Source organism: Carya illinoinensis, chromosome 7 (genome assembly GCF_018687715.1).
Source record: "Carya illinoinensis cultivar Pawnee chromosome 7, C.illinoinensisPawnee_v1, whole genome shotgun sequence".
Classification (NCBI taxonomy): domain Eukaryota; kingdom Viridiplantae; phylum Streptophyta; class Magnoliopsida; order Fagales; family Juglandaceae; genus Carya; species Carya illinoinensis.
The window spans coordinates 39,991,624-40,062,948 of NC_056758.1; the positions used below are offsets into that span (position 1 = coordinate 39,991,624).

Consider the following 71,325-nt stretch of genomic DNA (forward strand, 5'->3'; position numbering starts at 1 on the left):
CGCGGAGATCGAAGTAAGTTAGCTTTTAACTTACTAGCAGTCTACTGTGTATGTGTGCTAAGTAAAGGAACTACAGTGTATGTATGTATATTATCATATATGTCATGCCATGCCAAGTTATCACGTAATTGTCTATTATACAGAATTTATTCTGTCGTCAATTTTTATCTGTTACATAATATATTCTGTCATGTATTACTGTACCTTACAAGTACGTCATGTTAAGTATGCCATCTATTACATGTATGTCAAGTCATGTAATATTCATTGTTGCAAGTATGTCATGTTAAATATGTTGTCTATTATATGTTATGCAATGTTACGAAATATTTCTATTTCAAGTTGGTCATGTATTTCAAGTTATATTCAAGTCACATTATGTTATGTCAGGACTTCAGTCATTTCGTATTTCAGTCACGTTTCATATTGAGTTTGTGTAGAATACATGGGGCCACAACAACTGTGGAGTATGTATTTACACGTAGAATACATGGGGCCACAACAACTGTGGAGTATATATTTTTCATGTTAAGTCAAGTTTGTGTAGAATACATGGGGCCACAACAACTGTGGAGTATGTATTTACACGTAGAATACATGGGGCCACAAGAACTGTGGAGTATGTATTTTTCATGTTAAGTCAAGTTTGTGTACAATACATGGGGCCACAACAACTGTGGAGTATGTATTTTTCATGTTAAGTCAAGTTTGCGTAGAATACATGGGGCCACAACAACTGTGGAGTATGTATTTTTTATGTTAAGTCAAGTTTGCGTAGAATACATGGGGCCACAACAACTGTGGAGTATGTATTTACACGTAAAATACATGGGGCCACAACAACTGTGGAGTATGTATTTTTCATGTTAATTCAAGTTTCAAAGCAAGTTCATGCTAAGTCAAGTTTCAAATCAAGTTCATGTCAAGTCAAGTTCAGTTCATGTTTCAATTTAAGTTATGTCAATTATGCTATGTTGTACGCTAAATTATGCTTTAATTATTTGTGAATTTGATTATACATTTATGCTTTTACTGTCATCCATGCATCATTAGCTTGTGTGGAAGTTTTTTGTTAACTTACTGAGATTTGTAATCAAATCTCACTTTGGTAGTCCCAACTACCATTCCTCCCGAATGGTAGATCTTGTTACAGGACCTGAAGGAGAATCAGGAGCTGATCAACTAGACACAGTTGACTAAGTGACGGTGCGACATAAATGTTGATATAGTAATTAACGTAAATTACTACTTGTACGATTGAGTTGCATCTCTACTACTTTTTGGATCATAACCATTTTGGACTAGTGTTGTGATCTTAGTTGTTCAATGGATTTTTATGTATGAAGTATGTTTTAAGCATTTGGGATATTTTCAATTTGGTGCATAGTATTGCTAAAAAAAAAAATTTATCCACTGCGAATATTGCATATTGTTAGATGCATGTTAGGAATATTGCATCTTATATGTCATGAACGGGGGCAGGTAACCTTGTGTTGCATGTCTCGACACTTCAAATGTCCGTCCGATCCCAAACGGAAATTTGGGAGCGTCACATTCGGCTTCAATATGTCCCTACCAACCTTCAGCTTGCCGACATACTTACCAAGAGCCTTGGTCGTCCTGCATTTATATTCTTTCGTTTCAAGCTTTGCATTCGGGATTCTCAAATGCTAGGCTTGCGGGGAGGTATTACGGAAGATCAAGATAAAGATCAAGATCAAGATTAAACCTTTTCTTTATAGGCAACTGCTATAATTTGTACTTAGTATCATATGCATGTAAATTGACTCTATAAATATTTACGTACACCATCCGAAACAATTACGGTAGTTTTTACATAACGTTGTTAGGTTTACGTTAGGTCGTGTCAAGATTCTCAAAGACAGGCTAAGAAGTTTCTTTTATTATTATTAAATTTTTTTTTATCAAGTTTTTCTTCTCTTTTCCAAGCACAACCATCATGTCTCTTCAAGTCGTACTATACTATAGACCTCACATATTTCTGAACACATCGAGTACTCTGACTTTCTAGTTATACGATAATCTAATTAATTCCATTCTCGTGAAAAATAAGTGTAAAAAAAGCTTGCCGTATAATTAATGGGTAGCTATCGCTAATTTAAGTTGTTCTAATTTATCTTTATGGATAATTATAGGTTTACTAAACTCCAATTTAAGTTGTTTTAATTGAAGCCCTAAACTTTGTCATTCTCAATCATATTTAGTGATGTGACACATTTTAAATAGTTACCATTTAAGCAGTTGATAGAATAAATTGTCACTTAAAATATAATAGATCATCAATCACGCATACATATATTAATATATATATATATATATATATATATATGCATATATGGGTTATAGAAAATAACAAGATTAATTAGAGTGAAAAGGAGCAATATGGTTCATGAATTCACGTATTTAAAGTAGCAAAATCACTTAACTAATTAACCCAGTTGTGCAAGTGAAATATGCAATCGCGCATTCATGCGTGCTAGCATGCGCGCGTGCATGAATATTACTGCACGTACGTGTGGTGTCGTATGTATGATTGGCTAGCAATGGGGCCGGGGAAGGTACATATAATAACAAAACGCATGTTACCTTAGGATTATAAACAAGTAGAAGACAAAGGGGAGGCATGCATGCCCGCATACTTTAAAGTGTGTAAAAAGCAAAATAACGGTTGCATGCATGTGGATGTGTGTTGTTATGATATATCATATATATATATATACATATATAGTATATGTATCCCTGAATCGAACCTCGGACTGTTGATGCATGCATGTGGATGTGTGTCGTTATGATATATATATATATATGCATCCCTGGATCGAACCTCGGAGTGTTGTGTGGTTTAGGATTTTTAATATAAATATATATATATGTATAAAATAAATGTTTGGGCAGGTATGTTTAATTTGGCCCTTTAGCTAGGCGCATTTTGAAAGAAAGCGATGCATGCGTGGGAAGTTTCACATGCATCTTTATTTCCAATCTCAATGTTTTTACTTTTCTTGTTATTCTAATTAGCAACTTTTTAAAATTCGTTAATTATTTCCTTAATTATTAAAAAAAAGCACGTTAAATTGATCTACTCCTTGATCATTATAATTTAATGGGGTTCGTTTCTAATTTTTTTTTCTTATTTTAATTCGTTAATTAATTAGCTTTGTCTTATGGTCTTCTTAATGAGATTTAATTATTAAAACAACTAGATAAATCACGTGCCATATTATATAAATATCCAATCTTCAAGCTGTATATACACGTGGAAAATAATTAAAATTTTGAGTGATCCTTAATTTTTAGTCAGCGATCGAACGAAAAAAAATATAGAAAGTGCAAAGACTGGTACTAGTTTTTCCTTTTGAGTATGCATGATTCGCATGATTAAGAAGGAAAATGCCACTCTTTCATCGAGAGTCACTGCCGACAATTCTCAATTTCTGATTTTTTTTTAATAATTATGAAAGTATTTTTTAATAATATTGTAATTTTTAAAAAATATATATTTAAAGAGTTTAAAAATATTTTAAAAAAAAGTTATGGGTACAGTATCTCGGTATATAGCAGCCCCCAATTAAGAAACAATACAAAGTGATAGAAATATAAAAAAATCTACTCATCATTAATTTTCTCATCATTCTTTTATCATCTCTTGATATAACATTTAATGATAGATTCACAAGTAATGAAATATAATAAATAGTCTTTAATCATCTAATATCATATCGTAGAATAATAAGAAAATGGATGATAAGTAGCATTATTCTAGAAATATATATATATATATATATATAAAATTCTATACACCACACTATCATCACACTTTCATTACATTCAATAAGATGTGATATATTTATCACTATTAGATGGTAAAGAAGTATATAATAAATGATAATTTAATAGTGATAAATATGTCATATCTTACTTAATAAGTTGAAAATAGGATAAGATTGGTATATAGCATTACTATATATATAAGGGTTGCTAAAGATACAAAAAATCTTATAAAGAAATTCTACAGATGGCACACACTTCATGTGCCGCGTCTATTTTTTTTCCCTAACCCCTCTCACTTTCCCTCGTCAATAATGTCTGCCACACAAGCTACGACCACCACAACACAATGCAGAAAACGTGCACAACAAGCTCACGACATTGGCATGAGCTCCTATGTCTCCGCCAAAGGTGCCACTTGGATCACAGGTGGCTCTGTCCATCTTGAGGTGGTCCCAGACCACCATGGCGGGCATGGAGTGAGGGAAGAGAGAGAGAAGGGAGAGGGCAAAAAACGTAGCATGGTAATGTGCCTCATCGTAAAATTTTTTCTTGTGATTTATTTATGTCTATAATATTTTATATATATATATTATATTATATTATATAAAAGCTCAAAGCTAGGGAAAAAAGCAAAGCGGGCAGATAAAACTTCAAAATGAAATCAATTGTACGTGATGTCAGTCATTACATGACGTACGTATGTAGAGGGAAAAATTACAAATATTAGCTGTTTTTGCGCAGTTCAAGGTTACGTTAGGCACCAGCAGGTAGCAGCAGTGGTACTGGAATCCCAACATGCCTGGAAGCTTGGTACTCAGATCGTGAAATCTCACAACACTGGCCGGCCAAGATAGGGTTGTTTAGTACGGAGGGAATATTAATTGGATATATATATATAGGAATGGTTGAATTTCTTCGAAAAAAAATAAATTAAAAAAAAAACAGCAATGAGAAAAGATAGGTAGTGTTGTAGGAAAGAAGCACCAGCTAGCTTTTTATTATTCGTGTATATCTTGATGTCTGCAAGACTTTGTCTGGAATATCTTGTTAATTGGCCTACATTGGCTCATATGTTTTGTAGCGTCATTTGTTCTTATTAAGTAAATTTGTGGCCCCCCTCCCTAGTCCGATCTTCCTCCCATGCTTCAGTGCAACACAAATATACCTACCGAGGGTGTAGCACGAAGATGGATCACGATAAGGCTAAATGCCTTATTTTATTTTATTTTTATTTTTTTCATATATTTTTTTATATCTTTAAATATTTAAAAAAATCACAACTTTATTGAAAAAAATAATAAAAAATTCTTGGTAGAAATACTCAGACCCAAAATGTGGATCCTAAGCATTTATATACATATACATATACATACATGATATACATATATATAAACTACCCTCTCTCTCTCTCTCTCTCTCTCTCTCTCTCTCTCAAAATATTAGAAACACACCAGAACATTGCTAGGCCAGCTTTTTTTTTTTTTGCCATCGCTTCCCTCTTTCACAGCCTGTCAAGCTTGAATTATTAACGTCAAGGTTATGATTTTTTTAGTGAGAAGGTTGCTTTATGTTCTCTCAAAGTAAAGTGAGAGACTGCAGGTTTTGGCCTGGCAAGAGATTTGCTGGTAATAGAGGTGTCAACGAGCCTTTTTCCGACTTCACCACTGCTTCAGTACTGCTGAGATTATTCCGTCCATGCTTCGAAAAATGAATCATGGGTTCTCATTAGGGAATTAGCTAGTTATTCTTTTGGTTCCAGTTTATCAAGAAAACCAACTTATGGGTGAAAGCAGTGGCATGAGGGAGGAAGATGCTCAATGAGATTCTCAGGAGAGAATCACTATCTGGCCATTTTATGTCAAAGGTAACTCGAATTATAGAATATAGATGTTTTCTTACGAGTATTTTAAGTTGGTTGAAGACTTTTCATGCAAGTTCTTTTTTGTTTTCCTTAGTAATGTGCTTATGGGTGCTCTGTGATAATTGCATTTTATAATAAAATCAATGCTCCTTCCATCTTAATTTGCTCTTAATGGAGCTTGGGGACTATTTTTTATGGTGTTTGTAGCCGTATGCATAGAGATATGCAGCAAGTTTGAAAATGAAAAGGATCTTTCTATTAAATAATTAACAGTTCAAATTGATGATTCTCAAACAGTATATTAGCTATAACAACTGAACCCCTTTGCTGATCTTTCTGTCTCATATTCTCTTTCACTGTTTAGTAATTAAATTATTTTCCTTGCTTTTGAGTCCTTCAAATTCGTGAGCATCATCAAATATATATTTTTGGCTGTGGTGTGAATCACAGCCAAAAGGCCTTTGGAAGAAACAGGAGGAAGTGGACACTTTCTTAGAGCAATTTTCCTAGCTTGGATGAAGATGACTGTTGTTATGGTCAGTGATGGTGGCACCAAGAGAGAGTGAGAGATCAGGAAGAGAGACCCACATGCCATTTACGGTCTCGCTATTGCACACATCCCATCTTCTTTTCCATCCTTCATCCTTCTCTGCCTACTGTTGGAATATGCTCTCGGAGCTCTCCCAAAGCAGATTTCACCAATCCCGTTTCTTGCAATCGTATCTGATTGTGACAAGGTTGGAGGTAACATAATCAGATCTTAATTTCCATAAGTTCTTGATGCATGAATTTCGCATCGGACCCGGGGCTTGGAGTCAACCAAACTCTGGCTCCTCCCCTCCCACCCCACCGAAACTCAAAACATTTACGGATATATTTTCTTGTTCGCTTCTCTTTTTCTGATGTCTCATCATCTCCAGAAAATTGTTACTAAAATTTGTTAATTATTATTGCTAACATTATTATCAAAGCCAAAATAAACTCCGGCTGGTGTCTCAAAATGTATTATTATTTCAGGCATGGGGACTAAAGTTGAATACACCATCAATCTCTTAGCAGCCTCACCAAACAGCAGCAGCTTTACTGTGCGTTGTGTGGATTACTGGGATAGTTTGCGGAATAGTCGACTGATCAAGGGGAACTGCTCCCAGACCGGACTGGACAACTTTGAGGATTCCATGGACAAGAAGCTTGAAAAGCAGCCCAGCATAGAACCCATCAAAAGGACAATGCAGATGCACGAAGATGTCTTTAAACACCAGGTACCAAAAATTTTTAGTTACCAACTTCCCTCTTTTTCAAAGAAAGAGAAAACGGCATTGATTTTGTTCTGCAAATTTTACAATGATCAACATAATCTGACACAACAGAAATACGCAAAATTACTAAAATCATTGAGTATACTGACATCATAATCAACTTTTTTAGTCCTTTATCTCTGGTTTATTAATAGCAATATTAAACATAACTCTAGTTTCCTGCCGTAACGACCAGAGCCAACGTTGTCCATCATTCTAAGAGCCCCACCAACCAATCCTTCTTGACTTATTCATATCATTCTCTCTTAATTAACTATTTATAAACACTATTGACTTGTCTCCTTAAATGTCCTCACCCTTTCAAGCATCGTACTAGTTTTTATTTATCAACTGAACACAGTAAATGCAGGACTTTGTTGTCGATGGAAGTTGGCAATGTAATAACAAAGTAAAAGTTGCAGGTAAGTGAACTTCATAGGCTCTATAGAGTGCAAAAGATGCTAATGGAAGAGCTGAAAAAGGAACCCAAGCAAGACAGACATCGGAGTTCCACGACTAACTCAGATATAAATCACTCTCACTTCATTAACCCCTGCCATCCAACGACACGAACCACTTGTGGATTGAACTTCAGTCTTCAGAGATTGAGAGATGATCCAAGCTCAAGGGAGCGGAGTGGCAGTTGCTCTGGAGAGACTGTGAGAATGCCAAGGGATTTTGATCTTGAAAGGCCTGCCGAGGAAGACATCTCAACAGGAATCAGTGCCGTTGATGAAGACCAAGCAGAGCCAAGCTCCCAGAGGCCCAACAGAATTGACAAGATGAGCATTGATGGGTCTGATGAAGATTGCAAAGTGGAGCTGACATTAAGCATTGGTGGCATCTTGGGCACGAAGACTTCGAAATCCGACCTACCTGAAATAGGATTTAGGCAGCCATCCCATAAGAAAGTTAGGCACCTTGATTCATCTGCCTCTTTTAAATCTGATCGAGCAGAGGATTGCTGTGACCCCACCACCCCCATGAGCAGCTCAAGTGCAACATTCGATCAGGAAAGAGAGCGGCCACATTGGCTTTTCCAAGGTTTAAAGCTTAAATAGGACATGTAATTGGAAGTTGTTTGTGTTTTCCTTCCAACTCTACATGGACCACTGGATTTACACAGTCCGCGCATTTAGATTCTTCAATTAGTTGTCACCTTACTCTAATAAAAGGCCTGATTGACACACCTAGTTGTGGGGTGTACATCGTTGTAAATAGGTCATTCCCAAGCTTGCCCCCTGGCCTGTCTTGTCTAATAGTTCAATGGGGGTGTCTGCATTGCGAGCACTTTGATGTCTTTACGCAGCAGTCTAAATTCGGAAACAAAGAACTATGTATTTTCATGAGCAGATGGGGAAGTGAATGCAATGAAAAAGATGGTATATATGAAAACCTTTCAGCCTCAAAGAGCACCAAAACAGTAGGGAGTTGTCAGACTGCAGTATTGTCTACCACGTAGATTTCAGATCAAGAAACATCAGGACTTTCCATCGGAAAATGAACAAGAAGCAAAATTGAGACCAAGAAGATTTCAGATCAAAAGTCGCTCATCATGCTTGAGTTGGCCAAAAGAGTGTTACAAGTTCTGGTGGCTATTCTTCGAAGGGAAGGGATCCACTGGAACTGGGCTGAATGACCGATGCAGCATTCTGGACAAGAAAATGGCTTCGCATCTTGTTATGTAAAACGTCTCCACATGTAATATGGGGTAGAAACTGGGATTTCATCGATCAAGAAATTTGTTGCCAAAATATAAAAAATCACTATTATTCGCCCTATCCTTTTAGGAATTTAGTTTACGATCTCTCAGGTGATCATGCGATTCCTTGTCTACCAGGATAAAATCAGTTCAATGCTTATTAGAATTGGGCCTCACTCTACCAGGATAAAATCAGTCTCCAAATTCCTTTGGAGCTCTTCTTACAATCAAATTCCATCTTCAGCAGATTTCCTAAGCATTATTTCCAGAAGGCTTCCGAAAATTCTTTCAAATGCTTCATCCTAGTCAACTTAACTCCATCCAACTACGTCAATTTGGACTTCTTTTGCGTTCGAAGTAAAGGAGTGTATATGCTTCCATCACGTATCCGGCATTAATTTGGCACTTGAGTAGCTCCTATTCATTAACTTAAGGCCCGCGAGATGTAGCTGTGAGTTTTTCTTGTATGTTTGTTTGTTTTTTTTTTTTTTTTTTGTTAATTACCTTTGCAAAATCATTGTAAATGCCAGTGTAAGATCTCATGTTGATGTCTGTAATTTTTTTTATTTTTTCTGAAAAAGTATGCTAATGTCCGTATTTAAAAGCCTTGTAACAAGACACAGTACGACTTTTCTTTATAGCAGTTGATCTCATTTTAATTATGGGAAAGAAATTGATGTAAAATCACTACTTATCCCAGTTTAAGTTTAACCTAATGGAAAGATATAAATTTTATTACTTATTTTATATTTTAAGCTGTAGATTTTATTATTTATTTTATAACTTAACACTCACCCTCATGTGTGGACCAGACTCTTTTTCAATAAATGGCCCAATACGTAAAATATTTAATTAGATGGAGTAAAATATAGAGTCAGAATTCAAATCCAAGATCCCTGCTCTAATACTATGTAAAATCATCACTTATCTTAAAAGTTTAAGCTGATAAGAAAATATAGATTTTATTATTTATTTTATATCTTAACAATCGATGAAAACTCAATTATTGATGAAAACTTAATTATCACAAACTGCTAAAAGATCATAATTTGTATTCTCCAAAACATGGGATAATAAAATCGTGATACTTTTTTTATGATTTTATATTTTTGCATGAATGTTTAGATAAGTTTATAGATATATAATCATTTTTATTTATTTATATGTATTTTGTACCCTCTTAAGTATCATGCGTTTTACGCATTGCGCCTCAAAATTATTAACAATGACGCATTACAACTTTCAACTATCGAAAAGTTGTAACACATTTTCTATTAATATCTGATTGTCAAGACTGTGTGATATCATTTATCTTGATAGTTAGATAGCGGAGCTTGAAATTACAAGTGAATGGAATTGTTCTTAGAAAATGATCACTTTCACGTACTTGTTTGTCCCTGGACTGAACTAGTCATTATTACATTCTGAACTCACAATCACAAGTTCGTAAGACTGAAATATCAGAGATGCTCTTACAGATAGTGATACCTTGGCAAATCACAAAGCTTGATCAAGAAACTAAAATCGTACGTAACTTGAAGAGAAAAGAAAGTTGATCGAGGGAAAAAGGGAAACTCCCTTCTAGTTCACCCTCGTGCAATCACGTCGAATCTCACCTTGATTTCCAGTCTTAACGCCTACTCTGCCTAGTTTTGTGATAGCACTTGCGAAGGCCTGTTTAAAAGCTTCATTGTTTGATGCAAATAAGTTGACAGTGGGTCTGGACCTTGTATCTGTAAACAATACTTGATCAGAGTTGAAGAGACCTTTTCCTTGCTGAAGATTTCCGTAGTAGGCATTGTCGAATGTCTGAGGTGTGGTTGGGTCCATATTAATGGCGATTCTGGGGTCAACTTTTAATGGACACATCTGTCTTAGTTGTAAAGCATAGGCTAAATTTAGTGTCGGGTCAATCCGGTTTTGAGGGCTGAATCTGTATATTCGTTTGGAGAAACGGCTGCAATGAGAGAACCCAACTGTGTGCGCACCTAACAAAAACATAAAATTTCAGAAGTCGGGATTTATATAGCATATTCCAAGAGGTTTAAACAATATTGCGCTTGAAGACTTCAGGTACCTGATAATGCAATAACATCTGTCTGGGTGAGACCGTGTGAACTAAACATGGCATTGAGCTGATCTAAATTGAAATCAGGATGAGGAAGATGGTTTTGAACGCCCCCAATAGTAGATATTCTCCCATCACGTCTCCCCAATTCGACTGTGTAAGATGGCCCACCTGCCTGCATGACATGTCATGCAAAGTACATAGGATTATTGAACATGTGATGATGCTTTGATAATATGATATTAGGAGCTCAACTGTATATGTAAATTATTTATGAAATTGAAGAGAGAAGCCAGAGGTTTATATATATATATATATATGAGGAGCTCATATACCAATGCTACCACATCTCTAGTGGCCAGAGTTAGTATATCAGCACAGGAAACTTTGTTTGTGCACTGAGGATCATTATCAACGGCCGACTTAGCTTTGATCACAGTGTCAAATCCGTCACCAGCAAGAGAAATGTCATCAGGGTGATCCTTCTCTGCTGCATTGTTTGTCGAGGAAAGTAACACTGAAGCATCACAACCCTATATATTTACCAGAAGAAGCCAATATCTCACTTATAATTGGTAACATCTTGTTAACCAAAACGTGCCTAATAACAACCAAAAGATTATAATGAAGATTAGCCTGCAAACCCGGACAAAGCAGTCGTGGAAAAAGAGCCTAAGAGTGGCTGGAACAGTCACAAAGGTCTGCTGGAACTTCTTTGTGACAGCTGATCGGACTAATGCTTCAACATTGGGGCATGTGTTTTTGTAGAAGTCACTTCTAAGTTGAGCTGAAGTAGTAGTTAGGAGGAGAGGAAGAAGCAAAGATGACAAAAGAATGAGGCCGCGAGTTTCCATCACTTTTTGTTGCCGTCCTTTTGCCAGTATGTGTGGTTGAGGGTTGGTTACTTATACAGGAAATTTGATGCCATAGAGGATTGAATTTGGGCCTTTTTTTCACCTGTTTGTTAACGTGAATAATAGTGGTGGTTGAGATAAAGAAATAAAGATCCTAGCCCCTAGGGGACACTGTGGCCTTGGTGTTTGATATTTTTTTTGCCAATAAAGGCTGCTTTTCTAGCTAGGTGCCGGTTGTGGGACGTGCGTTCGTTATCTGGCCAAGGTTTTCGGTGATGAGCTCGGTAACAAGAATATATTGTATAATTTATTGCCATGCTGTAGGACAGAAAATAAGTTAAGCATAACATGGGCTGGGGTTAGTCAAAGTTCCTACAAATGATTGAAAGATTGGGATAAAAAAGAATAAAAAAAGAAATGCGTGGATTTCTGGATTAATAGGCGATATCTGGCGTAAGATAATGGAAAAGTTGAGCAGACAATAAAAGAAAGGGCCACACCTGATGATCTCCATTTTAAATGTTGGAGAATATGATTCTCAATAACCTTCCAATCTCACACTACATGTGCAACTCTACCAACCAAATTTGGTTCGACCGTTTTTAATTACCATCTTCTATGATGGCTTCGTTTTACAAGCTGAGCTTGTTCGATCAGAACCTTGTCTTCTAACCTTAATTTTGTATATATTCTTGTACATAGTACGTAGTTGTTTGGTGTTTCTATATATAAACAAGCCATGCATACACATGATGTCTTCCCAACATGCATATTGGGATCTAGAAATCTAGTGATAACAAGGCCAAACATTTTTTTTTTTTTTTTTTTTGGTTTTACAATCAAGGGTGAGAATGGAGGAAATAAGATAATTGGACAAAACTGAGAAACCACGCATCTCAGTTACCGGCCAAGTCTGCCTAATTAATTTCCATTTAAAGTACCAACAGTTTTATGGTCTCTCATACTAGCTACCATTTTTAAGACAACTCCAATTATGAATTTGCTTGCCAAAGCTTATCAGAGGATGAGAAACCCTGTAGTGTAGACACATATAATTATTGTATTAAAACAGCAAGTCCATCAACATAACGTGACAGTGCAAGGAAAGGTTTTATTTTGGCATTCTCTTATTGATGAAGTAATACATATCATGCCACCTAATATTCTCAAGGCTGTTGGCTTCATCTAAAACATCCAAGAAACATTTATAATAAGCCAACATGAATTGTCGTCCTTGAGGTTATCTAGTTTGTTCTATAATCATGCCCAATATTTGATAGATTCCCATCAACTTTGTCATCCCCAGTTTATGAGGTTTAAATTGGACAAATTATTTACTTTATAACATTATTTTTAAAATTATTCCATTGTCGAGACATGGGTTAGGTCAGTAAGTTAATTGTGTAAGATCCGGAATCATGGGAGAACATGGATCAACTTGAAGATGATACAGTGAGGCTGATTAAGTATTATTCTTGACATGACTTTTAAGAGTTTCCGGAAACCTAAGGTATCTCAAGAACGAACATACCAACTAGTGAGAAATATTAGTGCTTTGACTTGATAGTAGAAGCTCACATGGCTCTCCAGTGGCAATGGTTGTCAGGATAAACTACAAAATGTACGTTCATAAAATAAAACAAAATCACCAAACAGAAAAGGATGACATGAATCCCATCTTGTCTGGAGTAGGTTTCCTGCAAAATAATAATAATAATAATAATCGAAGCTTAAAAAATCCAATACAAGCAAAAACGCCCCTAAATTGACTGGAAGAACAAGACAGCCTCAGAGAGTCAGAGCGTCGAGAAGTAAAGCTTGAAAATGGGATGAAATAGAGATCGGATTTTGATTACCCCAAAAAAGGTGATTATCAATGGAACAACTAACTGCAGTCGTAGTTTGTCAAATATTAAATATACCATACTCTATTTTACCATAAGTCGTGGTACGCATTTCAGCTAAAGCATAAAAATTAAAATCACTTCAAAAATATCCTGGCTCAACTCATTTTTAAGGTCACAAAAAAGTTAAATAATAGTTCACCAAATGTCCATGACTTTCTTCTCAGTAGTAAACTCTAATTGAGTACTTCTCATGTATACTCCATGTGTTCTTGAGCTTTGCCTATTATTATCAATAAAACTTCTTGATTACCGATCCAAAAATAAATAAATAAATTGTTCACTAAAGTTTTCGAAATGACATAATCTAACTCGTCCTCTAATCCTGTATTGTTCATAATATGTTTCCTTAAAACATTAAACATATTTCATAATATGTTTCCTTTTCTATCATGAATTCTCACAAAACTACCATTAGAGATAAGAAAAGACTCCACCGTCATAATCATTAAATTGCCAAAAACTAAGCATGCATGCCTCATGTATTATTATACAACATGAGCGTATCATGCAGTTCTCAACACCGTTTTTATTATATAGGCATAAAATACAGTGATTCAAGGCGCTGTTCAATATTTCTGAATGCGTCATCAGAACATCACAAGGGACTGTTAAGCAAGAAATAACATAACCCAAAGGCTCCAATTAAAAGGGAACCTATTTTCAACCCAAGAAAGATACTCCTTTCAAATGGAAGGTACTTAGTTTCCCAACCGTATGTACTTTTTCCCACATCCATCCCTATCCCTCCCCAAACCAAACCTGAAAGAAAGCAGCAAATTATTTGACAAGCCATATCTACTGATAAATCCTGTCTTTCTTAAATTCTACAAGAGAAACAGAATGCTGGACAGAAGTTGCTGTCACGATCCAGCTACATGTTGCGACAAAATACCTGCAGAACAATGTCTCTGTCACCAAAACCCTCATGAATCAATACTGCGGATTCAAAAAAGAACCAATTTGTACGTGTGAGAGATTATGATTGTCCAAATAATTTAAACAAAAGCTTGTTACGGTTGCAAAGAAACATAAATTCCTAGAAGCATATCCACAGCAAAAATTATCCAATTGGATATTGATGGAATCTATAGAAATCATAATAAAGGGTCAACATCCAAGCATTGAGGTTACACAAACATATAGATTGATGGAATTATGCCACTCTGGACAATAAGCAAAAGAAAACGGTTGACGATATGATGAGCACCGAGGCCACAGAAAAACATGCCCATGGGTGGATGCCAAATGCAATTGTCTTCATGTAGTATTGGATGGAGATGGGACCCAACAATCCTCAAGTGTCAAACAGTATCTGGGTTGCATGACATTATTTTCTTTCTAGCTTAATATTTACAGTAAAGCATCACCACCATTCCCCCAAGGTTAAATGGAAGTGTGATTAAAATATGGAACCAACTCCAAGGAATGGTGGCACAGTTCTTATGACAATAAAATGATGCATATTAACCCATATTGCAGATTCAGGGGCTGGGACTTTGATGTCTGATGGGATTCATAGCAGGCATCTAAAGATTCTAAACATTAAAAAAAAAATTGAAAAAAAAAAACCTTCTTTTGATAACAAAGCAGATGTCAAAATCTACCTTGCCTTATCATTAGCACGCAAGAAGGAATTTATAAAGAGGAATTTAATTGCAAAAGAAAAAAGGGACCTCCCCACCTCAGCATATTTTTTATTAAGGAGCTCATCATTATTATTTTTTTTATTGATAAACAAAATTTTCTTGAGCATAAAATAGACAAAGACCCAAAGTATATGGGACGGGGAGCTCATCATTATAATAATTACAGTTTATGCAAAGTGAACCAGGAAAATAGCCATAATAGTAAGCTTGATAGAAAGAGTGCCAGTAATTACATGCAACAAAATAGGTGCTTTGAATGGCCAAAAGTACCTGTACAGGATATGGTCCAGGCCTCACGGTGATGGATCTTCAGCTTCCCTGGAGAACTTTCCGAGGATCGAGTTGCCCACTACAGTAACTGGAAGGAACAGCAGAAAGCTCCTGCCTTCCTTTCCACTCCTCACCAGGTTTCAGTGTGATAGGTTTCTCGACGGCGGCAGCCTCCACACACAGCATATGCTTGTACTCATCATCTCCAAAATCAGCCATAGCCTTTGCCTTCTTATCCCAGGGATTCCACACCACTGCATGAGGAAAAAAGGTACAAAGTACAAAATATAAGATATAATATGACAACAGTGAGAAAGTTGTTACAAATAACAATTCAAAAAGTTCAAAATTTTGAACTCTTAGGTTATATAAAAATATCAAGAAGTACTTCCCGTTCCAAAGGTTCTGAGTTTATCTTTGCCAAGAGATCATTTTCTGCTTTCACTTATCTTAAATTATTAATATTCATGATATCTGCTTACATTCAAGTAAAGCCTAAAGACTGAAGGAATGCTCTTTCCACTGATCCAAGACATCTCTTCATTTAATTATCATGATAAGTGAAGAGGAATTTGTATCACATAGAAGAGAGACCAGGCTAAGTAGTTTATAAGAAGAAACTTGAGTTTCCATTAATAATTTGTAAACGATATATTGAACTCAGGCCCCATAGGATGAAATAATGTTATCAGCATAGCAGCAGAACATGGTAAAATTACCAGCATCTGGAAGTCCATCTTTGCGTAGTACAAATGTCCTCTTCTTTTCATGATCCAGAATAGCAATCTTCGTAGGAGTACTAAGATATATCTTGTCCACCTATTAACCAACACGACATTATAGAAGCATTAGAATCAAACAATCACAAGCAAAATGCATAAAAACTACTGAACTCACTTCTGATTCAAATGTTATCGCATCCCCTTGTTCGGTAAAACGCTCCCTATTCTGCAAATTGTCAAGATAATCCAACGTCTCCAGTCCTTCTACCCGAACTTCACTGGACACAGTCAATTAAGCTATTATATACATTGTAAAACGGTAGATTATAAATTCAGCTGTATGTTATCCAAAAATTGTTGTTTGTTTTGCAAACCAAAAAAATAAAACACTAAAACGCAATACATGTTGGTATTGCGATCAAACCATATTCAGGAAGATTTTTACTTGTGAACACCCCAAGACCAAGCTTATAATATAGCAAGATCACCGTATACTGGGATTAAACAGAGAGCATAGGAAACAACCTCCAATATGCTGTGAAATGATGCTAGTGGATTCACAAGGGCATCAATAATTATAACCTTGATTGATTGTAACTCTATATTCTAATTGTTAAGATAGTATATAATACAACCTTTTTTAATAAGAGAATACAGTTCTGTAAGTGAAAAGGGTAAGTACTGATAAACAGAAAAAAGGTAAAAAGGGTAAGTGTATGAATGATATAAACAATCTGATAGAATCATTATCACCAAACTGCTAACTGATAAAGTATAGAAGCATACCAAGGTTGTTAATCACCTGATATCGGAAACGGAGAAATAGGTATGATATGCAAATGTGAATGTGAATGGCTTTCCATCAGTGCTGGTATTCCTGATGCGAGATGTCAATAGCAGATCTCCTCCAGGGCCCAGTGCTACCCTCAGACGGAACTCAAAACTGAAATTAACGTATAGAGAAAGACAAGTAGTTTTAAAATGAAAAAAAAAAAATTATATTTAAAAAAAAAAAAAAAAGTGATCAAGATTCCAATCTGAATCAATCGTCCATTTTCAGAAAAACAGCTTCTGAAAAAAATACCAATTTAGTGAAAAATGCTCTCAGTGCTTACCTGTGAGGCCAAATCTTCAGATCATCTTCAGAAGGCTTAAGGATTAAATCAACAAAAGTCTTACTGGAAGTAGTTGTAGGAAAAGGAGGTGGGTCAGTGTCAATTGCCCAAAGCCTGTTTCTTGCAAACCCATGCTGCTCAAGAGAACCGAGATTGCTAAACTGCATAAACAGAGCAAATCTCAATGACCATGATAAATGCCACTAAATCAAGTAAGAAATAACTGTTAAGAACATACCTGAGGAAAGCATATTGGAATTCCTCCACGAATTGCCTTTGGAGGCTTAAAAACAGCCTGCACAAGACATAACATATATTCATTTTCAGTGATTTACAAACCATATCACAAAATTTGTTTAGCTCCTTTCTCATTGTTACCATGAACAAACAGAAATAAAGTACATTAATTTGTCAAGCATGTTACTAATGGTAATTTCCCATCATTTTACAAAGAAACAGGTGCAAGATATATACGACAAACCTAACAGGTTAGCTCAGCAGGATGATATTGCAAGATTAAACTGTCTGATTATTGGCCTCCTTTGGTTACACAGATGAGATGAAATGAAATTGAGAAATCTGTGAATAGTAGTGAAATAATTTGTGAATAGTAATGAAATGGTTTGAGTTAAGATTTTTATGGGGTTTTGGAAAATGAGAGAGAAGAAGTTGAATAAAAAAATTATAAAAAGAGGGTTAGAATATAATTTTTAATATTATTTTTATTTTGGGATTTGAAAAAGTTGAATTTTTTTTGTGTTTTGTTTAGAAATTTGGGAAAGTTGTAATAATTAGGAAATGATTAAATGAACAAATTGAAAAGTTGAAACTTTGGAATTGAAAAATATTTATTTTTGAATGGTGTTCGGATGTTGAGATGAGATGGGATGAGATGAGATGGTTTGAAAGGTTTGTGAAACCAAACCAGGCCTTAATCTAGTATTCCCGTTTTTTATTGTATCTCCAAGAGTAACATAATAAGGCACATACAATTTTCTATAAGTAAAAGAATACTTTATTACTTAAAATTGCAGAAAGGCATAGCCTAAGTCTTAAAAATGCACAGATCGAACAAGATTTAGAAACAAAAACCAAGAATGCAAGGCTCAGCAATGGTACAAAGCATATTACAATGTAGAAACCAAGGCAGTTAATATAACTATTGGCTGTACGCTTAATTGGCCCAGCACAGTCTACAGAAAAACCACCTATGAGTAGCTAGCAAGACAATCTATGCATTGCAAGATCAATATCCCCACGTTATTTGATTTTTGCTATCACATTGACATCTACCAAACAAAAGAGGCATCTAAATCAGGAGGTTGGCCCACTAAAACATCTAAAAGTGGTCTGATTTAATATTGATAGCCTATGCTTATCAACAAAAAACAACCACCTAAATAAATAAATAACTGAAAATAGCACCTTACTACTGACAAAAAGCAACTCCTCTCCATGGTCATTCTTCCAAGAAGTCACATGGCACCCATATAAATACACCTGGAAAATCCACGAATAAATCAATATTCTTTTTAATATAAATTTTTTTGATAAGTAATATTCTTTTTAATATAAATTGAAATCAGCATCATCAATAAACTTTAAATACATTTTAGGGGCAGAGTTTCTCGCAACAAAAAAAGAATATAACTCAATGACAGCAGAGATATAGTTTTTTTTTTTTTTTTTTTTTTTTTTTTCTAACAAGTAATTTAACCTCATTATGAAGCATAGACGGATGCAACCCTAATACACAGTATACAAGAGATTGATGACAGCTGAGATAAATGAGTTTTTTAATTGTAAAAAGATCTTTATTAATAAGCACAAAGGAGCAACCAAGGTATGCAGGTAGTAGACATGAGAGACACCGAATTAGTAGGCTGAGATAAATGAATTGCAATAGCCAAGTACCTAGAAACCAATAAGATATCATAAAGATCAAATGCAACAAGAGCAAGCATTATTGATTAATAGGAAATCTATATCTATCTGAGTTTAAAGCCATTTTCTTTCATTTTTAAAAACTCTATGCATGGACATATTAACATAAACGATTTCATCATGACAAGATTATAACAAATTCCATAGAAAAATCTCAATATAATAATACTTTTTTATAAGTAAAATAACATTTTATTAATAGAAGTAAATAGGCATATCCCAAATACACAGGAGGTATACAAACAGCACACACCTAGTTAGTAGTTACATAAAAAGGAGCGATAAAGGGATACAAGAAAGTCATTGAAACAAGCTCCATTAAGTATGCAAGAGGATGCCAAAAGAAATAAAGTATGGAAGAAGAAACTTCTTAGCTCATCCGGAGAACACTCCTTGTTTTCAAACCTTCAAACATTCCTTTCAATCCATAAGCACAACACAATACATAGTGGAATCATCCTTCACACATCCTCAATATGAGAATTGGCCGTGCATCTTTGCCAACATGCAAGTAAATCAACCACCCTCTTGGAAATTACACAAGCAATGCCCTCTATGAAATATTTCTGCCCATAACATTCTTGCCACCTCACAATGAAGTAAAAGATGGTCCACCAATTCTCCATTCTTCTTACACAAATAACACCATTCCATTACGACAAGACCCCTCTTTCTCAAATTATCCAATGTCAAAACTTCCCCAAGGGCTGCCGTCCACCCAAAGAAGGCAATCTTAGGAGACACATTAGTTTTCCAAATAGGTTTCCAAGGGAACGAAGTGTGATTTTGGCTTGACAAAGCCTTATACAATAACCAAACAGAAAACTTCCGATTCCCAGTCTTCATCTATAGCATCCTGTCCACCTCGTAATTTTTTTTTATTGGCACCGGAGACCTAGGGTGAGCATACCCCCAAACCCAAGGCCTTTACCACTTGAACCAACGCTAGGGGGTTGTCCACCTTATAATTACCAAAGTGCAAGGAATACAATAAGTTTTAAAAATCAGAAATAATTCCAATTTCCCAATCATGAACAACTCTACTGAAATAAACATTCCACAAAGGGAACACACTAGAACGATCTAGCAACTTATACACCAAAGCCTCCTGATTAACGGCCAACCTAAAAAGAGAGGGAAATGTGGTCTTAAAAGCTGAATCACCACACCATAAGTCATGCCAAAAGCTGATCCTTGCACCATCACCAACCTCAAATTTAATAAAACGAGTAAAATCCTCCTATCCATTTCTAATATTTTTCCATAGACCAACACCATGCACACTTCTCACTTCATTTGAACACCAACCCCCTCACAAACTCCCATACTTCAACTCAATAATAGTCTTCCATAAAGATTCCCCTTCTTGATGATACCTCCATAACCACTTCCCAAGAAGTGCCTTATTGAATATTTTCAGATTGCGAATTCCTAACCCTCCACGAGATCTGAGTACATACCTCATTCCACTTGACTAAAGTGAGTTTGGGTGTTGAGAAGAGTTGTGAATAGTCGTATAAAGTAAGTGAAAAGTAATAATAAAATAATGAATAGTAATAAAAAGTAGGTGAAAAGTAATTAATAGTAGTAAAAGTAGATGAAAAGTAATAATAAAATAATGAATAGTAGTGAGAAGTGTTGAGAGTACTTGAGGTACTCTCAGTACCCAAGCACAGAAAGTGGACTTAGTCTCCTCTCCAATTCCACCCCACAAGAAGGCTTAGAAAATCTGCTCAATTCAATTAGCCACACTTGCCGGTAAAGGAAAAAGAAAAAAAAAAAAAAACAAAATGTGGGAAGGTTAGAAAGTGTACTATTAATAAGTGTGGTTCTTCTCCCTCTAGACAGGTACAACCTTTTCCAACCAGCCAATCTCCTCTCAATTTTCTCCACAACCCCATCCCATATAGCCTTAGCTTTGAAGGAGGCTCCAAGTATTTCATTGGAAAAGAAGCAACCTTACATACCAAAATACTTGCCAACCTTCTCATACTAGAATGTTTATACTCCATAAAGTGCGAGAAAACTAGTTTTTCTTTAAATTGATAGCGTATGAAACTAAGTCCTCAAAACAACTTTGCCCAACAGGTCAGAGATGAAGCCATCACCACTACCCACAAGCATCACAAGTTGAATAACGCCCAGGTTTACTCTCTACACTAACTTGGGTTTCTTAAACAAACAGCCAATACATGTCCGTGCAAAAATATTTAGTCTCAAATTTATCAAAATCTTATTGTTTTCGCTTGACATGGAATAATCCATATAGCATGAATTGGAATGTGACTGACTCGGGTTAATTCGATATTAACCCTCCAGCTAAAAAATACCTCGGCTTCGTATCATTTTCCTCACTTTCAATTGATTTTTTTTTTTTTTTATAAATATGAAAATTTATTAATCCACATAATGAGGCATGGCCCAAAAGTAACAACGTGTGGAAGAAAAAATAGCTGATCCCTCCCAACGAACGTTCTCTATTGTCGAAATAACGACCATTCCTCTCATTCCAAATACACCACATAAGACATAATGGCACTATTTTCCAAACAGCCACAATTTGACGATTGCCCTAAATATCTCTCCAACAAACCAATAGATCCACCACCCTCCTAGGCATCACCAAGGCAATATCAAGCCTAACAAAAATCTCATCCCATAAAACCTTAATCACATCACAATGGAGAAGAAGTTGGTCCACCAATTCTCCATTCCTTTTGCACATAAAGCACCAATCCATAATAATAATGCCACACTTTCTCAGCTTATCAATAGTTAAGAGTTTTCCCATGAGAGGCCAACCAGCCAAAAACAGCAACCTTGAGAGGCAGTTTACTTCTCCAAATGCACTTCCAAGGATAATCGTAAGAAGATTGGATCGACATAACCTTGTACAATGGTCTGACCGAGAAATTCGTATTCTCAGGATGAGCCCAAAGCAAATTAAAATGAAAAGATTTATCAGCTTTCAATCAAATTAAAAGACGCATTTGTGACAGGAAAAAAAAAATGAACGAATCAAGAACTTTTTCTTCGGAGATCTGATCTTGTGATTTACATGCAATTAGATTTCATACGCAGTACTAACAATATAATACATGCATACATACGCGTATAAGTAAATATAGGAGCAGATCAGAGTGTGTGAGCTTCAGTAACCACCAAAGAAGCCCTAGATTCAAGAAATAGATAAAAGCAACGAAAATTGAAATTCTTATCAGAAAGAAGTATAAATCTAGCCCAAGAGTCAGAAAACAAAATACCAAATCAAGCATCGGATCAGACGCAAACACTGGATTCAATACTAGCAAATATCATTCTGAAAACAAAAACAAAACAAAAAACAAAAATGGGGTGAGGGAGGAAGACGTCTTTTAGAGCACCTCGGTGGAGCTACCACGTGGCTCGCGGAGGACGAGCTTGTCGAGGCCATTAACGCCCTTGCAGAGCTCAACGGTAGGAGGACCGAAAGAAGGCGCCGATGGAGTCGCCGATGGAGCAGAGAGACCCTTTTCGCTACTCATAGATTTAGCTGCTGCTGCTTGTGTCGTTCGGAGACCCCGCCGTTCATATACCGTTTTTTCTTATAAAATCACAGTGACGACACGAAGCCACTGCTAACCCCCTTGTATTTTTCTTTTTTCTTTTTTCACCTTTCTCCCGACTCCGTTTGTCGGCCTGTGTCCTACTTTTTCTCGGGAAATTTCGCCTCCATGTCGTTAATTGGATTATTTCGTTGCTACTTTCGGCTTTCCTTAAACAATAAATAAATAAATTTACGATATTTATTAAGAAATCAAGAGATCTTAATTTACTATTAAGAAAATTATTTATAAATTCATTTATTGATATATTCAATACATCACCGACATAGATGCCATCAATTAATATAAAAATATATAATATTTTAATTTATTTATATATATATATATATAATAGTAAAATTTTTCATTTAAGTGGAACACCCGAAACTTGATATTTTATTTTATATAAAAATAAAGGAATATGTAAATATGATGGTAGATCGCAGTAGAGGCTTCCACTACATTCCATTCCATAAGAAATTGGAAAGCGAGGGGACACGAGAGTACCTGGATTTGACCCCTAAAAAAATTGCTCCCTCACAAAATCCAACCTATCTAATTAACTCCCTGTGGGAAAGCAAAGTCCAAATACATCTTCTTTGTACAAATTATATCATTTGTTTTGATGAATTAAGATTAAAATTAAAAATTATATAAAATATTATTATAATATATACTTTTACTTTAAAATTCAAAAAAAATTATATTTTTTATTTTATTTTATGTAAGAATTTAAAAAAATTGTAATGATTAGATAAAATAAATTGAGATAATTTGTAAAAACAACTAGACTGATTATCCGATTAAACTCTGAAGAACTTTATTTATCCGATTAAACTGGACTTAATTTATTTTATTTATTTGGAGTGAGAATGGTGTGTGAAAGTTCTTCAGAGATGGTTTATACCATCAGCATGACTTTGGTGTGAGCTCAGTTTTACCCTTTCTCAAGGAGCCCCAAAAGGAGTATTTAGTAACATGTAATTTCAGGAACATGTGAACTGGATGCCATCAATCATCCATCCACAACAAGCTTTTAATTTAGAGGGCTAGATCTCTTGGTCTAGACAATGGTGGGTGATTTGAATTAGAGTAAACCTATCAACCTTATCAAGCAAAATAAAAAACACAAACAATAAAAGGAAAAGAGAGGGATAAGTACAATACCAATTATAATACATAAACAACACAGTATCACAATTTTATCTCCTTTCCACAGTAACATTTGTAAGCTTGGATCCTTTTATATATCAACATCATATGAGAGAATGAAATTGACTGCAATTGATGAACCATAGTAAGAATTTTAACTCAAATCAAAAGCTTAGTTGCATCATTTCATGACAAAATCCCCCAATCTTCTAGTGGAAAGCTTTGTTATAGAGTGAAACAAAATCTCCAAGCTACCAATATAAGATTAGAAAGAAAATAAAATAAAGAAAAACTCAAAAAAAATCACACCTTTTATTGTCAAAAAAATAAATAAACGAGTGGGTCGGTTCTCATACTCTGCTGTACACACTTCCATCCTCAGTTATCAATACAACCTAAGTAGACTGCATTTGCAAGCCCCTATTCCTCTACGGAAAATAAATTTTGAATCGAGATAAAAAAGAAAAGAAAATGAAGATCAAATACAAAAATGCAAGCTCACAACAAACCTGTGACCAAAAAGAATAGCAAGCAACTAACTCAACAAATAGACAAAACTAGATATTCAAACCACCAGAAAGGGGGATAAAGAGATGGGCGAAATTATTTTGATTCTGTCCATTCATCATTGAAACAAGCTTCTTGGGAGCAGAAGCAGCTAAAAATGCACTGATGCTGCCCCTTTCACTCCTGAGAATTGAGTTCCCCACTGCACCTAAAAGAAAAAAAGAGCACTGCAGTTAGAATACTTAGTAGGTTGTAAAAAGGACATTCAAAGTGAAACTATCGCAAGTAAAGAATACATACAGATTCACAAGCAAGATTTCGTCCACCTGCAACCTAAACTGCAGGGAGCTGAAGAAAAAGGCAAGGAATAAATAAGACTCAGAATAATTGAAGGGCCATCTTCAGCTTGTTCTGTTTCCATTTGGGCAACTTGGAAAAAGCATCCTTCGTCATTCCAAATTTCTCCCTGAACTCCTCCGAGGACAGATAAGTCTGTGTGCAGTCAATCAAAAGAATTCAGAACTGAAATGACCTTGACAGAATATAGATATCATGACATAAGCGATATCAATACTTTACCTCTCTCTTGGTCACATCAATCTCTGTAACGGGATCTGTTGACGTTGTTTTAAGTTGCTCATATGGGTATATTGGGAGACCTTCCTCATCTTCAGCCTCACCCTCTTTCACATCCTCCTGTATAGTAAGGGATCCTATTCTGCTGCTTATAGAATTCTCCTTGTCATTTGTCTCTGGTTTTTGTTTGGGGGCTTCTGGGCTCACTTCATCAACGACAAAAAAGTAAATGAGATTTACGCAACCTTATAGATTAAGATGCAACAGTAACAAGTTTAACTTTCAAGAAACTAAAAAATGCATACCCTTAAGAGATCGAGGCATAAGAGCTTCTCGTGCACGTGGCGGCTGTTCAAAAGTGGCAGTTAATGCTGCTATAGCTGAAGATTTGGAAGCCAAATTTCCTGAAGATTTGGAAGCCAAATTTCCTGAATCTGGGGTCACAGATCTTGGGTAGAGCTTTCTCACTACTGGGGGTGGAGTTGAAAGGTTTCTCGCATTAGGGTTCTCAAAATTAGCTGCAAGTGCATTGAAAGCTGGAGACCTGCCCCTTACACGAACTCGGTCAGGGCTAAAAGACATGCTTCTGGAACGCTGTGATTTTTCTGGAACACTAGACCTTCCTCCATAAGATACAGGTGTTCTTCGTTTGGGTTTCTAACCATGGATCATACAACTCATCAGAATGTTAATGTCAAACAAAACAGGGGCAACAAGAACCCAAAAAAGGCATGACACGTGTCAAATGTACTAGTTCCATTGTTGTATCATTCAAGCAAGCAATATCACGGTTTTCCAACATGATATGCAGACGAAACTATTGGTGTAAACTTAACTATCTCCTGATTTTAGAGGTATATACTATTTTAACAACTAATTAAAGTTCATTTGAAGTTCTTAATCTGACATTATAATAAAGTTCATTGAAACGTAAAGTTTAAGGCATAATTTATTAAGAGCCTTCACATGATATTGTAGTATCACTGCACAGATTTATTACAGAATGAAACCCCCATAGTTTCTGATTTCTTAAAAATAGCAACCAATTCCCAGTCTTTGTTGAAAGATTATGACAAACAGTTGTAGCTTTGATCAGCATGATACGTGAAGAAGTAGCTTAACATTTGTATGGCTTTTCAAAAATAACTAGTCACAGTGCACAGGAATTGTTCATTTTTAACCATGTTGAGAATTTTACGGTGGTCTTTTCAAAATCTGGCATTTTTCCATGACCAACTCTCATAAATCAGATTTTGAAAAAAAAATTACAAATTGTTCAAGAGGAAAGAATAAGAAGTCATCCAAGATTTTTAAACTCAAAATTATTATTTTAAATAAATTTTTCTATGAACTTTCAAGTTAGGTTCAACACAATAATCAAATTCATGATCATTTCATACAGGACTGCAAACGTGGCTCAATAATAGCAAAAATCTTGCTTAAAAAGTTATAGATGTTATAGATGAATTGTGAATCCAGAAGAAAAGAAAAGAAAAAACACAAGTGCAGTGAAATAATAAATTACCTCTGGTCCAAAATTGCCTAAAGCAAATTACCCATTTACTCATATTTATTTATTTCGATATTTTTAAAAATTAATACTTCTTTGTATTCAAATATATGAGATTTTCTTCTGTCCCACCTATTATTAGGCAGTACTTGCCAAAGTATGACAGACGAAATCACATTAGGGTGACACAGAATCCCAGGACAGAATGTAAAGGAAATCGGAAGCAATTACAGGAGTTCAAGATCAAAGAGAAGCTAAGTAACCGGAAAGAGTTAACAAGAACTTACATCAACAGTTGGAGTTCCCCCACTTTTCAACAAGGTAAGTTTCCTTTGGAAGGAATTCCCATGCATCTATACCCAAATGAAAAGATTTTTACAAATATTTTACGTCATGACAATTGGTTACCATAACTTGAAAGTCACTTACAGCAGATTTTGCAGAGTCCCATTTGAAAAACCGTGTGAAGAAAGGTGGCTCACTCCCTTCCATGACAATATATATTGGAGATTCACGAGATAACTTTTCTAGAAGAAAATCACACTCAAGAAAACTCTGTTGAAAGTAAGAAGCAAAAGTTAAGAACAAGCAACGATTCAGGAACGTGCTGTCCAACATCTGAACGTGCAAGTCAAATCAAACTATGATTCAGGAATAAAGACAAAACGCATTTAACTGTAATTGAAAGACTTAAATGAGCAGGTGGGTGGTAGTTAGCTCAGATGGTTAAGTCTCTTATCATACAATGAACTGACAACAGAATCCTGTATCTCTGTATACACAATGAGCCTCTAGTGGAACAAAAAAAGAAAACAATACTTTATACCAGTATCATAGATTCCATATCAGCCCAAAAATATAGATACATGAGCACTTTAAATAGTGACTGGAGTACAAGTATTGCTTCCAGGAAATCCAAATTAGTCTTACCTCCCCAATAGTTAAAGCCTGCGCTCTATTCTTGGTGTCAACCTGTTGACCAACCCAGACAAAGATATCCGAGTGACTATCTAGGATGAATATATCTTCAGTCATCAAATCGTCCTGAGTGAAGTTGTATATTTCTGTCACCTGCAAGAATGAATCAACTAAACTCGCGGTGCAAAGTATAGAAACACCTTGAACAACAAAATAAAAGCACAAGCATAAATGAAAGTAAATTCCAGGATCATTCACAGATAGTAAGAGCATAGGATTAGAAATTATGCATCAGAAGATATACATACCTTCAAATTTCCTGCAGATCAGCGTGCAATTAAACCATGAAATGAAGAAATAAAATAAAAAGTCAACTCTAAATTTAAACTTTGGGAAAGAAACAAAATTGGAGAAAAGGAATAAATTCACCAACCAAATTTTTTAATTATCTACACCTTTTGAGAAATCGCAAGAAAATAGGTGAGGATCACTTTCAGCTTCCCTGACAATCTTTTGGCTAGGGTATTCAGATTTCCCTCCCAACAAATCCCAAAACTGGTCAGATTCAGCACCTTCCTTTTGGGTTTTGGACTGTACATTTGGCTGCAAACAATTAACAAGCATATGAGAACAAGATAGACATGCTTAACTCCCAATGAACAAAGCAAAAAATAGTATAAGGAAACATAAATATCCTCCTTAAGATGAAAATTATGTTCAGATGAATCAGCAGCCATATTGGCTTTAAAGAAATTCACCAGCGGTTCTCCTCACTCTGGATTTGTTGCCGAATGGTAATATACAATAACCTATACATGTTGAATCATTCTTCTTTTATTTTGGAGGACAGTCAAACACACACACACATCAGACCTTTATCAGATCAAGCTGTCTCTCAACCAGCTCCTGATTATCCGAGGTTGTGAGGCTCCCAGACCACGTAAAGATAGTAGAGTCACTGTGTAAAATATAACAGTAGGAAGAATTCAAAGATGATGCAACCTGGTTCAAAAACAGAGAAAAACGAAAAAGGTAGAATTATTATAACATTGATAATAGGTTTATGCTCGCCAAAAAGTAGGTAAAACTAACAAATATCTAGAAGACATACTGCTTCAACTTGTATCGCTTGCATATTATCAGGTCCGGTGCCTTGGACTCGAAATAACGCAATACCATCCTCTTTATATGTATCATCAGGAATTCCCTTCTCCGCAATGTCATTTTTGTATCCATCACTAAGACCACCCTGATAATTTATAAGTTGATTTTTTAAGTCATTTGAATTTTTTACTTGGAATTATATCAATAAAAAACAGGAAAGCCATAATTTAAGTTCCCTCCACTGTATCTCAGAATTATACAAACCTTGAAAACAATAAAACTCTGGAAGATTGAATACAACTGAATGGGCTCATTTCCCTCGTAGATGCGGGCCTGACAATAAATAAATGCCATCAGTGTGAGGCATATAACAGGAATAAAGACAAAAATTTCATCGATCAAACAAATGTAGTCACGACTCACAAGTCAAGTAAACAACCTGAGCAGGAAGAAACTTCAATGATTCAAGCATCTTGCTTGCCAGTGAAATAGCTGAGGCCCTCTCGCCCTGTTTTCAGTAATTAATACACTGTAAGTAAAGAACTAATGGATTAGTAATAGCAGTAGGGTAGCCATATTCATTCATTTGCTTTTGCATGATTATGCAAAAAGATACCCATTGAAACACAAAACTAGCTATAGATTAAAAAAACAAAGAAACCATAACTTCTGGTCTCCAGATCCCAGACAGCAAGCAAAGCAACCTCTATGGTAATAAGTCAGCACACATACATTTCCTGGCCCAATCCTTGGTTTAAATTAAGAGGGTAAAATCAACTTTTCTACGATATTTAAATAAAATGAGGACCTATTTTACCATTAAATTAATCATTACAATATATCTAAGCTAGAAGAAAATAAAATCTTTTGCCATCTCATGTTACAATTCATCATAAGATTGAGAGATGAGATCCATATCTAATTATTTGGTAATGATCTCTGCAGTATAACTAATTCAATATTTTTGCTTCTGGGCATTCAATGCCCCTAAAAGAAAATAAAAGAAAAGACAGAAGCCATACCACCCAAGGTGACAACCGTTGGGAGGAAAAGATTAATCAGGCACATGATAGATAGATTAACAAAACTCAGAAGGAAATTAATTGCAAGATTAGAGAAGATACACATATATGCATTACCAAACATCAGTCTCTCTACAATAAGTACCAATTCCATACTGCAACTATTTCAGATATATGCATTAAAAGAAAAGCTCCAAATAATATGCATTTAGATGGAAAAGGCAAGATGAAAAGCATTGAAATCTATACGAGGCCAATAATGAAGTTCAGTCTATCAAGATAATAAATGCACATTCTTGGTTGTCTGCATCACTGTTGATGCATAAACATGGACATACAATATGTAATCATTCTAAAACAGTCAAAGAATGTACTTAGGTGTTCTTATGTATACTTCATGTGTACACGGGCTCTGCCTATTTCATTCTGGTCAATAATATTTCTCCCTTAGTTATCAAAAAAAATAAAAAAATCATTCTAAAACGTTAGTCAGGAAAATAGTCTGTGATAGCTGCTATGTACTCTTGCAACGAAAACACTGAAGAACAGTTCTTTCCCACTCTTAACTATATAACCTTCAAGGTCCCCAGGCCTTTCTTATGGAAATGTTTGTAAGGCTTTAAGCGCTCTATAAGATGCTCAACATTGTGTTAAAATATAAATCAGAATAAGGAATCACAAAATGCTCAAAATATTTTTACCTCAACACTCTGCTTTCCAAACCATGTTCCTATAAGGTATTCCTCTTTATCTTCTCCTGGATATGAATACTGAAAGATATAGCAATCTCCACTGTAAAATTTTGACTGATCAGAAGCTGGAAGGAGAATCTTTTCCTGGCCATTCACACGCCAAACCTGTGTAACAAGGATTGAGATACCATCAGTAACATGACCATAAAGAAAGGAATAGATTGGCTAATGATTTATAACCACGAAACAGAATTTCCCCATCGGAACTAGTACAAAGCAGGTACTGGACCTATGGCATTCACCCAAGTTTGAGAAATCCTCTCATAAATATTGGCTAAATAACAACTGCAGTCATTCATCAATGATGGCTCTATGCTTGATAAATATTCTTCCCATGGAATCTTTCAATCCCTTTCCAAAGTTTCTGGGTTTGTTTGTTTTGGGGGGGGGGGGGGGGGACACTAAGTTTCTGATTAGAGTCATGAATACATTTTAATAATTTTTGTCCAGTCATTCTGCTTGTATTTCCTAAAATCCAAAGTTCCTGCTTCAGATGTCCCACATTGATGAACCACATTTTCTTCTTCCATTTCCCAGAATCCCATGTCTTTTTGGCATCCACTTCCCATTCAGGTAAATACAAAGATTCAACAGGCAGTTTTGGAGTTTCCAAGGCAAGTGGCACGTCTAGCTTAATTCTTGTCCAAAATTGAAAAACAAAAGGTTGGTTTAGTAGCTACTAAGAGAGGAAAAAAATAGCCTCCATTTTCAAGATCCTCACTTATAGTCCAGTGTACATTACACATATAGGTTACAGATATCAATAAGCACCTGTAAATTCCCCGTGCAATCAATATATGGCTGAGGTTCTTCTTTAACTGGATCAGATTTCAATAGACCCTTCACGTTAACACCTTGTCGCTTTAGTAGTGCTACAAAATCATTGAGAAAGAACAGATATAAGAATTCCATATGGTGATAATAACGAGGCTACAGCTGCTGCTGATAATCATGATAATAGTGATGGGAAGGATAAACTATGGCATGGGAGAAACGATCCAGAAAATATCATAATCACTTACCTGCAACCTTGCCTCGACCATCCTCTGACACAGCTACATTAGTGGTTTGCGGCCATGAATCAAACTTGGAGCGGAACATCACAGTTTCAAATCCCTCAATTACACGAATAATGTGAGATTTAGGTCGATCTGGGCTACAGACTAACTCCTGTTTGGTGAGATCATTAATAGTACAGGTGTCAATGAAATTCTTTATCAATGTGCAGAACTATTGGATAAGAAAAAACATTGAGCATTACTTCTGCAGCTCCACTTGCACTCTTTCTTTCATCAAGAGAGGTACTTCTCCCCATCCATACAAACACTTCTATCCCACAATCGAGTAGATAGCATTTATTTGTGTCTAGCAAGTCCCTTGTCAAAGAATCAGCCTCAACGGGCTCTGCATTCCCCTTCTCAATTCTTAAAAGGGAAATACATATCTGTTAGAACTACAACATAATCGAACCCACAATTCATAGTACTAAATGAAAATTCAACTCCTCATCCTAAAAAAGAAAAAAAGAAAATTGAACTAGTTATCATTTTCTCATTCTTATATTGAAAAAACATAATGAGAGTTTGTAAATGATAATGATAACAACAGTAACAAGAATAGTAATAATTACGACAAAATGACATAATGCGAAAGGAAAAATGCACACAGATGCCAATGGTTCTAAAGGAAGAACATCACCCTTCCCCATACGAGGCTTTAGTGAAATGACAGGGTCAATCCTATCTTGTAAATGTACGTGCTAAAGAATATGGCTGCATATGTACATGTATGAATTTCTAAAATAACATGTTGGTCAATATAGAGATAACAGGAAGGATTTGTGGTGTAGATACTACATCACCAATACAAGAGGTTAAACCAAAACATATATTACCTAAGTAACTTGGTAGGATGAGTATCAACAGTCTTATCCTCATCACTAGCTGTTTTCCTAGGAAGTGGAGCAAAGCCACCAAAGAAAGCCCAAAATTCTCCAGTTTCGGCATCAGCCATCAACTTTCCATCCTCTACATGGAAATATAAGCACATTGACTCAAGAAAGCAATATCAGCCAATCATCTTTAATCTTCTGAATATAACAGTCCACTTACCAACTGCAGCTACCTCACATTTCCCATCATGATAGGTATCTTTAATGTACTGGACAACTTCTAGCGCTTTAGCCCTCTCTTGTATGGATGAGTTTGAACCATTAAATTGGAATATTTTGGACTTGGTATCCAGAATAAAAATGTCATCATGGTTCAGAGAGGATCGAGCAAAAGAAACCTGTCATCAACAAAACAAATCAACTAGCAGAAAAGACATTTTATCATGATATATTTTGTGTATGTACACAAGTTTTGTACATATATAACTCACACACTTTAAGTCCCCCCATCTACCAAAAGATTTGTCAAAAGGCTCACTTCTTTTACATTTTTTAAAGAAAGAGGATGGTACCTCATGGAATTTCTTGATAGCCACTCACCTCTTTTACATGGACAACATGTTTTCCTTTACAGACAAACAACCGTGTCTTGTGCTCTTCAGCTTCAGCATGTTTGAATCCTGATGAAACTCCACCTTCTTGAGGTATAATACATGGTTTAAAATAGGATAGGAACTTTTCAGTTTCATGGCCCTGTCCTTCCCGATACTGGACAGCACGTCCTCCAAGAGCTGCATCAAGTTCAACTGTCTTGATTGCTGCTGCACCAGCTTCATCCTGTTTGAACAACATTGTGGTCACCATGTAAGAATTTCATCATCGGAATGTAGAATTGGACATAAACCACAAATATGTGCCAATCACTTACCTGAGAGGTATCTTTACCAAGCCAATAATGTATATCATGACGCAAGGCACCACTTTTTGAGGCAGTCGTCTGCAAGCAGTTTCAAAAGCTAACAACTTAATTAGCATATGGACTTATTTGATGTGATGAGGTATGGCACCACTTTTTAAGGTTCTGTCTGCTGACAGACAGGCACGAAAGAAAATGATCACGGTGCTTACCTTGATTCTTAGACAGCTAGTACTAAAAGAGTGAACTTTTTAAGCACCTATCTATAAAAAATTTTTTGATTGGTAAACAAAGATTTTATTGATAATCAGAATAGACAAGAGCCCCCTATTTATAAAAATCTTTCAATTACATAGGACATACACCAAGAAAACACAGAAGAAAAACAGTTGAAGTTTACATTACGAAGCAGCTATTCAAACACTCAGGAATGATGCTCTGGCTCCAAATAACTATCGAAAAGCCATATCAGTCCCAATAAAAGAAAACAGAAGGACTAGAATTCTGTATTAGTGCCATAGTTCGCAATTGCATTATATCCATATTACCTGGATTTTGTGCGTGCGCACATGATCAAAACTAAACTTATTCTATCAAAAATTATAGTGATATGAGGATCCAGACCAATAGCGGCACAGATTAATCATTACAAAAAAATATGGTTTCACACATAGTTATTAAACCAAGATCAGCTTGGACAGTTCAAACAGTGAATTGACAACCCAGTGTCTAGACCAGTACAGGTCGATAATAAAATCATGTAAGCATACAACTCAGTCAAACCCAGTGGGATTTTTGTGACATGTTTTACCCAGGCAGGTTTTGTAAAACCATTGGGAATTTTTTTATGAACTTCAAACTACAAACCTATTTAATTTTTATTTGTAAAAAATAAGTCTGGACTTCTGATCTGTTGTTGGAGGGAAAAGCAATACTAAGGAAAGAAATCAAGGAATAAAACATCTTCCATGGTTTATTCATAAGTCTTTGCTTAATGTTATCTATTCAGATATATCTAAAGAAACTGAAATGGTTTGAGTTATTCCCATTTCAAATTGTTTGAAATTGGAGAGGGATCATAGGGACACCACAGATTGCAGCTGTGTGGAAGATGGCTGCAGTTTGTATATTTTGGTGCATATGGAGTGAAAGAAATGATAGAAATTTCGAGGATCATGAGCACTCCTTGGAAGAGTTAAAGAGCTTTTTCTAAAAGACTTTATTTATGTGGGCCATTGCTCTAGATTTAAATGGTCTCAGCTTCCATGATTTCCTTGTAACCATTTCTAGTTCCTAAACAGGTGTAATCACATGTATACCTCCTGTATACTTGGGCTATACGCCTACCCCTATATCAATAAAATATCTTCTTACTAATAAAAAAAGAAATTATATTTTCCCTTATGAATTACTTTATCTTTTAATTACTCTCTTGATATATGCCTAATTTTTTTCCTGATTGTATCTTTCAATCCATTCTTTTAATGAGATCAATCCAATCTTCCTTATTACCTACCTTGACCTTGCTTTTCTGGATACTGACTTCATAATATTTCTGTTATCAAAGATTTGGTCAAGCTCCTTTTAGTTTATCTCACATAAAACGACCTCAATAATTATTATTTTATCAAGAACATCCTTATATACTAACATATTTACATTCTATATCCATAAGCCATTTTATATTTTGTAAATTGATTTTAGAAAATTTTCCAATTTCTCAAAATGTGAGAGTATTTTTGTTAATATTTAAATGACCTTGTGGGTCAACTGTACCAAAGACCTATAATGGGTCCAGTTCCGATCAGGGTCGACTACTCGTGGTTTCACATATTTGAAGTTAGCTATAAATGCATTACACAGCGACAACCAACAAAATGATGCAACAATCTTCTAAAGCAACAATACAGTTCATATAAAGGATAGATGTAGAAGTTTCACCAGCTCTATAAGGAAAACAACAGAATGTTAATTCTAACCATTTCAGAAACCATTGATATTGGACATTATCTGAGGATCCAAGTACATACAAGATCTACTATGAACCTCATCCAAAATAGTACATATTATTGAGATCGGACACATATACATTTTCCATAAGTGCCCAAGTTGCGCAATTCATTTCAACAGACACAGTTAAGGTTGTTCAGGTAAAGGATTGCATTAACCACAAAAATAGAGGAAGAAAGATTTAGGCCAACAGAATCACAGCTATAGCTGATCAAAAAATATTAAAAATCCTAATCTTCTAAGTAAATAATATAAATACATGGGCACTGAAATTTAGATCAGAATCAAATTACTTACTTTCAAGATCACATAAGAGTCCCCTGTAAAAAATTTTCCATAACTAGACTTTGGCACTGGAACAGGACGAAAGTTTTCAATGCGCCATATTTCGAGTCCACTATATTTTGTCAAGGACAATAACGTCAGAACTTTTCTAAGAAAGAGATCAAATTTAAACCCATATCAGAGATCAAAAGAACATAGGTAGGAGAAGAAGCAGCAGCAGAACCCACAACATTTGTCCTCATTTTTAGATTTATGTATGTTTACCCTAAATGAAACCCTAAGTTTATTAGAGATTGGGAACATTGCAAGTTATAAATCCCAAAACTGTGAAGATAATGAATAATCGCAAAGGATACGCCTTTTGTCCAGCTCCCTGGAAAGCTGGATCCAAATCTTTCATTGAAACAGACATATTGTTTTTGCAGCTTTAACCACTTAATTTTCACAACTATGGCTTGCAGATAGAGACAGAAATAACCTGTAAAATGAGTCACAAGCTACAATGAGTAAGGAAGGGTAAATAAAATTAAAAAACTACAAGAGAGAGAAACTTGCCAATGCTATTACTTTGAAGAGGTAAATAAAAAAGACACATAAATTTCCAACAAAAAAGAGAAGTAAAATGGAGAAGCCAATCCCACCCTGGATTTGGTCATTGTGATTTTAACCTATTTATGGCAGGAAAAAGTTGAATAACAGTTGCATTTTTTTTTTTTAATGATGGAATAACAGTTGAATTTTTTCCAGGTAGATAGTGAGTTTCTAACAATATACCTCATAAATACAAGCTACTGCCATATAGTTCACAGCACTTTAGCATAATTGAAAGGAACTATAAAAGGCATATATGCTCACGGTAAATATTTAACAACATTAAATGAAACACCTTCAACTCAAGAATCGAGGTTCTATCATCATTAGCTCCAGCAATGTAATATGCTTCACGGTAAATGCTTTCAATATTTTTTGGAATGTTGTCTAATGTCTTCATCAGATTTTTGTAGAGAGATTTCTGTCCAGGCTTTCATGCGATTTCTTATTAATTCTCAAACATTTTTTTCATAATTTCCATGATATTCACCAATAATTGGTGAAGATATACAAATGGAAAAAGTAAGGAGGGAAGAAAGATATCAGAGAGAAATCATGTTTAAAATAACAGGTGGACAGAGATGTTATCAAATTGGAAATTATTTGTGTCGGAGAGGTCTTCCATCTCCAGTTGGTTAACTACTTAAAGCACTCGCAGCATTCAAAAGAAGTTGCGTATATAAAAGTAATCAGGCAAATTCACGGGCCTTGGGCTACGCCTAATATTACTATCAATAATACTTACTATTACTTATCAAAAACAGGCCAGGAGTGCAAGTTTTAAAAAAATAAATAAATAAATAAAAACAGAGACACGGACAGGAACCAACTCCACATAAAATTTAGGGACAAAAATCCAGACGTGAACACAGACACGAACTGCTATAACATCCACATTACCAATAGGCATTCCATTAGAAACAAAATCAAATAGAAAGCAGGAAGGACATCCACAGCAGCAAACAAGTATCACGATTTCCAACAACTTCCTGATAACGTCATGGATAACGTTTCCGGAAAGCACCAAATTATAATAGCACGTCACCGTTTCCAAAATTAAACTAATCTCAAATGCCAAACATTCTTCTACCACGTTACGAATATCAAAGTTCCGAACTTCGATACCATATGGTTTACAAAACACGGAAATATACAGAAATTCAAACACTTTCAGCTCAATCATGAGACTAACTAGGGTGTACTTTGCGCAAATCAGGCAACAGAAGCGCTAATTCGACACAGCCCAGTGAAATTCAATCATTTTTTTGTTTTTTTTTATAAGTAGCCCAGTGAAATTCAATCATATCCATGAATCAGATCAAACTCACCACTGATAACAAATAAAATAAAGCAAAATACGTTGAATTCCGCTAGTTTCTACAACAATCCATAAAACAAATAACAGAGTTATACGCGTTCTAGCACTTCAATGGGTTTAATCCATCGGATTCGGGAAAATAGAAATAGAAAAGATAAAAAAGTCCGAACGGGAAAAGAAGAGTCCAAATGTTGACGTGAGGGTACCTGTAAATGAAGAGGAAAATCGGATTGAAGAACCACCCAGATCCAATCTAACGAAGAAGATTAGAAGAAAGAATCACGATGAAAATTATAGACGAGCAGAACATAGGAAAAAAGCTGGGGAAGGAGAATGAAGAAAGTGAGACAGAGAAAAAGAAAAAGGAAAGTGTGGCTGAAGAAGAAGGATTCTAGAGAGAGAAAGGAGGGGTGGGAGAGATGAAAGAGGTTGGAGGGAATGATGATGATGACGGAAGTGCCAGGCGTGCTTATCACTAACGGCAGCAGCAACAGCTAAAAGTCCCACCTTCGCTTCCTCACTCATTAAGTGTTAATTTTCTCCCTTTTTTTCAGCCATTTAATTCATTTTTATATGTTGTCCCGGACTCCTGTGAAAGGAAAAAAAAAATCCAACCTTCTCATATTTGTATTTTTCTTTCTCGTTTTGTTATAATAGAAATGAACAGTCACCATTAAATTAATTTCAAGGGAAAAACAATCCGCAACAGTAATTGCAGGTGCTTTTCAGGTGAGAATTGTGGGTTGTCGCTCGCTGTTGTTACGTTTCAAATTGATTAAAACAGTAAAAAGGTGGTGATGCAATTAAAAAATGGAAACAAACAAAAAAGTCGAGGTACCTTTACAGGCAGAATTTGTTGTTGTCGTTCTTCATGCGCTGGGATGTAAATGTTTCTTTGTAATTCTATGAGATTGTGCTTCTTTCTTTACTGTGATTTGGATTTCTTCTTCTTCTTCTTCTTTTTCTTTTTGTTCGAAGTTTTTAATTGGGATTAAGTTGTAAAAGAAAGGATTTTCCGAGAAAGAGTCAAGATTGAGTAAAAATGATTGGTGGTGGAGTGGGCTGATTTCCGCTTTGTGAGGTTTGGATTCGGAAAGCGAGAGAGAAGAAATGGTCTAAAATATTGAGGGTGGAAAGGTCGGTCACCGCCTCACCGGCCATCATTCATGCATTGCCATTAAGCCCAAGGTGGGCCTTCTTTTTCGCTACTTTTGTGATGTTTTGTTGTTTTTGACTCTCTGAGGATGAGGACCCCATCTTTTCACTGCTTTTTCCGTTTTCATTCTCTCTTTTTTTTCTCTTTTCTCGCCTATTTTCATATAGTTTTATATTCAAGATTCTTTTTCTAAAAACTTGATCGTTTTACAGCACAGATGAGTCAGGCAGCCAACCATCGATGCCCTTCTTTTAGATGGAATATTCTGTTTTCGCTCATTGGTCAAGACTTTGGTTGGGATAATAACATTAGTGAGACCTTCTCTACCGTTAAAAATATCACCATCATTTTACTTTTATCTTATTATATAAAATATGACACATTTTTTATTATTAAATAATTTTTTATTATTTAATAATAATAAATATACCTCATCTTATATAGTGAGATAAAAATAAAATGGTAATATTATATTTAGTATTACTTAAAAAATAATAATAACCTTCCTACGATTAGTTTACAATTTAAGTAATAAAAAAATTAAAAAATAATAATAAAAAAGTGATGTAAAATACATAGAGTCATGCTATACCTACCAAGAGTGAAATACATAGAGTCATGCTACACCTACCGAGAGTGGTCACCGAGAAGACTAAATAGTCTTTTTATTTTTTCATCTATTTTTTATACTCTTAAAACTTTTTTCAAAAAAATAAAAAAAAAAAATTACAAATTCATTTTAAAACAATTCCTTAAAATTTAAATAAAAAATATAATATACAAAAATAAAATATCAATCGGTGACTTTTGTAGTGCTGCATTATCGCCAAATGCAACATTTTCCAAAAAGTTAACCTGGAGAGCAGTCCAGCTATTTAATTGAAGAACAGCCCTCCAATAGGCCGCGCCACGTAAGCTACTTATTTTTTTTTCCTGCATTTACATACACCTGATTGAGACTCATACCCCTCTTCACTCCTTCGTTTTCGAACCCTCCTTCACTTCTTCTTCAACTTCATCCCTACACTCATCCTCAACGGCAGTCAACCCAGACGGTGACATCGACAGTGCTTGAACCAGACGATGGCATAGACGGAGCTCGACCCACGACAATGCATGGACGAAGCTTGACTCAAACAGTGGCACCCCTTAATTGGAGCTCACCCTCTCGCGCGGCACCCAACAAGCGTAGCTCTACCAGAAGGCCGTTGAAGGGGCCATCGATTCTGCTGTGGAAGCCTCAAAATCCCATCTCTCTGAAATCCAGTCCACTTCCTCCACCCATTTACACTAGACCATCGTAAATTTTCTCAACTCATCATCCCCTCTTTTTCCTATGGTTCGTTGGGGATAAACTAATGAACCATAAGAAAAAAAGGGGATACTTGACAATGTCATGATTCAGTGGGAAAAAAAATGACAGAGATATGGGCAAATACTTGAGGACTTGGCCGAAGAGTTGGAGGAGAGTGCTACGGTCTTCAGAACCCCTTTTCATTTGCTTCATCTAAGACCTCACAAATGGTAATGGAGAGGATCATTTCACAGTCGGTGAGTGTTGGTGGAGACTGGGGAACTAACGACGAGGCGTGTGTGGACAAATTGTGGGGTTTTATGGCCTCTTAAGGGTTGATTCAAACATTGGTTTTGACTGTCCTTTCTCTTTTTGACTTTTTTTTTTTTTTTTGTTTCTTGTATAGTGTATATCATATTATTGATTTTACTCGTAATTTGACTAGGTTCTCGTTTCCTCTTTCTATTCTGGCATTTTTTTATTATTGTTTGTTTCTTTGTTATGTTCAATTCGAATAACACTTTCATACTTTATATTCTACTTCTAACCCTCAATTTTGGTTTTGTTTTTCTATGCATACTCTGTTTTCAATTTGTCTATTTCTATGTCCAATGTTTGGACTAGTAGATAAATTTGACAATGCCATGATTCAATAGGGAAAAAAAATGATGGAGAGATGGGCGATGGAAACGCGGCAGGCCAATCGATTTAGGTTTCTAGTTTTGTTTCAGTTGCTAAAGTAATCGTATCGCGGGGTAGTTGTCACAAACCTATCATTTTGCACATGACCAACAACGGTGAGGATGGCGGCGATAGAAAACGGTAAGGACGACGGCGACGAACAACATGAGAACGACAAATAACTGTGAGGACAACCACAAGAGACAAGGGTGAGGATGAATGTGTCTGCAATTCATGAAGATCCAGTATGATGAGGTTATTTGTACTTTAGGTAGAATTACTGACGTGGCAAGTTACGATTGGAGGGCTGCTATTCTCGGTTAAATAGCCTAATCATCCAGTAGCGTTTCGCTTTTCCAAATACATATTATAATTTTATAAAATAATTTTATCGTTGTAAACTAGTTGTTAAATGTTAACCGTTATAAGGATATCAGTGTCCAATTAACTTTGATTTGAGTACGTTTAGGTAGTGAGAAGTGTTAAGAAGAGTTGTGAATAGTAGTAAAAAAATAATAAATATTGAATAGTAATTAAAAATAATGAATGGTAGTAAAAAATATGTAAAAAATAATAATAAACTAATAAATAGTAGTGGAGCATTCTTTAATACCCAAACTTAGGCTAATGATCTACCACTAGGAGTTTTATTCTAGATCCTATTGCAAAATTATTTGACGTATAAATGGTTCAAAACTTCAAACGTACCCACTTTTTGTTTATCCAATACAACTATACACGGTAGTTTTACCTTTCTCTAATGGTCGAATTTGCTAAGCTGGTCTAGTGGTAAGTTAGATATGGAAAAGAAGACTTTATAAGGTAACATTTTTTATAAGAATATGCAAAGTGACTGGTTTTAATATTTTGAGAAAATAATGGGACAATTTTAATCGTTCGAGGTACAATATATAAAACTATCCAAAATTTGAGAGTGTCAAGTGTGATTTTTCCTTATTATTATTATTATTGGATATCGGAGCTTTTTCCTCAAATTTGTGCTTCTAGTGTTGCGATTTTCAAGTAGGCCTAGTCCTTTTTATTGCAAGTCTTGTTGTGACTTAAAGAGTAATGTTATATACAGTTGTGAAATGTACAAATGCCGCATAATCATTTTAAAAAATAGTAGAGTCTATGATTAAAAAAGCTAATTTTTTTCACGTAGATCCAGTTTTAATTCATTTTTCTTCAAAAAAAATTGCACGATATTTGCACAATCAACGACTATAAATATCATTTCTCGTGATTTAAAAGGTGTCGATGATGCCAAGCTAGCTAGTAAGCTTAATTGGCTTCCATTGCCCATGCACCTGACACCAAGCTAAATTCTACAGCATCAATTCGCGATTAAGCCACATTTTCAGTACTTGAGATGTGATATTTTTTTTAATAAAAATAGAGACGGGGCGATCAGCATAGCAATCCTCCCTGATCATGATCATATGAATCTTTTCCTATTACAGAATGTCTATTTGAACTATAATTACTATCTCAAGAACAAGCCCATTATCACAGTACTTTCAAAATACTAGTTGGTCTAAAACTCATTTCATGACCTAAATGTTAAGTTTTATTATCACAAATGATTTCAACTTATATCTTGACTCAAACTCCTAATTGAAATACCATCTCATTCTAACTAAGCTGCCACCTTAATGGTCTTGAGACATGACTTTAATTTCTACAATTTTGCGTATCCTATATTATCTTTATAGCCTACGTTTTGGGTAACTCCACAGGAAATTGCGATTTTGCCAATATACACATACATATATATATATATATACTTATATAAAGTGCAAATTCGCTTTGTACAATATTTTCATCTAACTTTTTGTTTCCTATTTTACCCTTAATTTTATTTGGCAATTATGGTGGTTTCCATTTTAATTTTCTTTTACCGATAGACATTTTGGTCTTTCTACATTCACACTAATTGATTTGCTTTTTGTTATATTATTTCCATTTTTACCCCTTATTTTTATTATTTAGTTCGTTGTCCTTGGCGTTGTTTTGCTTCGCCGACTTAATCTTAATGTCTTTTTATGGTTAAAGCTTATCACTTTGTTTGAAAAATTCAATCGGACTGAAATTTAAATGTTAATCTTTCATTCATTCCGTTCCTTGTGCTCTCTACTCTATGTATTCTAACTTTCTTGAAAAAGAAAAAATCCTGGACGAAGTTACTCATGAATCTCAGCAGTTATAGGTATGTTCTTATTCTTTTTCTTAGTATTGTAAGAATGAATTTGTTACAGTTTATAATTAGATGATATGCGATGCTATGCATATGCATCATAGAAAAAAAAATGGAAAGAAAATAAAAAGTATATATGCATATTCACATCTTTAGTTTACAGAAAGTAAACCTAACAACAAAATCAAATACATCATACAAATTCCATCTTCTAATTTGCTCGTATGTATTGAGAACACACAAAAAAATAACCCAATTAGCATGAAAAAAAAACGCAATTGTTCCGAAATTTTTGAAAAAAAAAAAAACACTAACCTTAGTGAAGATACATTAGTGGGGTTGTTGATTCTGGTTCGATGAAAGCACGAAAGTGGTGGAGAACCCATGAGGGAGAGGCCATGTGAAGTGCTGTGGGAAAAAAAGTTAAGAGAATTGTATGCCGAACAACAAGAAAAATAAAGCAGAAGAGATCAAACGCAAGAAAGAAAAAAAAAAAAACGTTGAATCAAAAATGAAAAAGTATAGGAAAATAAATCACAAGAGAAATTTTTTGTTCTATAGATTTGAAAAATACAAAGGCAATATAAACCAAATGTTGAAGAACAAGAAAAAAAAAAAAACTTGAATCGAAAAGAAAGAAAAGCATATGAACACAGATGGCAAAAAAAATAAAATAAAATTGTTCTGTAGACCTAATATACATCAATAGCAAAACAACAAGAAAAAAAAAAGTACCATAAATGAAACACATGGAAAAAATTTTCAATCGAAAATATAAAAGCCATAGGAAGAGTCGAAGAACAAGAAAAAAAAAAGTAAAAGAAATCAAACCCAAGAAAAAAAAAACCCTTGAATCGAAAAGAGAAAAAGTATACGAATACAGATCGCAAAAAAAGAATTGTTATGTAGATGTGAAAAATACAAACCTAATATACATCAATCGCAAGACAATGCATGGAAAAAAATAGAAGAAACACAAGAAAAAAAAAGTTTGTGCAACTGTGAAAATGAGATGAACTTGCACACAAGAAAAAAAAACATTTGTATATATTTGAAAATACTTTAAAAGAAATCCTCATGTATATAAAAAATAACAACATGGGCCACCATGAAAATAATAAAAAGAACTAAAGAAAAAACCGTAAACAACAATGTAGATCTAAACACAGAAAAAATGAACAAAATAAATGCAAGAGATGACAAAAATAAAATGATAGAAGAGGAGTAGTGCAGACGAAAGTGCGAAAGACCAAAAGAAGAAGAAGAAGAAGAAAATTGAAAGAGAAAGATGAAACGAGAAGAGAAAAGCTCATAGAGAGAGAGAGAGAGAGAGAGAGAGAGAGAGAGAGAGAGAGAGAGAGAGAGAGAGTGATGAAAGAGGAAGCAAAATGAGAGAAGGTTGATTAAGGAGGTTTATATACGGGGACTATAGGATTAGGGTTATTTGGTGTCAAAATGGCGCCGTTTCAATTTTGGATGAAGCGGGTTGAATGGAGTTTAAAACGGCGTCATTTTCATTGTGGGAAGGGGCAGCTGCCTAAAACGGTGCTGTTTTAATTATTGGGTTATTGGACATGATTAATTTCGGGCTTAAATGAATTGGGGTTTTTTTTAAATAAAAAAAATACATTTTTATATGTTTGTTTATTTAGCTATTAGGACAGTTCATCTAAATTTTTTCACTTAATATTTCAATTTTACATATAATTGTATTAACAATTTAAAATATGAAAAATTAAATTTAAAATTTTGTAAAATTTTATTTGTCTTGATTTATATATTAATAATTAATTACGAATTTAATAATAATGTTTATGAAAATTTTTCATTACTTATGTATTAGTATATAGTTCGTTTAAATTTTTTCACTTAATGTGTGAATTTTGCATAAAATTTTATTAGCAATTTAAAATGTTTTTTTCTCTTAAATTTAAATTTTAAATTTTTCTACTTAATATGTCAATTCTACATAAAATTATATTAAGAATTTAAAACGTCAAAATATTTTTTTTGAAATGTTGTAAAATTTTATTTGTTTTAATTTATACATTAATAATTATTGTAAATTTAATGATAATGTTTATAAAAAACTTCATTATTTAAGTATTAGCACATAGTTCATTTAAAGTTTTTCAATTCATATATGAATTTTATATAAAATTATATTAAGAATTAAAAATATAAATAAATAAAATTTAAAATGCTGTAAAATTTTATTTATTTTAATTTATACATTAATAATGACTCAAAATTTAATAATAATGTTTATAAAATATTTTCGTTATCTAGATATTAGCACACAGTTCATTTAAATGGTTTTGCTTAATTAATATATGAGTTATAAATAAAATTCTATTGAGAATTTAAATGTAAAAAAAAATTAAAATGTTTTAAAATTATATTTGTTTTAATTTATACAATAATAATTTTTTCAAATTTATAAAAAAAATTCAATTTAGTAATGTGTTATGAAAAACTATTAAAAATAATGTGTGAGTTGGAACTTGTTGTGCAGTAGTGGAAAATGGGGAAAAAAAAATAGTAGATAGGCTAAATTGAAATATAAAATAAAATAAAAAATTTTATACGATAAATATTTTTATTATATTTTGTTTTTTCTATAATAAAAGTAGAAATAAAAAAATATTATAAAATTAAACTTTCGACCACATAATTGATTTACAATAAGTTGAATTTGTTATCAAAACTATTTTTTATTTTGAATGTTTTTGATTAATATGCATGTTGTATTTTTTTTAATATTATTATTTGCTTTTTTTTCGTTATTGATGTTACAATTATTATTATTTCTAAACAAAATATAAGGTTTATACAAGTTAACTACAAAATAAAAATAATGACCCTTTTTGTAAGAATAAAATAATCATAAAGTTTATATTTACACTTGTTTGAGTAAATATCCTCAAGTATAATAGTAAATTAAAATTTATTGTGCAGTAGTGGATTAGTAATAAATTAAAGGTTTTTTTTTCATTATAAAAATTTCCCATGTTAATTTAGTGTTATAAATTTCTTGTATATTATAGATCACTTTTTTTATTAAGATTAAATAAAAACAATCGATCATATTCACTGAGATAAACTAATTAACAAGGTGGCTAATACTGGCTATTAACATGTTGAAACAAGAGAATCATATAAAAAAATAAAACTAGTAAAACTAATTACGACTTAAAATTTTATGATTTATAGATTTGTGTGCATAGGTCGAATATTTAATCCTATTTTTTTCAAAATTTCTTCCAAAAGTTTGAAAAATTTTATAAACAATTCTTGATTAATATAAACATTATAATAGAAAGTTAAAAAAATAAAGTCGAATTTTTTATATTCTTTATTTTTGTCATTTTTTAAAAATCTTTTATTTGTTTTATATAATTTATTAAAAATACTTTTGATAATGAATTTCATTTAATATATTACTTCTTTGCTTGTAGGCTTTCTTTTTATAAATATTGAATTTATTTATATTATCTTATATTATTTTTAATTATTATATTTATATGCAAATTTAGAGGTTTCTTAGACTTTTGATCCTGTAATTGATTTGTGATAGTTTGTATAAAAATGTTGACAAAAAAATTAATCTCTATTTTTAATGTCTTTAACTAATATGCGCATGATATTCTTTTTTTCTTACTATCATTTTATTTTTATTATTATTCATGCTATGATTTGCATTGTTTCTAAAAAAAATGAAAAATTTTTACAAATTATCTATAAACAAAAAATGATAAACATTTTTTTAAATTAAGTAACAAAGTAATGATCTAGGCGGATCAACAAGAGAATTATATCAACAAATAAAAATGATAAGAAAGTTATCTAAATTCTTATAATTAACTGTTTGTTTGGAATTAAATAGTAAAACACTATTTTACTTACTAATCCCTTCAAAGTTATGGTTATTAAGTTTTTATACATAACTATAGTACTTAGTCTCATTTATTTTCAAAATTTTTGAAAAATTTTAAAAATTTGATAAACATTAACTTATTAACACAAACATTATAATAAAAAAATAAAACAAAATAGCATTTCCATTTTTTTGTGATTTTTTTATAGCCTTTTATTTGTTTTTTTTTGTTTTATATATTTTATTAAAAATCTGTTTGATAATAAATTTCATTTAATACATTAATTCTTTGATTGTAAGTTTTTTTTTTTTTTTGTAAATAGTGAATTTATTTATATCATTATTTTTATCTTTAGAATATTTTTTTATGTGTTTTTTTTACAGATTTGTTGCTTTTGCTTTTATTTGACTTTTTATCAATTTGGTTTATATCAATTCGCTGCGTCCACGTTGTTCCTATATTCATATTATAAATTTATTTTTTCATTTTTAATGCAGAAATTGACATTCATAGTTGAAGCAAAATTTTTATTACTTGACTTGCATCCGTCGTTCTATTACATGTCTTGTGTGAACTACAATAAATCGATTATATATGATTATAATGAAAACTTATTGTGCTACAATTGCAAAAATATGAACATCGAACAACCACAGTAAACATTTTATTTCATTACTTTAAATTATCAGTTTTTACATAATAAATATAAAATAATAATTATAAAAATTATGCAATAATAACATTCTCATTAATTACAGTTGTCGAGCCTATTTGAAAATAGAGAATGAACTGGATGCATAGCAATTGTTGCCTTTGGACTGGTGGTAGAAGAAATACTGAATTCTACAGCCGTTGACCTATTTGAACACATAGACGAGATAAAAAATATCATTATAAATTTATTCAAAACAACTTATTAATTATGTTTTATATTTTTTCATTATTACAGGAACACCTACCATATTTAGCAAATATTGAAAATGCAATTTTAAAAAAAGAATGAATTATACACCTGCGCGTAGAGATGAATCAATATGAACAATTATGCCAGAACAAGCTCAACATTCTCTCCGTCAAATCTATAAATTAAACTACGTTATAAATACTCTAAATCTCTTCTTGTTAAACTTATTACTTTTATTATTATATCTTTAAATAGAACACTGACTTGTATATAAAGTTTATGTTTGCTTCTTTATTTTTGAACTCACTATTATAATTATATATTTAAATAGGATACTCACTTGTATGTAAAGTTCATATTTATCTTTTTTATTTCTACCATTTAGCTATACATACCGTATATATTACCCTTAGCATATATAGATAAATAAATAGAAAATAAATGAAGACTAGATGAAAAACCAAAATTTAAATTTTTAATTTTATTAAATTAATAATATAAATATTATTATCTTAACCGGTGTTAGTTGTTGATAATATCTAGGCACTTATGGGTGATAAGGCGCGTTTAGTTATTGTTGATCCGCTTTTGAATGGGTTTGGATTGTATTTTATCTATATTATTTTTTACATCAATGTTCTAAGAAGAGATTTTTGGACATATTATTTGATTCGAAGGCATTAGATTTGACATTTATTGCTTTTTGGTCCAACAAAAATGATTGGATTTCTTTTTCTTAATATTTATTTTAGCACCATAGTGTCAAAGGTTATATAAATTTTTATTTTAATCATTTTTTTTTTTTAATCATTTTCTTCGATTAAAATCTGGACGTGAAAAATGTTATTTTCAATTGAAATCCTAAATTTTGTAAGAAGTTTTCAATTATAAGATTTTACAGTCTAAATTATGTCACCCACTAGGCAAACGTCCAAATGACGTTACCTTTGCCAGTGTGTGTATATATATGGAAAAATATAGTTATAAGTATAATTGTACACTAATCTATATATTAATATGATGTGATTAGTTAAAAAGTAGATTTTATTGAAAACGGTATTAATTTAAATTTTAAATATAAATAAAATAATATTGATACATAGATTAGTATGCAACTGTGTTTATATATAACAAAACTCTATATATATATATATAATATTAATAATAATAACACTAGAAGAAAATCTTTCAAAATTGAGATACTAGCGAAGTAGTTATCACAGTAATTAATTAATTGCAATAAATACTGAAAAACTGTGTACCAACTTACGTCCTCGATGACGCTTGTAATTAGCTGTACGTTGCTCTCATTAATAATATTTTTCGTATGAAAATAATAGAAACCTACAAGTTGTCCTGTGATTTCCATTTGTCAAGAAGTCTACAGAGTTAAGAGAAATGTTGTATGCGCAAAACTGTTCTGCATCTCATAGCATTTTTCTTGGAATAGTTAAAGTCAAATCTTTGTTTTAGTTAACATTAAATTTCCAAATTAAATTATCTATTTATTTATTATATAATATTATTATTTTAAAAAAATATCTTATTTTACCATTCTAACAATTATATATTAATTACTAATCAAAATCTAATTAAATGATGATTAAAAAATTATATTTTTAAGATTTATTTAATGCTAATACACACAAGTGTCTAATTAAACTCATATCAAATTTAATATAAATGTCTTAATTTCAAATCAAATTTCTATATTTTTCATCCAACTAATAAAATTTTCCAAATAAATTACTATAAGGACTAAGCAAATAGAGATGTTGGAGAGAAGAGAGAGAGAGTGTACACAAACATATGATTAAATTAAGATTTGGTTGATTATAGTATATATCAAAGATAGATTCTTTTAAAAAAATTATATTTACCATAGCAAAAGTTAGACATTTAAGTTTTTGCCCATTCCATTGTGGGAAGCATTTTGTACCGCACGAGGGAACATGCATTTTTTTTTTTAACTATGCCTATTCTGTTGAGATGCTCTCATCAAAAGCAAAATGTTTAGTTTTAGATATACCAAGCATGAACCTATCATGCAAGATTCCAATCTTTTGTCCTGCTTTTTCATAGAAGTCAATAGGGGTGATCATCGGTCGATCAAGATTAAAAAAACCGATCCAATGATAGGAATGGACCAGACCGAAAATATTTGGTCCGGTTCCGATCCTAAAAAATGTGGACTAAAGTTATTTAATCTGATATCAGGATTTATAAATTTTGATTCGGACCAGACCGAACTCCTATATATATTTTTAAAATATTTTTATTAATCTAATATATTATTTTTATATAGTAATTATATAAGTTAATAATGTAATTTTTATCTAATTTATTATCATTGACCATATAAAATATTTTTTTAATGAGTTAGTTACATAATTTAATTAATAATTAACTTAATTTTAATTTAGTAATTTAAATAAATTTTTTTATTAATTTATTTGAAAAAAAAAGAAAAAAAATTGGATCGGACTTACCAAACCGGATCAGACTGCCTACACTCATAGAAGTCAATGAAAAGATTTTATAAAAATAAATCTACAAACTAATATAGTTTGATGTGATATGTTAGATTTTAAAATTATTTTTATTATAAAGTAAATCCAACATACTATATCAAATTATATCAATTTTTAAATTTATTTTTATAATATATATTTATAATTATAACACTTCTTACATATATATATATATATATAGACTCGCACACAAACGTAGGCACCTTAAAGTAAGGCAAGTATAGGGAGTGAAAATATAACCAAACACATATACATCAAATTATAAAATAGTTGTAGGGAAAAAAAAAGAAAAAATTTCATTTTACAATAAAGTTGTACAACGTCGTACCTCTATAGCCAACCTATCATTCCCACAATTTTGCCTACCTAGATTTGTTGGTATAATTTAGATCTCAACCAGTCAACCTACTAAATTCCAAATCCAATTAGTTATTAACATTAACTATATAGAATGCCTCTTTATCTGGATTCCAATCTAGAAATCTAGGTATATCTAACTTGGAACTCGAATTTCAAATCCGGGTCAGGTTAACCCGAGTTAGAAATGGGCTGAAATCCGGATGAATCCGAATTTTTCAAAACCTGGATTTTGGGTCCCGCATTGAACTTGGATCTTTTTTTTTTTTAATTTAATTTTAAACCCATATAAAAGCCTAAATGTATATCCAATATTTTTACATGTAGTTCTGATTTTTTTTTAATAAAAAACAAAAGAATAAATTTAATTATGCACTTTAGAAATTGAAAAATATCAACTCCTACATCAAAATTTCACTTAATTTTCCTTGCAATAAAAATGCATGTAAAACCAAAAAAAAATTCAATATTCATCTATGCAAGTATGCATGCATTACAATACAATCTACTACATATTATATTATTTGTTATTTATACATTATATTACAAAATACTAAATTACAATATATGAATTACAAAATCAATGATTTAATTTCCACACCAAATAGCAACTTCAAAGCGATTGGCCTGAAAGTGATCCTGCAAAAAACAAAATAGAATGAAAATGTCATAAATCTAAAAGCAACACATCCTACAAACTAATATAATGCTATACATATTGAATCTGCTAATAGAGTGATAATCAGAGTAATGATCATGATGATATTTTAAAATGGTAGGTCCTGCTTCATAAAGTGATGATCAAAGTGTGAAATAAATAAATAAAAGACAATGGAAATGAGCATATCTCTAATTTTTTAGAGGGCATTATAGTATTGCCTAGACTATCCTGGCACAAAACATCCTCAAATCTCAATTTTTTTCTTTTTGACAGAATTGGTTTAAGTCTATCATGTTTTAGATACATAACACATACCCGAACTGGAATATTAAATAAATATATCAAAAACCAATTTTGTAAAAAAGAAAAGAAAAAGGGTTTAACCAACACGTACGTTAAAAGAGGATCGATCATGGGGTCCCAACCAAACTAAAGGCAGGTTTCTAAGAAAATGGATTTGGTCATTATAAGTACTGACCAACCGGGTTACAAGATTCGCATATTCAAATTCAAGGATAACCATGTGATTGGATATTGTTGTTAATATGGATAAAAGTTAAAATGAGCATATAATGCTAGTGAACCCTGAGATGGACTTCCACCATGGATTAATGTCTAAGATAAACCTGCCTATCAAAATCCATTACTGAAAATAAGTACTAGATATATCATATGAATTAGATTAATTCCACAACGTCACATCACAATGGGATATATCGATAAGAAACACTGAATGGATTACTAGGCAGCTGAAGCTTACAAGTAATTAATTTGATGTAATGAAGTTTTCTGTGTTAATGGAGTTATTGTTATAATAAGCATTAACAGCGAGCTGTGAAGACAATTTGAACTGAAATATATAGATCGGCCAATAGGAAAAAGATCAACAACTAATTACCTCAATCATGTGAAGCTAGCTCATGATCATGTCAACAAACCCCAAACAAAAAAACCATAACCATAATAATTTTGTCAATTATATATACATGCAGTCATGACTCACTGACTCATGACCATCAATTTTACACTACACGTTGAATGTGAGTACGTACCACCATATATATATCATTATAAGTTAAGCAATCCGGCCATTACTTACACTCAGCCTCACATATTTAGGAAAATAAATGTGAAGAAATAGCTATATCTCAACTGTTCAATGGAGCAGATGGAATGAAACGGGCTGATAACTCTAGAGCACAAGCAAAACAAAGATATTGATCAATACAAGAGGCCCACGACAAAACAGATCTAACTCCAATTCATACATCCGAGCCAAAATAATAAAATGTTTAGAGAAAAATAAAATAGTTAAAAAAAATTAATACTGAGGCAAAAAAGAGAAGAAGAGAGGAAAGCCCAACCAGTACACTAACCTCCACCGATCACAAAATCAAAGATGTTCGAACCATTTCAATACTAGCACACAGATCCATAAAAATCTCCAACATGAAATAAACGAATATGTGGCTAGTATTTCGCTCCATGAGGAAAAAAGGGTAAAAGCAACAAAAAACACGAAACGAACCCAGACAAAAAAATAGGAAACGAACCCAAACGAAAGAACAGGAAATGAACCCCAAACAAAAAACAGAAGCCTTTACCTCTAATACTAAACCTTTACATCTAAGGTTGAAGAATGAGAAAAAAAAAAATACAAAAGGACCAGGGCCTTACTTGATGGGTATGAGTGTGTTGGTGGGCGAAGAGAGGGGGGGTTAAGATCATCACGGTGGCGGCTAGGGTTTCGTAGCTAGGGTTGAGAGATCTCCCCGATAGCCACCGACATTCATTGGTCTGGGACCCTCTGCAAATCTGGAAAAAGAAAAAAAAAAAAAAAAGAAGAAGATGGAAAGAGATGTTTCTAGAAAAAAGAAGAAGTAGAAGACGATGGAGCAAAAATCTAACCTTGGGTTGTAGAAGTCGATGACGGATCAAAGAGTAGAAGACGATGGTTGCGAGTAACAGATCTTCGATCGGCAGAGGACGAGTGAAAGTCTTCCATTGTCTTAAAATAAAACTTTGCAGAGCAGAGAGAAAGATCGAGAGAGAGGAGGGGAGTCTTGGGAGAAATCTCTCGAGGGGGGTGGGGAGCGGCTACTCGAGAAGCAAAAAGTAACAAACGCAATTTGCAAACCCTAGTCCCGGGCGTCAACTGATCTTTCTTTTTAAAACCCAGGTATTGGTCCGGATTAATCCGGTTTTCTAACATCTAGATTTCGGACCGGATCAAATCCGGTCCGATAACCAGAACCAGAAATCCGATTATCTGGGTTTCGGGTCGGGCCGGATTTTATCTGACTATTATGAACAATCATAATATAAATAATGATAAGTTTGTTACTTCTTACTATTCCTTTACTGTTGTCTTTACTTTTTTTTTACTCAATAGTTAAAGAAGTAACTATTTAGTGAAGTTGTATGATTTTTAAAATTTTTTTTAATGATTAAATAAAGATGTTAAAAAAATACTTCAAAAAAATTAATAAAAAAATAAAAATTTTAAATATATTATAGAATAATAAATAAGTAATAGAAGGGCCTAAATATATTAACGGTTGACTTGTCTATATTAGATTGAATGGTACATTACTGTAGCTTAAATTCCCTGTGTTAGTACGGAAAATTCATGGTTTTATTGGTAACTGGTATTCATCACAATTTAATTCCCCTCGTGAGCATGCAATTAATACAGCCCACCCATATGCGAAAGACGCATAACGTACACCTTGAGCTAGCCCACAATTGCAGCCCTTTTAGTTGAACAATCAATTCTTTTTTTTTTTTTTAATTATTTATTAATTTATTTATTTACTTTTTTTTACCTGTGAGGGACCTATGCGTGTTCTATGCGACGAAACCAAGAGCATAGAAACAGCAATCAGTACTTAATCCACAGCTTCCTGCGCCTGCCGGGTACTGTTATCTATACTTCATTTACTTCTTCATTTTCTTTTACTTTTTTACTTTTCAATATAAATTTTTTTATTATTTATTATTTAAAACACCTCTGTTTTATTTTTTTCTAAAAAAATCTTAAAAATATTATTTATCCAATTTTTTCATATTTGATTTGATTTTTAATTTTTATTTGACTTATATAATTTTATTTTGTATTTATAAGACTGAATTATATTACATTATATATAATAATATATTGTAAATATAAAAAAATATATAGATATTACAAATTTATTAGTAGAAAGGAAATTTTTAAAAAAGTAAAAAAAACATTATTTAAATGATATTACAAAAAAATAAATAAGTTGATGTATGATCTATTATAAAAGTTAATATGTAAAATAGAAAAAATGAGTTTTAGTGATATATTTTAAAGAATATGAAGAAGGAACTATTGTGAGTGCTATAATGGAGGGCCAAGTTCTATATGTTTCTTTATTCCAAAGTACATATAAATGGTTCTCTTCTTACACAGATATCTTTGTAGTCTTTCTCAGTGTCTCAATATTACAAAGTCCTTTGAAATTGTAGGTGATCGATCATAAAAGTCCATTTTTTCAGTCGATGGCGTGCTCACGCAAGATATCATCATGGAAGCTGCTGATTGTTTTCTTCCTGGCATCAAACTCGCAACATGATTTATATTATGCCGACGCAAAGCCACAAGTACCATGTTTCTTCATATTTGGGGACTCCATAGCTGATAATGGGAATAACAACAACCTCAATACAACTATAAAAGTCAAGTATCTACCTTATGGGATTGATTTCCCTGGGGGGGTGACGGGAAGATTTACCAATGGTCGTACTCCGATGGATTTTCTTGGTCTGCATGCATTTCTTTCCATTCACTTCTTCATATTTATCCATATCCAACTATATCTGTCTCTATTTCCATGCATGCATTATGGTTGCCAACTATATATCATGCATGGATGCTTTTGATTGCAGCTGAGTCTATGGGTTTTGACCACTACATCCCACCATTCGCCACAGCCAGCGGTCCGGAAATACTTGAAGGCGTCAATTATGCATCTGGTGGAGCGGGGATCCGAAATGAAACGGGACAATTTGCGGTAAATTAATTTTAGTTAGTTACACAAATACTATATACGTTGCACAATGAACAACGACGTACGTACGCACACAAATACTCAACAATCAATTCAATATTTATTAAGCAATCCGAGTGTACTGTTTCATCTTTGTAAGGGAGATCGGATAAGCATGGATAGACAGTTGGAAAATCACAAAACTACAGTGTCCCGCATCGTCAAAATGTTGGGAAATCGAGAATCAGCCATGGATTACCTAAGCAAATGCATATATGCTGTTGCAATAGGCAGCAACGACTACTTCAATAACTACTTCATTCCAGTTGTCTACCCTACTCATTTCCGATTTACCCCATCTCAATATGCCACAGTTCTCCGTCGACAATTTTCTCAGCAATTAAAGGTAATTAGCATTTGCACATATATATATATATATATATACCTTCTATAATTTGTATATCCTTTATAATATATGTTATTCTTTAGTCTCTACACCACTCACATGACATCATTTAATTTATAAATCTAAATTTTAAATAAAATTATATTATAGATGGTGTGTCGAGCAAAGAATTTATATATATATATATATGAATGTATGTAAAATAGAAAGTGAGGAAAGCACATTGATCTGTGTCGATATATATTAATGAATAATGCTATACATTACATCATCATCTCATTTTTATTTTATTATATAAGATGTGACATATTTATCTTAATAAAAAATCATCTTATGACAAAAAATATGTTACATATTATATAATAGATCAATAAAAGTAAAATAATAATGTGATGTATAAAATTTTTCTATTTTAATTGATGGCAGACCTTGCACAAGTACGGGGCAAGGAAAGTAGCCGTTCATGGACTGGATATGCCACGTTGTACTTTGTTCAGACTGTCTATTTGTGCGATTAATGAGGCTTCATGCATGGCCTATATCACCAATGCAATCACACTTTGGAACGATGAGCTTAAACCAATGGTGGCCGGCCTCAGTCGCAGTCTACCCGATGCTAATTTTATCTTCATAAACTTTACTGGAATTACGACAAGCATCGTTAATTCTCAAGGTATAGATATTTAATAATTACCAATTAATTAACCAATGGTGTACATGATTTTCCTAATTATTACTGTTACATATATATATATATATAAATATATAAAATATGAGATTAAAATGGATTTATTAATCCATGTTGTGTGCTAATTATATATTAGGTTTCAATGAGGATATAAATTTTCCTTGCTGTCAAGTGTATGGAGCCGGTAATATTATCCCTTTGAATTGCAAAAGCAATGGGAATGTGTGCAGTAACAGGAGCCAATATGCATTCTTTGATGCCGTCCATCCTACTGAGGCCCTTTACGAGTTGCAAACGAGAAGAACATACAGAGCTCAGTCTCCAACCGATTCTTATCCATTCGATATTGAACACCTTGTCCAGCTTTAACGAACAAGATCTTCCTCATCATCAGCTTTTAATTGGTCACTACTCTCATGATCATGATCTGCTAGTAGTAATGTTTACAGTTTTATTATTTAATTAATTTTTCAGTTTTTCAATGGCAAATCATTAAGGGATTAATCCATTTGCATGCAACAACTCTTTTTCAACGCTGTTTTTAGATAGTAAAGTGATTTAGATATTTTATAAATAATAGTAAAAAAGAATAAAATATTAATTAATAATAATAAAAAAATAAAAAATAAGGAAAAAATAATGAATAATAACCCCGATTTTATATATCTTAGATTCTTGTGAGGTACTTAATTCGAGGCATGGAGTAGCGTACCTGTTCACGTGACCAACCACAAGTTCTGTACGTTCAAGAAGGAAGAGAGTTCCAATGGGAGTACTTTCCGGTCAGCGATCGTGTCCTTTTTTAGTTTTATAAATGTTACAAGGAATATTTATATAAGAAAAAATATAATTATAAGTATAATTATATATTAATATAATGTGATTGATCAAAAAGTAAATTTTATTAAAAATAATGTTAATTTAAATTTTAAGTATGAATTAATCAATATTGATACACAGATTAGTACGCAACTGTGCTTGTATATAGCAAAACTTTTTATATAAATAAATTTATCAAATTAATTCGTTATTTGTTATTTTTTATTTTTCTATTCAAATAAATAAATATTTAAACATTAAAATAGAATGACAAATAATATATTGATCAAGTGAAGGTGTGACATAATTATAAGGTTTGGTTTGGTCATTGAGAATTTTGAAATGAAAATTTTGAATTTTAAGATGAAATATATTTTAATATTTATTATTGTTTTGAGATTTGAAAAAATTAAGAAAAAGTTAAGTTATTTATTATATTTTGTATCGAGATTTGAGAAAGTTGTAATGATGAGATGAAAATTTTAAATTTGTAATAATAATTTCTAATGGCCAAACCGAACCTAGCTTCCTGCCTTTTTTACTTTCACAAAATTTTTCATCTCATCTCATCTAATCATTACAACTTTCCTAAATTTTTAAATAAAATAAAATAAACAATTCAAAATTTTTAAATTTCAATACAAAAATAATATTAAAACAATATATTAGAATAATATTTTATTCAACTTTCAACTTTAATCTTAACTTATATATGAAAACAAACTAGGTTTTTTTTTTTTTTCTTTCCTTGAACACCATGAGATTTTTTTATATGTCATATCTTGGCAACCTACTTAAGGGCGCGCACCATATGTCATACATACGTTGTGTAGAAGGCTTATAGTTTTGAGGGACCTTTCTTGAGGTTAGCGGCTTCAGGCAGCCGTCCCTAAAAGCATTAAAATGTTATAGAGTTTGAAGAAGAAGTAAAGCAGTTCCCTCAATAATTTTCGCAAGCAACATGATTGAAATTTAAAAAAAAATAAAAAATGAAGCAGTTTTCAAAGTTAGCCATATCATTTTATGTCACTCAAAACTCCCAAACCAAAACATTAGGAGCTCAAAGAGGATCTGGTCCACATTCAATAATGTAACACCCAGACCGAGTACCAAGTTCATGTTAATTTCATCAAGAGCATGTGGCTCAGATGGTATGAGATTCAATCTCCATAAGAAAGGTCTTGGGTTCGATCCCCCTCCTCAATCTCCAATATAAAAAAAAAAAAAAAGTTCATGTTAATTTCAGGTTTTATAAAAATTTTTTTTTGGACGGCTTGAAAATTTGATGGGACAAGCTAGATTATTTTTAGAGGTTGAGTTGAGGCCCATAACTCATGTGGGAGGGCCCAAACTACGTACGTCCAAAACCAAAGCCGTGAGAACCAACTTTAGACTCCACACCCATGCACGTCTCCATGGCATGCACATTTCTCTCTTCCCTTGCTCCTCTAGGGTTTCAGTTTTCTATATTTATACATACACTTAATGCACAAAGTTACAAATCCACTCTCTACAGACCCTAGACATGAACTGCCGCACCCTTCCTCCATGTTCAGAGAACAAAAAAGCCGAAGCCCACATTTGGTGACTGACCTTTGTGTTCTCTGGGTGCTCGGTATGATGGGAAAGCTTTGTTACAATGGGTGTATCTATAAAGGAGTAATGTTAAATTTAATCCTAAAGTGTGGTACAATCTTTTTACAAAAAAATGAAGTTCACTATTAAAAAAATTAATTTTTTTGTCATATAGTTCCGTATTTACTCACTTTTTTCAAAAAAATTGCTCAGTGCTTGCGCATTCCAAAATTGCAAATATTATTTATGTTTATAAAGTGTGGGACACAGTTGGTTGATGTTGATTGTGGAGGCACCACCTTGACCTAGCAAGAGCAAGCCTAGGTACTCTCCTTCGGACGGAGGGTTGTTGAGACAAGACGGGGTACGCTTGGACCTCTTTGATCTCTCTCTTCGCCCAATGCTTAAGATAGTGGCCTTCTGCATTGTCATCTTGCAGAAATGGTGCGGCTGAGATCGGAGAAGTTGGCCATTTTGATGTGTACGTGTGCAAGACTTGAGAGAGGGAATTTATATGGATTGATTATTTACAGGGAGGATAATGTGTTGTTTTATATGGGTAGGAAGGCGCCTAAGAAGTGGTGAAAAAGGGAAGGAGTGGAATGTGAAAACTTACGGGATGGGGTTTGGAGCTGATGGGAGTGAAAGTGTTTGGCAATGCAAAGATTGGAAGAATTGGCCTATGAAGATGACGTGGCGAAAGGGAATTGGTAATCAGTTCAAAGAATGAGTCCCTGGCAACTTGACAACATCCACGTTTTACTTCATAATACTCGCTATAATTTTCTGTAGGAAATTATCATATGCTGAAAATTTAATTCTTGACTCGTATTCCTTGACCGGCTCAAAGACCAGTTAACCACATTCATAGTTGCATAAAGCACCCTGAGAGCAGAGCAAAAATGTAATCCAAGTCCAACAGCTTCGGATATTTTTTTTTTGGGGGGGGGGGGGGGGGGGGGGGGGGGGTGTGTGGTTAGTCATTGGGGTTTACCCAATTTTGAAAACCACACACTGCATGGAAAATCCAGTAAATAACTATACAGCCCAGGATTTCCTTCCGAATAATTACCCTTGCGTTGCAATCTAAACCAATCACCCTGCAGTAATAACATAAAAACACACCGTTTGAAAATGTACACATTCTGTCGCTTGCTTTACATTGTTTACAACATCGACCATTTTTCCAATGACTGAACTAGTTGCAGCTTCCTTGGGTGGAAGTTACCAAATTGCATAAATGTAACCGTGGTACGGCCTTTTCGAGAAGCATATACATATCTTATCATGTTACTTTTTTCCACTGAAGCGAGAAATACATGCCCATACTGGATGATTCCACACATTTGGCATCAGGATCCAGTTGTAGGATTTTCTGCACGAGGAAAGAAGCAAAGGAAATATGAGATGCAGCTCCTTTGAGGATGTGATCTAGCCCTGGAGGGAATTCAACAGCTAAAAGAGACTATGATCACAATTGGACAAGGTTTAGCCAAATTCCTTAATTAATATCTATTTGGTTCCCCTACAATGCTATCATGTCAGCAATACAGACTTCATAGAAGTCATTGAGTGTAATATTTAGTTCATGAAATATTGAAAATGACTTTTGGATTATCTCTTCCGAATAGACTGAATTAATTAGAAGATAAGTTAATATTTAAACTTATCCCAATTCAATTAAGACTTTATAAACAGTTCAAACAGATTACCTTGATGAATTGAGAGTCAAGATCAAATGAAGCTAAAATTATTGAACTTAATCATATATCTTACAGTCGATTAGGTGGATATGACTGAAACCTTAAAAAATGACTTAGAAACTAGGTCTAAGTTTTGGCTGACATGAATAGCATTCATAAGCAGAGAAGAGTTGCAGAAAATCACAGGTATGATTTTCATGTGATTTTCTGCAGTCTATGAAAAGATAATCCTGCCAGCCATAGTGCTCAAGATCGAGAGGAAAACAGATAATCAAATTTAAACTTCATTCCCTCCCAAAAAAAAAACCTGCATAACCAGTGCCTATATATACATGAAATCTTCACGTAGACTCCCTTAGTATGTTTCCTGGCCCAAGGTTAGTTAAGTGCATGCAAGACACTCCACCTATATAGCCATTGTAGTAAAACTTCCCACAAAACCAATGCACGCCTGAGTCTTAACTCAAATTAGAAGATTACCTTAAAAAAACTAAAAGGAAAATAAACAACTAATAAATCATGAAGTTTCTTACTTTTCAGTCTCCCATACTTCCAAAAAAGAAAGGGTTGTCACCGACACAAGTCTTTTTATTCATTAATTGAGAAGTGCCATATCCATGCAAAGGAGAGGAACTCCCCACAAGGACTTAATAGAAGACTAAAGAGAATGCTTCCTGATTTCCTCTCAAATTTCTAGTTCCTTCCGTTCCTACCAAATGTGCTGTGGTAACTCTAATTAAAAAAAAAAATAGTTTAGCCACAAAGGGATTACACAAAAGCAATATCACAAATTGGAGTGGCTTGACGTGGTTCATCAGATTGTAAAATTACTTTTACTATAAAATAGATCTAACAGATCAGATGAAGTCACATCAGTTTGTAAGATTATTTTGTATAATTCCTATGTGGATGTGGCAGTACTAAAAAAAATTGCACATTAAGTCAGAGTAAAAGATACTTCAAAAATTTTTTTTGATGAATAAAAAGATACTTCAAAAATTGTCCATGATTTCCTGTTTCTCCAACATTAAACATGATTTCTATGCATAAAGATAATCATATACCACTGCATCTAGTCTACAGTCTTTTTTGACAGCTATTGCTGTGCCTCAAATGTTTCAGAAGCTCTTTCATATCCAAATTGGAAGCCAGTTAGCTATAAAGGAATAATATCGTTCAAGACAAATGCAAAAATTCTGAGGGGCATAACGATAAGTGTGTAAATGGCAATTAAGATGAAATGACTGAAAGGTACAGCAAAAGTTTTTTGGCCAGTGGGTTTACACAAACATACGGGATTGATTATCAAAAGATTCCCAAGACAACAAAAGTGTCTTTTAGTTTATCTCAATATGTACGCACCTTCTCCAAATAGCTGTTCAAATCGAGCAACAATGTGTTTTCCATAAGTGTATTTCTTCAAAGCATGAGCATGAACTCTTACACGACCAAGCAACATTGCCCGCTGATTATCAGAACATATTTCAAGAATCTTCTGAACCACGTAATTTGCAAATTGGTCCTTCATCATTGTCTACAGGCAGTAAAATATCATAACTAAGAACAAGTTTCATACAAGTATATCAAAAGCAAGATAGTCCTGATAATTCTCAAAAATTACATCACATCTAGAATTGTTCAACTAGTAAGGTGCAAACCCTCAGTTTCCATGGAAGAGGATCTGGCATAATAAGGCACCTCCAAAAGCGACTTTCTTTGCATGGACAATTTCATTGGAAAAGATCTTAATGACGGATAATTTGTGAACACGGGGTAACCATAATAGGCCGATGCTACCTGTGTAAGAAGAGCTGTGAAGCTATAGATCATCTTCTATTGCATTGTGACGTTGCTAGAGCCTTATGGGTTGAGGTGTTCGGCAGACTAGAGGTAGTGTGGGTTATGCCCGCCACAGTGAAGGTGCTTTTGGCTTGTTGGATAAATCTAGGTGGTATTCCACAAATCAAAGCCATGTGGAAGATGATCCCTATTTGCAGTCTATGGTGCCTATGGCAGGAGCGGAATGACAAGAAGTTCAAAGACAAGGAGAGATCTTTTGAGGATCTTAGATCTTTTTTGTTAGAACGTTATTTATATGGGCCATAGCTATAGACTCTCATGGTCTAGACCTGCATGATCTTCTTGTTTCCTTTTCTCCTCCTTAAATAAGTTTCTTCTCTTGTATACCATCGTGTACATGGGCTATGCCTATTATTAATATAATCGTTTACTTATCCAAAAATAAAAATAAAAATAGCTCTTCCCTTTTCTTCCCACTTCATTTGAGCAGGCTGAGATTCACATGAATAATAAGCCCAATATTAACCCATGCTTTAGCTTGACTTACCAATAAATTATCAGTTCCTTCATTATGACCGAAAATCTCTCCAATTAATAGTTCCCGCTCAGCAGAGCCACCATACTCCAAGCATTTCTCGACAACATTTGAAGCAAATTTATGCTGGCTAAGTTGTACAACATGTCCCGACAGCTTGCTTATAATCTTACTCCTTTCATGAGGCTTTCCCCTCTCCAGTACATGCTGATATAAATCAACAAAGCATTGGGTTAACATCCAACAATTGACAGGTATACACTAGTAAAAGGGACAACAAAACTCTCTCTCTCTCTCTCTAGTCTCTATCAAGTACAAATATTCATACATCCCTTCATCAATAGGTAAATACACACATGCCTAAATAAATAAACATAAATTCAATAGGTATATACGTTGTGTTTGTGGGCTAGGACTTTTGTAAGGGAAGAGGATAATGTACTGAATCTGTTTTAGTTTTTTTCCTGCTTCTAGAGTGTAGTAGGTATTTCCTTTGTATACTTCCTATGTACTTGGGATATGCCTATTCTTGGTAATAAAATCTCTTATTAATTATAAAAAAAAAAAAAAAGGTTTAAATAATACCACCTAAATCGATTAGATTATTTCAAAGTAAAAAAGGCCCAAAAACAAACAAGTTATTTCCTTTTTCTTTTTGCTACCATTTGATGACTACAAGATCTTTCGTTAATATTTTTATACAATGCTCCTACATCGGTGTTCTGTTAACTACGTCCTGTGTTACTTGGGCTACTCCTTTTTTCTTAGTATTGATAAAAATATTTTTACATATATTAAAAAAACATAAGAACAAAGAGCTTCCCACTTGAACCGAAAAATGTCAATCAATGGAGTAAGTTATTTTTAAAAGAACAAGAACTCATAATCTTTAAAAGCCACCTAAAACTGCATACACGCCTTAATTTCCATGCTCATTCTTTAAATACACAACTTAATTTCCATGCTCATTCTTTGATTTTGTTGGAATGTTCCATCCAAAGTCACTCTAATAGATTAGCCTCGTTTGTTTTCGCAAATGAGATGAGTTGAGATGAAAGTTGAAAATTGAATAAAATATTGTTAGAATATATTTTTTTAATATTATTTTTGTTTTGGAATTTAAAAAAGTATAATTGTTTATTTTATTTTGTGTGAGAATTTGGAAAATTGTAATGATTAGAGATTAGTTGAAAATTTTTGTGAAAACATACGAGGCCTAACACTATCTAACTACATAAGCACAACATTGTCTTGAAGAACTAGATTTAATTCCCACTAAGCATAAAGGCAGCTTACAAGGGAAACAAAGGGAGAAAGGGAGAGCAATGAAAGAGAGATGAGACGCCTAGCAAACATCACAGCCCAACCAAAAGAAACTAACCTGGGTAACATAATTTCCATACTGATCCTGAGCAAGAGTACAAACAGACTCCAAGATTTCATCAACTATAAACTGACATTGAAGCTCATCTGTACAATGCTCTAGAACTCTCTGCAAAAGACCATCATGAAACAGCTTCTTAGTCTTGTGCAGACAACCCAAAAAAGAAGGGAACAAGGAAGTGCTTCCACCACTCAAGTTTAATATTACCTGTATGACACGGCAACCATAAGGATGCATAGAAAGTGTCGTAACTTCGCCACGAAAAGCAGATATGATAAACTCAATTTTCCCAGTTGGAATGCTCTCGATGCACTTTTGTATTACATGATTTCCATTTTGATCACGAACACACCGCATGACATGACCATCCAGCTCTCGAACAAGGTGTGCTTTCTGTTCAATATCAATGACATCAAGTGCCTGTAACAGCATAGAATAGAATCAGAATTAGCATCTTCTCTAACCATTTTTTTTTTTTTTTTTGATAGGTAGAAGAAGTTTTATCAATCCACATAAATAGGCAAAGCCCCAGTACACAAGAGTATACAAGAAAAAGCCTAATTACAAAACTACGTGCTACGGATAGTAGCATACAAATCATTAAGACCCGTTGCATTCCATGCAATAGAAGAGGCCCAAAGCAACAAAGTATGAAAGAAAAAGTCCCTAAAGCTGTCAGGGGAGCGTTCCCTATCCTCAAAACAGCGGCCAGATCAGGACTAACTTAGCACCAAATATCTTTAGTAGCAGATGAATGGTTCAAGGTAAAAAACAACAAGAATAAAGTCATGATGGCTCTTAAGATATGTGTTGAGGGCTACATTTTGAGACCAAACCACTGGGAAAAAAAAGATGTGAATCTAGGGGTAAAATAAGGCCAACAAAATAAGTTCTTGAAATAACTAAAGAATTCGCACCTACTTAATTCATTCTAGATATCTAGATAGTTCACCTATAAAAAAAAAGATATCTAGATGGTTCCGACTTATAAAAAAAGAAAGATATCTAGATGGTTCCCTCTAATCCTCACACTTCTAAAGCTTCAGTTTTCTCTGATTTTCCCACTCAGAATAGATTGCTCATTCCAACACCACTGCAAATTACCAATGGCAGCCATCAGCACAATAGGGAAAAAGGGGCTTTTTCGATTAACACGAGGAGATAGTCAAAATTTGATTTTATTAGCAAATTATAGTTTACTACCGTATCAAAATTTGATTTCATTCCTAACAACAGGTTAACAAAATTTGAGTCCATATAATCCATATCAAGCCATATAAATTTAAATGATATCCAATTATAGTTTAGTACCAATTGTAACTAACGATAGTTCCTCATCATTTTTTGCAATAAAAATAATAATGTTTATTTGTTAATCAAAGAGATTTGTTTACAGCAGAAAAAGGTATTTTGCATTGAATGTGAACATAAAGAGTGAAAAACAGAACATGGACGCATTGAGATCTATATCAATACAGCAGGATCACATAAGTGAATACAAAAGGAAGACATACCTTTTGAATTACACGACAGCCATACATCTGCAGGCTTAAAGGCAAAACCTGACCTGTGAGTTGATAAGCAAGTTCCTTCCTCTGCTCGGGGCTTCCATACTCAAAAAACTAAAGATCACAAAAGAAAGCAAAAACGACGTAGCAACATTAAAAGAACTAGCATGTTAGGAATGAGTCTACAGGGTGTTTTGCATATCAGAAACTTACCTTCTGAATAACATAGTTGCCAAAAACATCAGTCATTAGTTTGGAAGCCTGAGGAAGAACTTCTTTAAATACAGACACCTTCTCTTCAACACTACAATTTTCCAACTTCTGCTGAATAAACCGACTCCCATGTTGATCAGCACTGGAGTTGGAAATCACAATGACTTACTTATGAATGAAAAGATATGAAGAATCGTAGATGAAAAGATTATTGAAAAGAATTAAAAAAGCAAGTCATTGCAATGTTTTAGTTCTTGCTTGAATTGTACCCTATCAACGATTATTGAAAAGAATACAACTTGCCTGAATTCAACAATATGTCCTACAATATCAGACAGCTCAAATCTGCGACCTTTGCCTGATTTCAACTCTTCAAGAAAATTATATATTTTAGAGTCATCAAAACTCTCAAACCCTCTTGGACCTTGCCATCCTGGATATAGACCAGCATTTCTACCAGAGCTTAGAGCAAATCTCATTTCATTTCTGCCCCCAGGAACACCAGTCCCACCAACAGGTGACCCTGGTAAAACTGGACTAGCAAGTGGTGAGTTCGGGTACTGCATCAGAAAACCCATGTTTAGTGGGCTTCCATAATAATTAGAACTCATAGGCCCCCCTCTTCTTGGGTTCATGTTATTCAGCCCTCCATTTGTCTGATGGAATTTGTGGTCATCCAAATAAACAGCAACGTTGGGTCCCTTCTGCGAATCAAGAGCTCTAGCCTGGCCCCCAATATCAACACCACCTCTAGAAACCAATGGATCAAATTGACCAGAAATACCATATACGTCACCATAAGGTGGATGATGATATTGCATATATACAGGATCGCCAAAAGAAGGTTGTAGTGGAAAACCAAGCTGCCCGTAGAACTTATTTAAGTGCTGCATATCAGCTCCGTGAGCTATGTTTCCCCCAGTTGAAACCCCAGAAGTTTGGGCCGTATAGCTTGGACCAGCAGTTCCATCAACAACAACAGGAACAGAACCATGGGGAGGGTACCCAGCAATATATGGAGGAACAATTGAGGGATTCAAAGCATATCCACCTACATATTGTTGGGAATATAAGCCTGGGGCCTGCAAATTAGGGTATAAAGGATTTGCTGAAGTCATGTAGGCTGCAGCAGTTGCAAACGGTGGAGTGAACCCAGATGACTGTAGTACCGGTTGTACCTCTGCCGTAAACTTGCTGGTATTATGGACAAACCGATCCACACCAACATATGTGCAGTTTGCACCTTGAGATATCACTTGAGACTTGGCAGTTTGAAATTGAGATAAATTGCTTTGTTGTTGTACCTGATGTAGCAACAAATTATTCTGACTGCTACGTTGCCAATGTTCTTGATTTTTTCGATTTTCTGAACTTGGAAGATTAGATATATTAAGAGCCTTCAAATCAGATTCAATGGTGGTAACGCCCAAATCATTTACATCCCTATTTCCTGTAAGATCATGAGAAGACGAGCTAGAAACAGGGCCACCCAAAGGATCAGAACTTGACAGTGTCCTTCTATCATCTGTACCAAAGGTGGATGTGACACCATTTGATGTGCTAATAATGGGATCACACAAGGAACGGGAGTCAGCATCGTGATCAAATGCTTCCTCTGCCACTCCATGGCTTAACAAGTTAGAATGACTATATTCAGATGATTGAATGTGGGGAGAATCTTCCTGCAAATGCAAGGTGATGATTACACATTTCAAACAATGCAATTTTGATGGGACAAAGCTGGAAGCAAATTCTGATCACTTCCAAACAACTCAGGAGTTTTACATCCGGGAAAAAAACAACAAAACAAAAACTCAGTTTCAGTGTCAGAGGACAGCCACTCATTTCAGACTTTAACAAAGAAAATAAAATCAACGTACATTAGAAAGGGGATGAAGTATTCAAATACCAAGTATTCACCTGTACTGAATCCACCACATGTCTGTGTTGAAATGATGATGAAGTCACCTCCTGCCCAGACCAAAACCCACCCGTTTCATCTACCCAATCATCAGGAGGCTTTTGGGGTGACTGATCATCTTCAGACTCTTCATATTGCGTAGAAAGGGTTCCACGAGACCTATGCAAAGAACCATTGCTGCTATCATCCACAGAAGTCAATGGCCAGTTGTTGCCAAAACTACCAATATGGCGTACTACTCGGCGATTCTCGGATGAGATAAGTGGGAGAGGAAGCCTAGGGTTTAGGTTGATATTGGATAAATAATAAGACAAATAAGCTGGATCGGCTCTCAGCTGTTCCTCAGACTCGTAGTTCTGCATAGCACTGTTTAGACTGGCCAAGCTTGCATTTGAGTTAATAGCCTGCTGAGACAAAATGTTATCCATGGACAAGAACGAGCCTTCCATGCTTGGGGGTGCACTTCCACTTCGGTTAGGGACCACATCCCTCCCCCTGCCATGAAATTTATGGCCCTTCAGAAGCAATCCCAATTCCTCTGCCGCAAATGTTGCAGCCTCCTGATGGGAGGGCCATTTTCCACTAGTTTCTGACATTCTAATAGGACTTTCCGTGGCCATGCTAACAGAAGATTAATAAGCTACTTTTTTCCTACTGGTATAAATGGTATCAAGAAATCTCACATCGTCTCCTGAAAGTCCCACCATTCATTTTAAATTATAGTGAAAAAGAACAATTACAAATTAACAAGAGAGCATATTAAAGAATGAAACATAATATACAGAAATAAAATGAACAATAAATGTACTGCTGTCAAAAGAACAATATCTGGATTTTAGTAATATAGACCGAATAAAGCACACCAGCTAATAAACTTTTTTTTTTTAATTGGTAAATATGAATTTTGTTGAAAAAGGTGAAGCCGAGTACCCGGGACATATACAAGAGCAACACCTACGCATGGGAGAGCTAATAAACTCATTAAACACCAGTAGCGTGGTTTTTTGTTTTTAAATACTGAAAGAGGTCGAGACCAATAGAACAACATAAACTCAATCCCATTATGCACACCAGGTCAATACCTAAGCTTTAACACTGTACTAGCAAAATATATAAGGTTCGACCCTCTGGTTAGTTGCTACAAAAATCTAACCCGCGAAGAAATAAACACTTCACTCGGTCTATGCAATATGAGTTTCTCAATTTTCTGATAATCCCAAACAGAAAAAAAAAAAAAAAAAAGGGGGCAAGACAAAAGACTAAAATCAAAACCGAAAACAAAAACAGTCAAACACCAAAAACATCATCGAGATAAACCCTCCTCAATACAAGATTTCCAGCCTACACACAAATTTCAAAACCAATTCAAGCACATAGAAACATGGGGAAAACCCCATTAAAATTCAAGCACGCGTCTGCACAAAAAAGGATAAAAAAAAAAACACAAGATACAGTTGAAGAACAGACAGAACGACAAAAGGTTGCAACTATGAAACCTAGCTACACTACTTTCCAGAACATTATTTTGAGCGAATGGTGAAGATTCTTCTCTTACCAGAAAACCTATGGGGAAAGATTCACTGTTTCAAACCCTAGATTCTTTTTCTAGAGACAGAGAGTTGGCTCTGAAATATTTATTTGGCACGGAGTCGGTTTAATGGAAGCTTTGGTTGCTATAAAAGAAAGAGAAAAAGTGCTAATTCCAGATAAGGTTTTGCTATGTTTCAGTTAAACTTAAGTATGGGTTTTGTCTTTTGGTTGCTGTTGGTCTTCTAAGGGCAGGGAAGGACAAATATCAAAAACTAGGAAAGTGGCATGATGGATACGGTATGAATATCTCTCTCTTTATATATATATATATAGTAGGGGGGAACGTCGCCCAGTGTAGAAAATATATATTTAATTATATAATAATTTAGTAAAAATATATATTAATGACAAAATATAAGAAAAAAATAACAAATAGAAATAATGGATTATTAGAAGAACAAAAAAACTTTAGAATAAGATGAAATGAAAAAAAATTATGATGGAATAAAAAAATCCAACATGCATTATATATCCATCCAATCTAAAGAAATTTGATACAAGTTTATAAATATAGTTTAATAGAAGTTTCGAGAATAAAGTGAACTTAAATTATACAATATTACTTGTTGATGAACATGTTTCATATTCTTTTTCTAAAATCAATTGATAGGATATTAAATTTATTATGGTATTGTTGTTTTAGTTTGTCTATATCTGTGCTAAGTTGGATTATCCATTCTTTTTGTGAGGTTTCTTTGTCCATATTTTTCAAGAATGGTAGATGGTACTGAACAAAACAAAAAACAAAAATATATAAAATGTAAGGTCTAAAAGATTTTTATAGAGTTTTAAAAAATGAGAGAGAAAAAGTTGAATAAAAAATTATAATGTTAAAAGAGAGTTAAAAGATTATTTTTTTTAATATAATTTTTTGTATTGAATTTTGAAAAAATTTAATTATTTTTTATGTTTTGTCTTAAATTTGAAAAAGTTATAATAACTTGGTAATGATTAGATGAAAAAGTTAAAAAATTAAAATTTTAAAATTAAAAAATATTTATATTTGAATGATATTTGGATGAGATGAGATATAATCCAATAATTTTAAAATTTTGTGAAACTAAACTATGCCTAATATCCAAATTAAAAATATATATAAAAAGGTTAAATGAAAAATAGACCCAAAAGTCATTTTTTAATACAATGTTTAAAATAAATTACATAAACTTTATCATTGTTTTAGTCTATTTTTCTTTCGTATCATTGTTACTCAAAACATCATATTAATAAAATATTTATCATACTTATTTGAAATTATTAAAAACTATATTTATTATAGAAAAATTTCATAAAATTATTATTCAAATACATTAAAAAAATGATAAACTTTACGTTCAAAAAATGATAAACTTAATGCAAGTTTAAAATTACGGTGAAAAATATAATTTATAACTTTAAATTTTATAACTTATAACTTAAATAATAAGCTCTATAATTCAAAAATTGTTTATTGTTTAATAAACATGTATCTAAAGTACTTTTAAAATTAGTTGTCTTAATTTTTTAAAAATATATAGTTATCTGTAGAAACTTTTCGATAAAAGTTTCAATTTAGTATTTTTTTAAAAAGTAGATTTTTAACTTTTTTTTAAATGATTAAAATACTTTTATAAACTTATCAAACATATTATTTTTTATTTTAAAAAAAAAACTTTTAAATGATTAAAAATATTTTTTAAACTTTTAATCTCAATCACAAACAGGCACTTACCCAATACCGTCACGCTTTCAACATTTTTCTAAATATGTATGAGCAGTACTACAGGTATCGAAAAGAAGTACCAAAAACTCATCGAAGTAGTTTTTTTTTTTATGAATTTTGATTTTTTTTATATTCTTAAATGTTTTTTTTTAATTCGCATCACTTAAAAAATTTTACTTAATCATTAAGTAAAAATAAAAAATATAAATATAAATAATTCAATAAAAATAAAATTTCCAAAATTAAGGAGTTTTAACATTTTTCAACATGTATATATCCTTGTATTTCTTTCTCATTCTTCGTGAAGGAAAAGTCCTCTTAATTCAGTCTACATATCTGGAGTAAATTCAAATGCATATATATATAAAAGAAAAAGAAAAATTTAATTATAAGTATAATTATATATTAATATATATCAATTAAACGTGATTGGTTAATATTTAATAGATAAATTTTATTAAAAATAATATTAATTTAAATTTTAAATATAAAAA

General features: G+C 33.4%; 6 protein-coding genes across 14 annotated transcripts; 2 read left to right on the forward strand and 4 right to left on the reverse strand.

Annotated features, from left to right (window-relative positions):
* Positions 1-5,213: 5,213 nt before the first annotated feature.
* LOC122314733 lies at positions 5,214-8,829 on the forward strand. Of its 2 annotated transcripts, XM_043130298.1 has the most exons (4): positions 5,214-5,656; positions 6,104-6,397; positions 6,671-6,915; positions 7,374-8,829. In XM_043130298.1, the coding sequence occupies exons 3-4, from the start codon at positions 6,673-6,675 to the stop codon at positions 8,010-8,012; spliced, it is 882 nt and encodes a 293-aa protein (XP_042986232.1). In that variant the 5' UTR covers positions 5,214-5,656; positions 6,104-6,397; positions 6,671-6,672; the 3' UTR covers positions 8,013-8,829. The 2 variants fall into 2 exon arrangements, with proteins under 2 accessions (XP_042986232.1, XP_042986231.1); XM_043130297.1 differs by lacking the exon at positions 6,104-6,397 and having other exon boundaries at positions 5,215-5,656.
* A 1,164-nt stretch (positions 8,830-9,993) lies between these two features.
* On the reverse strand, positions 9,994-12,391 carry LOC122316004 (peroxidase 16-like). Its single transcript, XM_043132406.1, has 4 exons — positions 11,366-12,391; positions 11,057-11,254; positions 10,731-10,896; positions 9,994-10,641 (listed from the first exon to the last, which is right to left on the reverse strand). Exons 1-4 carry the CDS (start codon positions 11,573-11,575, stop codon positions 10,235-10,237), a joined length of 981 nt encoding a protein of 326 aa, XP_042988340.1. The 5' UTR covers positions 11,576-12,391; the 3' UTR covers positions 9,994-10,234.
* Positions 12,392-13,921: 1,530 nt separating this feature from the next.
* Positions 13,922-22,856, reverse strand: LOC122316003 (putative glucose-6-phosphate 1-epimerase). 5 transcript variants are annotated; one of them, XR_006244214.1, is made up of 10 exons: positions 22,563-22,856; positions 18,661-18,735; positions 17,474-17,530; positions 17,236-17,396; positions 16,923-17,063; positions 16,296-16,398; positions 16,118-16,217; positions 15,399-15,652; positions 14,375-14,390; positions 13,922-14,241 (listed from the first exon to the last, which is right to left on the reverse strand). XR_006244214.1 is itself a non-coding variant. In XM_043132404.1 (9 exons), exons 1-8 carry the CDS (start codon positions 22,701-22,703, stop codon positions 15,438-15,440), a joined length of 993 nt encoding a protein of 330 aa, XP_042988338.1. In that variant the 5' UTR covers positions 22,704-22,855; the 3' UTR covers positions 13,922-14,390; positions 15,399-15,437. The 5 variants fall into 5 exon arrangements, 3 of the variants coding, with proteins under 3 accessions (XP_042988338.1, XP_042988339.1, XP_042988337.1); XR_006244213.1 differs by having other exon boundaries at positions 14,375-14,418; positions 22,563-22,855; XM_043132404.1 differs by having other exon boundaries at positions 13,922-14,390; positions 22,563-22,855.
* Positions 22,857-24,208: 1,352 nt separating this feature from the next.
* LOC122316068 (villin-4-like) lies at positions 24,209-38,444 on the reverse strand. 2 transcript variants are annotated; one of them, XM_043132580.1, is made up of 24 exons: positions 38,154-38,444; positions 35,763-35,884; positions 35,419-35,518; positions 33,124-33,192; positions 32,796-33,032; positions 32,416-32,593; positions 32,199-32,331; positions 31,566-31,728; positions 31,327-31,474; positions 31,076-31,176; positions 30,254-30,409; positions 28,970-29,038; positions 28,795-28,863; positions 28,538-28,675; positions 28,300-28,428; positions 27,882-28,029; positions 27,735-27,745; positions 27,439-27,579; positions 26,938-27,063; positions 26,796-26,861; positions 25,304-25,655; positions 25,002-25,204; positions 24,723-24,914; positions 24,209-24,630 (listed from the first exon to the last, which is right to left on the reverse strand). In XM_043132580.1, exons 2-23 carry the CDS (start codon positions 35,816-35,818, stop codon positions 24,801-24,803), a joined length of 2,907 nt encoding a protein of 968 aa, XP_042988514.1. In that variant the 5' UTR covers positions 35,819-35,884; positions 38,154-38,444; the 3' UTR covers positions 24,209-24,630; positions 24,723-24,800. The 2 variants fall into 2 exon arrangements, with proteins under 2 accessions (XP_042988514.1, XP_042988513.1); XM_043132579.1 differs by lacking the exon at positions 38,154-38,444 and adding an exon at positions 37,522-37,859.
* A 15,890-nt stretch (positions 38,445-54,334) lies between these two features.
* Positions 54,335-56,600, forward strand: LOC122316569 (GDSL esterase/lipase At1g29670-like). Of its 2 annotated transcripts, none has more exons than XM_043133193.1 (5): positions 54,335-54,737; positions 54,887-55,011; positions 55,148-55,393; positions 55,820-56,066; positions 56,218-56,600. In XM_043133193.1, exons 1-5 carry the CDS (start codon positions 54,500-54,502, stop codon positions 56,448-56,450), a joined length of 1,089 nt encoding a protein of 362 aa, XP_042989127.1. In that variant the 5' UTR covers positions 54,335-54,499; the 3' UTR covers positions 56,451-56,600. The 2 variants fall into 2 exon arrangements, with proteins under 2 accessions (XP_042989127.1, XP_042989126.1); XM_043133192.1 differs by having other exon boundaries at positions 54,340-54,761.
* A 2,928-nt stretch (positions 56,601-59,528) lies between these two features.
* Positions 59,529-69,344, reverse strand: LOC122316571 (pumilio homolog 6, chloroplastic-like). 2 transcript variants are annotated; one of them, XR_006244272.1, is made up of 11 exons: positions 69,095-69,344; positions 67,539-68,230; positions 65,922-67,300; positions 65,619-65,760; positions 65,412-65,519; positions 64,105-64,317; positions 63,895-64,005; positions 62,526-62,720; positions 61,541-61,712; positions 60,712-60,910; positions 59,529-59,850 (listed from the first exon to the last, which is right to left on the reverse strand). XR_006244272.1 is itself a non-coding variant. In XM_043133194.1 (10 exons), the coding sequence occupies exons 2-10, from the start codon at positions 68,157-68,159 to the stop codon at positions 59,828-59,830; spliced, it is 2,964 nt and encodes a 987-aa protein (XP_042989128.1). In that variant the 5' UTR covers positions 68,160-68,230; positions 69,095-69,343; the 3' UTR covers positions 59,529-59,827. The 2 variants fall into 2 exon arrangements, 1 of the variants encoding a protein (XP_042989128.1); XM_043133194.1 differs by lacking the exon at positions 60,712-60,910 and having other exon boundaries at positions 69,095-69,343.
* Between the last annotated feature and the right edge of the window lie 1,981 nt (positions 69,345-71,325).

Bases quoted from the DNA above. Each gene is read 5' to 3' on its own strand.
- LOC122316571 (XM_043133194.1), bottom strand. From the start codon at position 68,159: ATGGCCACGGAAAGTCCTATTAGAATGTCAGAAACTAGTGGAAAATGG. The intron at 61,713-62,525 runs GTAAGTCAAGCT...TACTGCCTGTAG, and splicing joins AAGGAACTGATAATTTATTG to ACAATGATGAAGGACCAATT. The intron at 59,851-61,540 runs GTGCGTACATAT...TTCCTCGTGCAG, and splicing joins TGAACAGCTATTTGGAGAAG to AAAATCCTACAACTGGATCC.
- LOC122316004 (XM_043132406.1), bottom strand. From the start codon at position 11,575: ATGGAAACTCGCGGCCTCATTCTTTTGTCATCTTTGCTTCTTCCTCTC. The intron at 10,897-11,056 runs GTATATGAGCTC...CATGTCATGCAG, and splicing joins CTAGAGATGTGGTAGCATTG to GCAGGTGGGCCATCTTACAC. The intron at 10,642-10,730 runs GTACCTGAAGTC...TGTTTTTGTTAG, and splicing joins AGATGTTATTGCATTATCAG to GTGCGCACACAGTTGGGTTC.
- LOC122314733 (XM_043130298.1), top strand. From the start codon at position 6,673: ATGGGGACTAAAGTTGAATACACCATCAATCTCTTAGCAGCCTCACCA. The intron at 6,916-7,373 runs GTACCAAAAATT...TAAAAGTTGCAG, and splicing joins AAGATGTCTTTAAACACCAG to GTAAGTGAACTTCATAGGCT.
- LOC122316003 (XM_043132404.1), bottom strand. From the start codon at position 22,703: ATGAGTAGCGAAAAGGGTCTCTCTGCTCCATCGGCGACTCCATCGGCG. The intron at 17,397-17,473 runs GTATGTTCTTAA...CTGTTTATGCAG, and splicing joins TTCCAATATGCTTTCCTCAG to TTTAGCAATCTCGGTTCTCT. The intron at 17,064-17,235 runs GTAAGCACTGAG...CGTTAATTTCAG, and splicing joins CTGAAGATTTGGCCTCACAG to TTTTGAGTTCCGTCTGAGGG.
- LOC122316569 (XM_043133192.1), top strand. From the start codon at position 54,500: ATGGCGTGCTCACGCAAGATATCATCATGGAAGCTGCTGATTGTTTTC. The intron at 54,762-54,886 runs GTCTGCATGCAT...TTTTGATTGCAG, and splicing joins TACTCCGATGGATTTTCTTG to CTGAGTCTATGGGTTTTGAC. The intron at 55,012-55,147 runs GTAAATTAATTT...CATCTTTGTAAG, and splicing joins ATGAAACGGGACAATTTGCG to GGAGATCGGATAAGCATGGA.
- LOC122316068 (XM_043132580.1), bottom strand. From the start codon at position 35,818: ATGTCTGTTTCAATGAAAGATTTGGATCCAGCTTTCCAGGGAGCTGGA. The intron at 30,410-31,075 runs GTGCTTATTGAT...CTTGTTACACAG, and splicing joins ATTGCACGGGGAATTTACAG to GTTTGGCGTGTGAATGGCCA. The intron at 25,656-26,795 runs GTAAGTTCTTGT...ATCCATGGTTAG, and splicing joins GGGGAACTCCAACTGTTGAT to AAACCCAAACGAAGAACACC.